Source organism: Drosophila yakuba, chromosome 3R (genome assembly GCF_016746365.2).
Source record: "Drosophila yakuba strain Tai18E2 chromosome 3R, Prin_Dyak_Tai18E2_2.1, whole genome shotgun sequence".
Lineage (NCBI taxonomy): Eukaryota > Metazoa > Arthropoda > Insecta > Diptera > Drosophilidae > Drosophila > Drosophila yakuba.
In genome coordinates this window covers 24,786,817-24,847,764 of record NC_052530.2, presented here as the reverse complement: position 1 = coordinate 24,847,764, position 60,948 = coordinate 24,786,817, and the positions used below count along the sequence as shown (strand labels likewise).

Sequence of the window (60,948 nt, the reverse complement as noted above, 5' to 3'; positions counted from 1 at the left end):
GGAGTTTAATGGCCACCACGCGGCGTATACGCAATGCCCACCCTCAGGCATTTGTTATCATTGATAAGTGTGCTTCAGAAACAGGGTGTCCTGATGGGACACTGTGTTCTGGCATTCCCTAACAAGTGCAAGGACACCCCGTACACGGAGAGCAGCCTTTTTGTCGCCCATTCAGTGCGTATACTTAATACCGAGTGCGGGTGGTGCGGTATGACTCTCTGCGCTTGTGTGTGTGTGTTTCTCGGCAAAATATCCTGTATACGCACTGCTGGCCCGCTGCTGTCGGCATTGGAAACGATGGCCAACGGAGGATAACAACGACGGGCAGCTCAGAGCTCGTCAGTTAACGACGCTTGTCTCAGTTGCATCCGAACGCTCCAGCAGTAAACGTTATCCGCAACTGGCTACGCGCAAATCAAGGTAAGTCCTTGCAGGACCACAAAGAAAAAACTGTTTGGAGTGCAGAAGAAAAGGGCAAAAAACGGCCAAAATACACAAATTGAAATCAAACAAAAAGTGCTGCAGGGTTCGTGTGCCAGAAAGGCTCTGCAATTAGTGGCTGTCCAAGGGGCCCAGCCCAGTTGGCAAAAGTGATGAAGTGATGGCCAGAAGCGATTTGCAGTGGGTGCGGCACCAATCAAGCAAATTGTGGGCCACGTTTGATTTGAGTGTGTGCCAAGTGGCAAACAATTGACGGTGCGACAGCGATTAAACGCGGAAAAAGTGACATTTTTCACAATCCCAGCTCGGGTTATATAAGTCTGTGAAAATTTTTTGCCCCAAATTAGCATGTATACCAGAAACCCAGTTCTGTATCTATAACCCAGTCGCCTCGTTCTCGCCGCTGATGCGGAGTCTGCGTTCTGCGCAGCGTCCCAGGACCGAATCTTGGTCGGCTTTTTTTATTTTGGGCAGCGGGGGAGTTGCCATGGGTGGCACTGACCTAGTCGCTGGGCAAAATAGAAAATGGAAATCAACAGGAGCAGCGTGTTGGGCCTGCGCACGCAAACACCTGTTGCACATATATGCTAATGCCCCCAGCGCCGCTTGGTTTTATGAATGGCTTGGCATGGCCAGCTGTTGCACGCCATTTGATTTGTGTCCTTGTGCCATTCCAGCTGGCCACCATGGTGACCAATGCCGCGGGGACAGCCGCAACGGGAGCAGCAACAAGCAACGCCACCAACAACAACAACCTGCAGACGAACAACAACAGCCATGCGGCGAACAACAACAACGATGACTTTGACTTTGACCAGGACAGTGGACTGCAGGACCTCGGCTTGCCGGTGTCCGTGCAAACATTCCTGTGGCGGCAAATAGCACCCTTCATCCGGCCCAAGCTGGGCAAACTGCACGAGTCTACCTGTCTGGTGAGTTTGGCCAGGGCTTGCCAACAACATCTAAGTCAATTGCCAAAGTTAGAAAACGAAAAGAGCTAAGATGGCCAAGAATAAGGAACCAAATTTCCCAAATACAAGAATGGGTGCTGTATATTCGCTATGCGTGTTTGTTGTAAGGATGGACTGTGTAACATAACGAAACCCAAAACCAAATTGGCATTCAGATTGGCACAAGCAATTCGTATTAAAGACCAACAAAAAAATTGTGTTCAATGTCTTCTACTTTTGATTTCACTCAGCCAAAATCATGGAAAATTGGAAGCCAAATTTGAGCCCCAACTTTGATGTTTGATGTTTTATATACTTTCCTGCATTCGATTTATTTTTCTTTAACAACTACTAACACGGCCACCTTCCACAAACTGAACAACAGACCTGTCTTCCATGTCCACCAAGCCAGGAAAAGTTTCATTCAGCTAAGAAGATGATGATTTAATGACCGCCCAAAAAAGTATGCTACACTTTTTGCCTAGCTTAATGTAGGCTTGGAAACTTTTCCTGCGCTTGTGTGTAGTACATTCAGTATGCTTTATACACAACCCAACTAAAACCACAACTACAATGACAAACTGTACAAATTAACATTGTAAAATCTTTCGCAATTTGTCTGAATCTGAATGTAGTTTTGTCAACATGCACCGGGACACCATGTAAGTTATAAATGTTTGTAGTAGTGAGTAACCCCTCCCTTTTTTTTCTCAAGCTTGTTCGCTCAATGTTTAACTAGATGCATATTATATGAAAAATATGTATAATATTGAGGTTAAAAGCTTCATTTTGTACCCTTTATATTGTATATGTTAAATGTTTTATGTACCTATGTTTAAGATTGTTTTTCGTTTGTCTGAAAACCCCTTTATTTTGCTGTAAACTTGGTAGCCTTAAATCATATGCGCTTCAGGTGGTTTATTATAAATTTAACAATTTCTCCGCCCTATTTTCGATGCTCAGGAGTCAAAGGAAGCCTGCAAGGTGAGTCTAAGAATAAATAGGTTTGTAATCTAATATTTATGAAACCCATTTTGCAGTCCTTTGAGAAAGTGCTTGTGCAGAACATACAATTCGGGCTGTCACCACCACTCACAAAGGGTTTGGGTGTGATTCCCCGATGGCGTCTGTTGCAAGGAGCTCTGCCACATGTTATGCATGCCTGTGCCGCTCTGCTCTACAATCGCGTCAAGGACATGCAAGCTATAGGTCCTGTCGAGACCAAGCTACTCTACACCATGCAGTGGATCCTGCTCTACGCCGCCGAGGAATGTGCCGATGATGAAGGCGGCGAGGATCTGGGCTTGGGAGATGCGGCGGAACCCAAGTCGAAGTCCATTGATCAGTACTTGTTCTCTGTGCCAACTATAACGGTATGTTAAAACTAAGTTAATATATAGACGTAATTAATACCCTTTCCTTTCAGCTCTTTGTGTACCTATTTGCACCTATTATACACCATCTAAAGGAATCGGATTTCCAGAACTTTCGCCTGGAGAATGGCATTAAGCTCTGGCAGGGAATGTGGGATAACCGAGCACCCGGAGCTCCATGTTTTACAGCACCCGTGAAGCCCAAGGCTCGCAATTTGCTGTGTGCACCCACTCCAAAAGGATCCACGGATGTGTTCCCAGCACGAAAGCACTCACTCAGTGCGGATGCCATGTCACCCAAGCCGGATTCGCCACAGAGCGGTATTTCCGACTATGGAAGGCAGGACGAGGAGGTTTGTCTATAACAAATCTAAAGTAATTGATTGTTTCTCTAACTTTGCTTACATCTAGGGTTCCTGGGTTTCTTCGCCCAAGGAGTTTGCCTTTCCCGAAACCATACCAGAAGAAGCCTCCAGCGTGGAGGATGAACGTGTGGTCATTTTCAGGCTGCCTTCGGCGCCGCAACTAATGGATAACTCATTCTTTACGGTAAGCTCATAAACGATGTTAGTAAGTAATCACTAAGGTATCTTGTTTATCAGGCCGATGCCAGTCTGCTGCAACAGCAACAGTCGCAGAGTCGCCGAGGAAGTCGCCAGTCGATGAACTCCCGTGACAAGGATAAGATGCCCTCCACCAAGTTCGAGTTTGATCAGCAGGAACTCATGCGCGGTGCCTCGATGAAGGAGAAGCGCAGTGCCTCCATTGAAAAGGAGACGGACTCGGATAAGTCGGAGAGTATCAAGGCAGATGTGTCCGCGGCCACTTTCCTGGATGTGGCAGTGCTCCGCTGCCTCTTCATCTCCCATTGGCAGGAGGAGGGCATCTTCTGGAGCCTGCAGTATCTATACAATCGGTGGGATCTCAGAATAACTAACACATAGGGTAAAACTTACCTAGATTTCATTTCAGACTCAGTGACATTGGCGAGGAGGCGGCCATCACTTTGAATCAACCTCGCAAGCGCTCGAACTCCTTGCCCATACCGCAAATCGAGATTTCACTGTACCAGGGACCAGGCAGCAATAGTCGCGATAGTCCTGGGAGCTCTGTGGTTAAGGATTACATTGAAATACCAGATCCATCGCCCACGGTGACAGCCTGTGTGGCAGGTAAGCTATAATTCCTACTGGTTCTATCACCCTTTCTGATGTATACTTTAAACCCAACTCTTTAGAGGAACCTCAAAGTGCACCCAGCACCACGGAGAGACGCGGCAGTGAGAAGAAGAAACGCGTTAAGATGGCCGATCTTCGGGCTTTCGTGGAGACGAAGATGTTCTCGAAGTCGGAGAAGAATTTGGAAAAAGTAGGCCTCGATACAAACTCAGCCAATGGCAAGACACCACTGCAACATGCAGTAAGCGGAGCAAAAACTTATGTTTAATGTTCTTAAGTGTTTCTGCCTGGCTCCCGCTTATAATCCCCATATAAATGTTACATTTTAAATGGTGTTTGTTTGGCTTGAGAGTTGAATGTTATCTAAATGTACCCAAAATGCACGTTGATCGATAGTAATATTGTTCTATGTTATCATATAGGAGTACCATCGCAGCCTGGACACGGGTGAGAAGAAGCTCTCGCGATCGGCCTCGATGATAAGTCGCGAACCAGCCAGTAACTTGATCAAGGGCAAGTCCATGCCCAGTCTCAGGTAAATATATATAAAACCCCAACTAGCCAAATTTCAAAGAATACGGCTGACTCTTAATCAGGCCTCTAACATCAGACACCAAAAACACACATACCATGCCATACCATGCATACCATACAGGTGACACTGCCAAACGATTCTCGAAATTCCACACTCTTCAGAGACTCATTCTTTGCTGTCGAGCTATTTGCTAATGCTATATATTCTATACCCTATGCCTTGTACTACTCTTCTCCAATGAACAACCAGCTGTCTGCTTGATAGCGGGTGAGTTTCGGTCTACCATGCTAACTGACTATGATTTTAGTATCTGGATCTCCAAGAAACACTCTATGCTTTATGTGCTCCATGCCCATGATGGGCTTTCCTCCTTTAACTAGTACCACCTCTTGTATGCTAACCTTTTGGCACCTGTCCAAGCCTGTTACGTTCTCACCTTTCACCCAACTATCTTTCTCCAACTATCTCACCTGGCTATCCCACTAGCAACCACCCCTGATCCCTCAGCTTGCCGCACGCCGTTTTTGACTAATGCCACACACACGCTTTCTCGCACGTATCCTACAAAATACAAGATTTTACAGATACGTTGAGCCACCCAAGGCCCCACGGCCATCGCAGGCCACCTGTCCGCGCTCCACGGCCTTCTATCCCCGGAATCCCATCATTACGGTTACGGAGCACACGCCCACACCCTCGCCCGATTACATGAAGCGTCAGGTGAGCAGCCATCATCATAGTTATGCTAGTTTTGTCCTTGGCAAAATAAGTTTGCACTCAAGGATGTGATAATGAACTACTGCTGAGACCCAATTATTTTCGTACAGGGCTCCATTGACTCCCAGCTGGATGCCTTGAGTAATGGCGGCAGTATAGCTGGCATGGCTGGAAACGGAGGTGGTAATGGTAGTACAGGCATGGGCAGCACCACCACCCGTTACCGTGGCCAAATGCTGCGCTCCCACACGGACTCCCACATCGATTATACGGGCGTGGATGAGTCGGAGGCGCCGGGCTCCTCCTTTTACATAACACGCGATGGTGGGATAGACTACGAGATTATCCTGCTGGCCATTAGCAATGTTTTCAAGCGGGATCCGGCACAGGTTTGCTCACTGCGCGTTTTGGAAGCGGGTCTGAACATCTGCGAGCTGCTGATTGAAATGGGTGTGCTCAAGTTGGGTGAGCATGCCCACGAGATCTCGATGAGCATTACCAGGCGAGCTCTGCAGGTCCTGGGATGTCCACACGGTTGCAATGATGGTAGGTCGAGCCTACTCAGTTATAAATGATTTCCAAAAAATGATATTTAATATATTTCTAGGTGTTCGTGGGCCCCCTGCTGACTTCCTGCGCAACCAATGCCAGAAGATCCTGTCCAGAATGTTGCGGCAGGCTGGTCAAAGGACCAAGCGCTTCATGCAGGAGATGGTAAAGACATCCCCATTGCCGGAGCTCATCGACTACTTCCATGCCTTCCTGGCCTTCTGCGTGGATCCCAGCTCGCTGCTGTCGCCACTGAGTAAGTGTACACTTATTTGCTGGCCAGAACGGCTAGACCGCAAATGCTGGGCTTGGATGCCAACCAATTGTAGGCGCACCAAAAAACCCCATATTTAATACTCGATCCAACCAGACATATGAGTTCCATTGGCCATTTTGTGTTGGGCTTCCCTTATGCCTTTTGATTTGCTCTTCCGGCCCCGGAATCCGCATCACCCATGCTGTTTGTGGTTCCATTGTTTCCATTATGCATGCCAAGAATTTTGCTAATGCTTTTGAGTTGTTGTACCTCCCGATTCTTTTGACTGTCACCACCAATACGTTGTATATATATATATATGTATGTATGTATGAAATGATGATGCAATAGCTCATAAACGACAGAGTGGATTTAAAAATGCTAACACCGATATTGGCGGCGTACCAGGTCAGGGCGGCTATTCGACCAATTTTAGCGGCGGCATGAGCGGCGGCGCCGAGGCCCAGGTGGTTGGTGCGGTCTTCAAGCCGCTGGTCAGCCGCTTTGTGGAGGCCAGCAAGGATCTGAAGGGTCCGGAGAATATAGCCCTGTACGGCGACATCCGGCAGCTGGTCACCTATGTGAAGGGCGCCCATGGCGGTCCGTTTCGCCTGGTGGCCCTCAGTGGCATCCTGGCCGTCACTCCAAGGCCCCACAAGAAGGGTCCTTCCGCGCAGACCACTCGTGTGATCAGGTAAGTCACCAAAATCACATAGTAGAAGATTCATTTATTCAAATCCATACTTTGCAGACACATTCCCCAGGCCAATGCAAATCAGAGTCTGCAGAACGACGACAATCGTTCGCAACGTCGTCTTCTCCTGAAGAAACGCAGCACTTCGTCCGCCTGCGCCGTGGTGAGCAGCCTTTCTAAATCCCAATCTGAAGCTCATGCCCGCCTCGTACATTTCAGAGCCTGCTGGAGACGGAGGCCTGCGAGGAGCTCTACAAGACCAGCCAGTCGCCACTGAGCAACTTCCGGCGCAGGACCACCGGAGTGCGACCCACGTTGACACCGCGTCACAGCGAACGCGCCCTGTTATCCGACTCCACGTCCAGTTCGGAACGCAATTCGCTGGGACGGCTCAGCGGCTTGGTGCGCTGGTTTCGCGGCACGCCCAAGGAGGCATCGTCCATCGATCTGGAGATCGGGTCGCTCAACCCGGAGATCTCCTCCACGTTCATGCGGCACGCCTCGCTGAAGATCCAGCGCGGCCGGTCGAGCGATGGCATTGGGCGGTCCATTCAGCGCGCCAAGCGACGCGTCGAGCGGCGGCTGAACCGTTTCGGCGGCATTGTGAAGGGCAAGAAGAAGGTGGGCGGCATCGAGGAGACGGCGGACTTCAGTCGCCGCAGCTCCTCGGACATGTGCGACGGTCCGCGGGAGTCGGAGGTGGTCATCCTCAAGGAGCGCAAGCTGGTGCCCACCGAACCGGTGCGCGTGGGCATGCTACGACTTTCCTTTCTGCTAGAGACCTGTGCGCCCGGCTCCTTTCCCGATCCCCAGCTGGTGGCCGCCGTTCTGGATCTGGTCAGTATACCTACCCACTCCTCGTTGAGAGTCGCTTCTTTAACATTCTGTTTTGTTCTGCAGCCACAAGCTCCACTCGTGGCTAGGGCCACCTTCCTGCTGGAGTGCGCCCACTTTGTGCACTTGTGCAACAAGGGTCAGTGGCCCGCCTGGATGAAGCAGAACGTGGGCAGCTACCGGGCCTCGGGAGCAAACATCAATCTCAATCAAATGAAGCAGCAGGTGAGCCAAACGAGCGCCAGACGCACCCACATCCTGCAACGGGCAGCCGGCAAGATGTTCCACCAGTGGGCAGAGATGGTGGGCGCTCGGCTGGAGGAGATCCTCTTCACGGAGCGACTGCAGTACGAGGCGGTCAATGCGAGTCTCACGGATCCTGAGAAGCAGCGCGAGCTGCTGCAGCAGGACGAGGAGGAGGACTTTCTGGACGAAACATCGGTGAATCCGCACGGCAATGATTGCCCGCACTCCTTGAAGCTGATCGCCTGTGTGCTCCTCTTCGAGATCACTGCGTTTTTGAGGGACACCTACCTGATGCTACCAAAGACATCCAAGCTGATCCATCGCGACAAGCCGGCTCCCTGGGAGAAGGTGTACCGCGAGGCCAATCGCCGCTGGTCCATGGCCCTCAGCTCCATGGGTCACTCGCAGACCTCCGCCCAGAGCCTGCAGTCGATAGCGGCCGGTAACGATGGCGCCGGCCAGTCGGAGCGAAAGATATCCTTTGTGCTCCACGAACCGGACAATGAGTCGGAGAATAGCAGCAACACAACGCTCACCAAGGAGGGGGAGGAAGGTAAAATCTGTAAAGTTTTAAATGCATTTATCACTCATTTATATTATTCTTTATTCCCAGCACGTCGACCCACTGCATCGGCTGTTCGTCCATTCCTGCTGAGAAGAGGCACTGCCACCACAACGGGAGGATCCTTCAAGCGCCGCTCGCTGAAGCTTCGTCGCAACACCAAGGACAGCAAGGACATCGAAACCGATTGTAAGTAGCTCTTAGAAATAATTTAATATTATCTTAAACTTATTAGTTTAAATATCTCCAGTCAATATGCAATCACGTCGCAAGGTGTCCTCGCTCTCCGATCGCAGTGACACCTCGGAGCAGGGCATGATCAGTGGTGGCGAGGAATCTCCGGGCATCCTCAGCGACGATCAGCAGCCGGAGTCGCCGACGGACTCGAACGAAAACGATGATACGGCCAAGAATATGCCATGGCTTAAAGCAATCATCGATCTTATGTCCAGCTATAACTACTACTGCACCCACAAAGGATATTGCCATCCATTTTGCTACAAACGACACATGCGATCCTGCACTCGCTTGGTCAAAGCCACCAGAAAGGTAAGAAATCCTTGATGGAGGTCTAACTTAAGCTAAAAACATTTTACTATTTGCTAGGTTTATGGCGAGGAGTTTGGATTCACCTTCGATGCAGATCATCCCAATGTCGAGCCCACAATTATCACGTCCAGTAAGCCACATACTTCTCGATCTCGTTCCACTAGGAAGGTATCGGAACAGAGTTCCACTCAGACATCCCCGTCCAAGCGAAAGGATAGCTTGTCTCGCAAAGACCGGTAGGTGGTATCCATATGTAACCCAAATGCATTGCTAATTAAGTGCTTACAGGATTAGTGATGATCCTGACCTGGAAATGGCGGAGAAGTTAGCCAAAGCTTTTCGACAAGAAAAAGAAAAGAAGATGCAGGAGGAGCCACCCATCCTGAAGTTTATCCGCATTCATATACGTAACTTGTTCCATTTTCCGCTGGCCACCTTGCTAAAGGGTGCAGTTGTGCTCACCGAGGAGATGGTCATCGAGGCAATGCCCGCCGCTTGGGAACTCCTTCTGGAGACCAATCACGATACGGCCACCTCAAGTGCCGCTGTATTTTTGATGGGCTCGGTGAAGGCCCAAAACTTTGCCTTCGACATCATGCAGAGGGCTTTGAAGCACAAGGATCCGGACATAAGGATTGGGGCCATTCAGCGCTATCTGGTGTTGTGGAAGTGCCGCTTCCATGTCTGGCCACGAATGGAGGAGAATGCCCACGATGTGACCTTCAAGGTGCCACCAGGTGGCATCGAATTCACACTGCCCTCGCCCAAGATTGGCATCGAAAGTCTGCCGGTGGTGGATCCACCCTGGATGCCAGTGCAGCAGACAAAGGACATGGACGTAACCCTGAACCAAGATAGACATGTGAGTGAGAAGGCCGCGGAGACCCTGGGTTATGTACTGGTCGGAAGGGTATCTTTGTTAATGGTCTAATGCCATTTTTACCTTTCAGCGATCCTTGGTCACCGCAACCAAGAGCCGAAAGATGCAGCAGACGGAGGCCATCCGGAATGCCCTGCGCCAGCAGAGGGACAAACAGCGGGCAGAGCGCCACAGTTTCCTAATCACCATGATACCCATCAGCCAACAGGCATCACATGAGCCCGGAATGGAGAAACTGGAGGACCATGAGATCGAGGAGGATCTCGATGGCACCCGCATGTCCTCGCACTTGCACCACGCCCACTCTCTCTTCCCCTCCGTTCTCTGCTCCTCCGTGATGCAGATCGTTGGCTGCCTGGACGATGCGGCCATTGGATCGGATGGCAATGCGGTATATGAGATTGCCTACCAGGTGATCTGGGTTTGCTTGGTGGAGGAGTCAGCTCTGTTCCTGCGCTATGTCTTTGAGCGTCTGACTCGCGATCGCCAGGATCAGATGTTCAAGCTCCTGCGACACCTCATCCGATTTGTGCCCCGTCTGCCACAACAGGCGGCATTTGCGCTCTACAACTCGATTATAGGATACATCATGTTCTACGTCAGATCTTCCAACGAATTGAAGCAAGAGGTGGGCACTGCATTTCATGCATATAAATGGTTAACTCAAGAAACGTCTCTTCTTAGCTCGTTGGCTCAGCCTTATCTGTGCTTTGGATGGTGGTGCACTCGGTCCATGGAATTATGTTCAAGGATCTGAAGCAGATTCTGCGTAAGGAGCAATGCGATGCATCTATTCTGCTGACGGCCAATGTGCCCGCAGCCAAAAAGATTGTTGTGCACGGACCAGCGGATGATGACTACAACATACCCTCTCAATTTCCCGTCCAGGAGGATACTCTCTTCTGTCAGCTGCTCAAGGAGGCCTTGGATTACTATCCCATCGATGAAAAGAACACCAGTCACTACTGTCTAGTGGACTACAAGAGCAGTAAGTTGGATGTGGGACCAGCTTTAAAGTAACTTCCTTCTACTTCTTGACATCTTTCAGGTAAAATCCTCAACCCCAACTGGTACATCCGTGATCTGTACTTTTTCAAGAGATCGCAATACCCTGAGGTGCGTCTCATGCTTATGCGTCCGGAGGAGTCCTTCCTGGCACTTCAGAAACAGGAGCTTACCAAGAAGTTTGTGGAGATCGGCAAGGTGCACTTGACATGGGCCATTCTGAAGAACGTGGACATGGTGGTGCAGCGGGTGGTGTTCCTGCACGAGGAGCTGATGAAGCTGCCCTCCTTCCCGCGCAAGGCACTCGAGGTGGATCTGGATCTGCACCATGGTGGCGAGTACGGAAAGGTGCTGCTCGGGTTGGACGTCCTGCACAAGTTCATGTGGGTGCGTCTGATCGCCCGCATGTTCGAGGCCATGGCTGGGAATTTTGCCTACTCAGCGGACATCCAACTCTTTCTGAACGTCCTTTCCGGCGCCTCCATTCTGCACGCCGAAGATTCGTGCATTATGCGCTATGTGATGGCCACCTTCATCAACGCCGCTTTCAACTTCAAGAACATCTTCTCCACGAACGGTTACTTTATGATTATGCCCACCCTGCTGCAAGTCTACTCCCTGCATCAGACCAACAAGCTGATCACCACCACCATTGAGTATGCGGTAAAGCAGTTCTATCTGCTCAACCGCAAGCCCTTTATACTGCAAATGTTTGGATCCGTTTCCGCCATTCTCGATACGGATGAGGATGGCACGTACGGTGAGGCCCACAAAGTCCAGTCCAGCTGCCTGTTCAACCTGCTCCTCAGTCTCGAGGATCCCTCACCGGATCCTCTAAACATTGCGGAACTGGTCAAGGAACCCAAGCCCCTCAAGGCCATCGACTTTTGTTACCATGACGAGGATGACGATGTCACCGTTTTGGACTGCATTACCTTATGTGTCATGGTCGTGTCCTACTCCGCAGAGAGCACACGGGGATACCAAATGCTAGTGAGTCCATACTTATGATCTAGATAGAAATCCCACTAACCATTAATCCTTTCAGATAATTTTGGAAGCCATTCTGCCCTGCTATCTGCAACAGATCCAGTCGCCCAGCTATATTCCGCTGCAGGGAAAGTCGGAGCGCGATATTATCCTCCAGCTGGCGGTGGCCATACGCACCATGGTGCACAACTGCGAGGGTCTGGCCAAGAGCTACAACGGGCCGTATCGGAACAGTCCGGAACACAAGGGCTCCTCGCAGCGCAACTGCAGCCGAGGACCTCCCTGCTCACCCGGCCTGGACTTTGAGGAGGAAACACATCCCAAGTACATGACCGACGCACGCACCAAGAACATGATGGACTCTGCCGAGGATTCGGAAATGATACGCACCGAGTACCGAAGACCACGTGACGTGTTACTCTCCGTGGTGGCCGATTTCCTCACGAAATCCACCGTGCGTCTAGCAGAGCTGGCCAAGAAGATGCCCAGCGATACGAAACCCACCGAGGTGCTGGACGCCAAGTGCCACATTCGTTTGGCGGACATCGCGCACTCCTTGCTGAAGGTGTCGCCCTATGATCCGGAGTCCATGGCCTGTCGTGGACTGCAGCGCTATATGCAGGCGGTTCTGCCACGGGCGGAGTGGTCCAATGATACGTTGCGCAACGCATTGGTCACCATACTGCGGCGCATTGACAAGGTGTTCCTCAAGATCTCAAAGAAGCCATCGATCAGGAGGAATACGGACTGGGAGGCGGCCGCCGGACTGCTGAAGGGCATCCACGAGACGATCATACGGCACTCGTACGTGCTGCACTGGCAGCAGATGAAAACGCTCATCAGCACGGTGCAGAATCTGATCGTCAATGAGCCCGGCATTCCCGAGGGCGTCTCCAGCGCAGGAGCAGCGCTCATGTCTCAGAATCCGCCGGCCTTTTTCTGCTCGGCCGTGGTGCGTCTGGTGGCCCTGCAAGTGGTCAGCCCCGTGGACTGTTTCTCCCTGGTCCAAATATGCGGCGGTAGCGCCGAGTTTGCCACGCAGGAAAAGGCCGAGGGCTTTCTAATGCATCTGATAATGCCACTGTGTCTGAAGGTTTGCTCGGGCCGCGGCGTTTCCGACGTGGGCGAGTTGAAGATGTCGGACGTTTCCTTCCTGCTGACTGCCGTGTTGAATGCGATGAGTCCGCCGGCGGGTCGTACCGGGCAGGCCGTGTCCCAAATCAACCGGGTTACCGGCGACCTACGCGCCGGCTCACTCACCTTCACCGGCAGTCGGGATGCCAAGCGCCCAGCTCGCATCTCCGGGTCCCTCTACCAGGCCGCCTTCTTAGCCCTGCGCATCGTTTGTATCTGCTTCGAGAGCCGGCTCTCCAACGAGTGGCCCCGCATCGTTCGGGTGATGAGGGATCTCGGCAGGCGCAATGAGGCGGCCCCGGATCTCTGGAGCTTTATGGAGTTTGTGGTCACCCACCGAACGCCCCTCTACATTGTCCTGCTGCCCTTCATTCTGCACAAGGTAAGAAACGGGGTCTTTTCAAATCCATTATACTTTCGTGACCCCAACAATGGAATTTGCCTTGGGTGTATGGTCACAGCTGGTGACCCAAAACATATTAACCATCTTTGCAGTAATCGTAAAGGGATATCTATTAGAGTAATGGTTTATACAAGTTGATCTGAGAGTCGAATGATGATGAACTGTGATTTAGAGCGGCAAGAGGCTTCTTGTGTCTGGGTAACATGAACCCAAGTTCCCCTAACTGAATTTCAAGTTTTCATTTTTGATTACTTAAAATTATAATTTTTTATGATGCATATCCGTAAGCCGATTATAATATCCTTTGATACCCATATCTGCCTTAACCAAGTAGTTTTCCGACTTGCACTTCTATGACTTATACGCAAAAAGCAATCCCTCCCATGACCTTTGGCCATTCTGAATATATTTCTAAATTCGTTTAAAAATCGAACCACATTAACGATTCATATCTTCCAGATATCACAACCACCCATTGGGGATCACGAGCGACACATGCAGTTCATCATCCGGGAGCGATTGCGTGGAACGCCGCCGCAGGGCGGGATTAAGTCCAAGGGAGCTCTGCTGCTGGAACTGGCCAGGGAGCTGCGGGACCTGCGCGACGAGCTGGAGGAGAAACGCTACGGTAAGGGGACCGGAACGGACGGAAACCCAATTTTTGCTCCACACACCCACTCATTTTTCAGTCTCCACAGATCGCGAGAGCTCCGAGCAGAAGAAGAGCGACACACCGGCGGCAACTAGTGCGGCTGAAGCACACAAGTCGCAGCAAAGACCTTCACTTATATCTATCTTCACAGGAACCACCACGGGCCAGGCCTCGCACTCCCACGTCTCCGCCGTGCCGATCGACTCGCGCAGCGGATCCGGCGGGATCTGCACGCCCAGCGACACGCTGTCGCAGCAGACGCTGCACCCGCCGCGGGAGTCGCTCTCGAGCAGCTCCACGGGCCGGGATCCGCACACGACGACCAGCGAGAGCCAGAGCGGCGAGGCGGACGCAGGATCGGCGCCCACGCTGGTGGGGCCAACGCCGAGCGGATCGGGACATGGATCGGGCAGTGGCATTGGTACCGGTGCCGCCTCCGCCGTGCCCTCGCATCTCTCGCATTCGCAGTCGTTGCAGCAGGCTCCCTTCAAGGCCCAGCCGCCCAAGCTGCGCTTCGTTTCGTCCGTGGAGTTCCGGCACTCATCCGGGGAGACATCCACCACACCGCTATCGCCGGAAAGCCCGGCGGAGGACAGTTCCGGGGATCATACCCGCTCACGCCTGCAGCGATCCAAGGCGGCCAGTCGAAAGACCTTCCGGCTCAAGCGCAGTCGTCTGACGCCCATGGAGCCACCGAGCATTGTAAGTGATGCAGAAATGTACTTGACCCTGAAATCCTCATACATACGTTCTTCATAGGTCACCTCGCAGGAGGAACAGGTACCGCAGGCGCAGGCAAAGGCCCTGGGCGAGATATCCTGGGACTCCGTTTCGCAGACGTCCTCGACTTCCGGCTATCGGGACAACAACAGTCTGCAGACTGGTCTGCTTTCGCCAGATGGATCCTTGGGAGGCTTGACCCTGGGTCGCTCACCCTCGCAGCACTCGCTACTGATGGTCTTCGAGGGGCAGGACGAGGACACGCTCATTTAACAATCACAGAACGGCGACCGGGCCTACGAACTTTAGAACCCAAGTGGTTCCACTAATTTAACAGGAATTTGTAGTCAAGAGTAGTCAAACAGGCAAAAGGTAGTTGTTGGGTGTTGAGTTTTATAGATGAATCGTTGTTTTCCATTGTGTGCCATTTTTGTATATGATAGGTAGAGTTAGAAACTAATAAAAGTACTTGGTAGCCGTTCTAAATGTTGCTCCACTTTTTAATTGATAATGAGTACTGACGATGTAACAAGTGGCGCCAGAATTTGAATAAGTTTGATAACCCTGCTTATCGATAAGTGCGGCCAAGCGGTATCGAGCCAGAGATGTGATCACTTGCCGTGTTTTCGATTATCCGAAGGATGGTTGTTAGTTTTACGTTTATATTGGCAATTTTAACTGAACATTTTTAATTATATATAAAATATTTTTAAATTATTTATGGTTTTTTAAATTTAACAAATTATACAATTGGCCATAATTTATTTAAATGCGTGTGCGTGAGCGACATGCGACCATCTCTAGCGGCAACTTGTTGTGTGGATCAAATCGGTTGAATCTGCACTTTGGACTTTCTCTTGGGATCTGCGATTGCAAGCACTGTCACCGTTACCAGTGGGAATCCAGATCTCGCGGCGAACGGTCTTTAAACTTTGTACAAGATGATCAACACAGGAAAGCTAGCAGGACGGACTCTGTTCATCACAGGAGCCTCTCGAGGGATCGGCAAGGAGATTGCTCTAAAGGCGGCCCGCGATGGAGCCAACATTGTGGTGGCGGCCAAGACAGCGGAGCCGCATCCCAAGCTGCCGGGAACCATCTACACGGCTGCGGCGGAGATCGAGAAGGCCGGCGGAAAGGCGTATCCCTGCGTGGTGGATGTCCGCGATGAGGAACAGGTGCGCAGCGCCGTGGAGGCCGCGGTGGCCAAGTTCGGTGGCATCGACATTGTGATCAACAACGCCAGCGCCATCTCGCTGACCAACACCCCCAACACGGACATGAAGCGCTACGACCTGATGCACAACATCAATACTCGTGGCACCTTCCTGGTGTCCAAGGTATGCTTGCCGTACCTGAAGAAGAGCAACCACGCCCACATCCTCAACATTTCGCCGCCGCTGAGCATGAAGGCCAAGTGGTTTGGCCCCCATGTGGCCTACACTATGGCCAAGTACGGTATGTCCATGTGTGTGCTGGGCATGGCAGCCGAGTTTAAGGACCAGGGAATCTCCGTCAACGCTCTGTGGCCTCGCACTGCCATCCACACTGCGGCCATCGAGATGCTGACGGGTCCCGACTCCGCCCAGTGGTCACGCAAGCCGGAGATCATGGCCGATGCGGCCTACGCAATCCTGACCCGTGAGCCCAGGCAGTCCACAGGTCAGTTCTTTGTGGACGACGAGGTGCTGGAATCGGCGGGTATCACCGATCTCACGGACTACGCCTGCATCCGCGAGAACGCCGACAAGCTGATGGTTGACTTCTTTGTGGAGGAGAAGGGAGCTCCGGTGGAAACTGACGATGCGGCAGGATATACTGCTGCTGCGCCGGCGAGTGGAGGAGACGCCAAGATTCCCCAGCTGTTCGTGAAAATCGAATCTCTCCTCTCGCCAGAGATTGTCTCCAAGACGCAGGCTGTCTTCCAGTTCAACATCAGCGGTGCTGAGCAGGGAACCTGGTTCCTGGACCTGAAGAACGGCTCTGGATCCTGCGGTGCCGGAACTCCACCTGCCGCTCCCGACGCCACGCTCACCATGAACTCGAACAACTTCTTCGACATGTTCTCCGGAAAACTGAAGGCGGCTCCCGCCTACATGACCGGCAAGCTGAAGATCAGCGGCGACTTCCAAAAGGCCCTCAAGCTGGAGAAGCTGATGAAGGCCCTCAAGTCCAAGCTGTAGGTGCGCCATCAAATGGCAGACTTTTCTATTGTTTACAAGCGTTTCATTTATGTATGTATTTTTTCCTAATAAAGTATGAGATTCCTTAAAAGTTCAATCAGCTATCGAATATTTAATTGATTACTACTATAGTTGCTATCTCAAAAAAAAGGGGGTAAATAACTTAATAATTTTGATAGGGAATAATCTTTGTTTAGATGATATTGTTTATTTATGATATTATGATATTTTGTAATAGCGCGGGCAACAAGTTCGCAGTTCAAACATATTCAGACTGACCAGAGCTAGTCCATCAAAGGCTGGGAATCGTGGAATTTTCGGCACACCCCGGCGCAATCACACTGCCCACTTTGTTGACCAATAAAATTTGTGGAAAAAAAGAGTATTGCCGGTTATATTCAATATAAGTAAGATAGGAAGTCGGACTGAACCTGGTGTGTGCACCTGCCGTCACGTAATCTTATTCTAGAAATAGGTTCACTCAATTCTAGACGCAGATACACCATCCATTCGAAATGGGCAGCAAGTCGAGCAAGGTGTGTAGAATCAAGGAAAAGGTAAACAGGATGTCACTTAGTCATCGGTCTTTTATATCCTATCGCTAGAACAAGACCATGCAGATGATAAGGTGCTTCTGCGGATGCAGTGAGATGACTGTCGCCGAGGTGCGAAGGATCTACACTCTGTCGAACAGTGTGCATGAGACGCTACTGGATGCGGAGGCCACCAGACTGCTACGCAAGTTCATGGAGACGAGGCGCTCCGGCGACAAGAACGGGGCCGAGCAGTACCTGGACATCTACGAGAAGTGCGCCGAATTCCTGGCGGAGCACCAGCGCACGTTCACCCAGGACGAGGTGGACGAACTGCTTGATCTGGGCCTGCCCCGCGACCTGGAGCAGGATCTCTCCAGGCGCATGCTCAGTGCAGATCGGACGGATATCAGCAGCGGGCTCTATCGCATCCAGAGCAAATGTCGAAACGAAATCGAGGGCAGCAGCGACTTTCGTGACTTCAGGGACGCCATTGCTGATAAGATGCGTCGGGTGCCAAAATGATACACACAGTCGGTGCAATTGGATGTTTTTGTGTGCACTGTGCAACGCCAACCAAAGTCACATGGTTACCTTCTGGAGTACCGCATTAGACCCAGCTTCTCCTTTTACCTATCCCAGTGCCTTGGAGGCCTCCACAATTTTACAAATATAATACCACAGTTAACTCTTAGTCATACAACGAAGAAACGGAAACCGTCCTCCTATCTCATTGTGGATTCCGAGTCGTGCTAGAGCCTAAGCTCACCAAACATTCACATTCTACTAAACCGAACCCACAGATACGGAACTCTCTACTTAACTTAAAAATATAGTTGTTTACATATTGTATGCCTTGTAATGTTTTTACGCACTAGGAATTTGTTTTCTATTCAGAAATAAATCTGATGCTGATGCAATCGATACTGATGTTGATTATTTGAGGACTTATGTAGGGGATTCCGGAAAACTCAATAGTGAAACCTTTTACTTACAATTAAATATATTTTGTATTACATGAATGCTTTATACGTGTTAAGCTCTACAGCTAGATATATTTCCATTTCAGAAATAAACGGTCTAATACTAAAAACGCTTCGTACGGCTTAGGTTTTCTTCCACGAGTAATACATCTCCATCGGTTTGTTTACCTAGAATCATAAAATTATTAGAATGAAGAATTTTTAGAATAAAGCGCCTGAAAACCCACCTTCCAGAATTTATCGTTGACCTGGTGCAATGTCTGGTTGCCATTCAGGATGACCAACTGCTGAGGCTGTGGAGCGACGTAGATGCAGAAGTTGAGCACGCGACAGGCCTCTGGCAAATCGGCGCCCAGGTCGAGCGTAAGCCGCATGGCCAGATACTTGCTGAGATGATCGACGGTGGCATTGGCCGTGGTCTTGATGTAGCGCACGCAGTTCTCCTTGAGTGCGCGTATTAGCTGGTTGTCAGCCGACATTTCCGTGGGATGGGGCTTGAATACGAGCTCGATTTCATCGTTGACGCCCAGCTCGCCATTGCCCTCGCCCTCTGTGTCGATGTTGGAGTCACCCTCGGTGCGGCAGTCCATCTGTGAGTCCGACTCAGACTCTTCGGACCGCTCCGAGGTCAGCACCGACATGGCGCGTTTCGGCTTAGAGCTGCTCGAGTTTGAGGGCACCGGTGAGGGAGTGCTCCGCATCGAGGGCGGATTCGAGGCGTCGTCCACTTGCATCCGGGTGGCGGAAGTGCTGGCGCCCGAGTTGGCCGACGAGGATGGCGCTGCATTCGAGGCGCTGGTAATGGCCGACGCGGCCGATGTGCCGGAATGACCCGGATCCCGGTTCTCGCGATCAATGCTGTTGGTGTTGCTGTTGCTATCATTGGAGGCTGTGTCGTGGACGTGCAATTGATTGGAGGCATTGCGGCCCACAGCAGTGGGCGCACCTGGTGCCGGGGGAGCTGCGACATTGGCAGCACCATTTCCATTACCACCACCTCCACCACCACCACCACCACCGCCGCCGCCGCCCTTGGTACGGAATCTTTGTGGCCGGTTCTGGGACTGCAGTTTGATGCCCTCGTTGATGGAGTTAACCAGCGCCTGCTGCGACTGCGTCTGGTTGAACTTGGCCATTACCTTTTCCTGGATGGCCTCGTACTCCTCGCGACTGGGGTAGATCTTCGAGATGAGCAGGTCGAAGTTGGGATCAGCGCGCAGGGAGCGCTTGGAGACGAGCTTCTTGCGGCACGTGGGGCACTCCTTGTTGCCGGAGCGCAGGGCGGTCACAATGCAGTCGGAGCAGAAGCGGTGCAGGCACTCCTTCGTTGTCATCGTCTTCTTCAGCATGTCCAGGCAGATGGGACACATTAGCTCGCTGTGGAGGCTCCGCGGGGACACCGCGATTTCCGTGCTGTCCGTGATCACCTCCTGCGGCTTGCGCTGCAGCTCGTACAGCGAGAGCTCCCACGTTTTGTTTGGCGCCGGGTCCAGCGACGTCATTTTCACACCAATTCTGAGGCTTTTCAATACACAAACAACCCTTTTTAGAAAATTTTCGCTCAGATTTTCCAAATTAGCTTGCAGTGTGACCGTACTTGGGCTGATCAATTAAACCACCGCGGAGAAAGGCCTAACAACAAATGCAGTTGGTATTCTTGTTTGGTATTTTTAGATTTTAGATCATTACTTGGCGCGAAAATTAAAAATATTTAGCACATAAGTTTATTAGTTTATTGCGTTTGAAAAAGAGACGTTATATAATTATAAATCTTACAAACTTGAATGGTATAACTTTCCCTATTTAAGCTAAGATTTAGTAAACTTAGAACATAAGTTTAAAGAGTGTGATAATCTTTTAGTAGGTTTTTGAGAAGTATTATTACCAGCAATATTTTGTTTATAAAAAAAAGTCTGTTAAACACGTGCTACAATCATTTTCAGCTGCAACACGTAGAACTTCAAGTTTCTAAGCTCATTAGTTCCCTTTATTTCGGTTGAACAAATTCGTAATACTTAATAAGTAAAATACCCACATATGCATATACATAAAATTAACAAAAAACACTGTTTACACGTCTGGTTTGCTAGCGAGTTCACTTGCATGCTCAATAGATTGAACCCCTGTGATTAATTTGGGTTCGCCAGATCCTTTTCGGTTGACACTCTGTCAACACCTCAATTGCCACGATTTCTTTGGGCTGTCAATCAAGGCGTCTGAAAGCATTTACCGGATCCAGCCAAATATGGCCTAATGCAGAACCGCCGTTAGCTAAATTGCAGCTGAGTGGGATTGTCTGCAGTTGCAGATGCAGTTGGTGGTGACGTCGTGTGTGGCCGTGTGGGGCCGTCGAGAATGCAGTCGGTAATTGAATTGAATTGGAGAATTAGAGAATCGCCGCCACACGGGAGTCACTCCTCCCTCCAGTCTGCATGCGATGACAATGACCCTTGAAGCTGAGCATTCCATTACTTTTGGATCGGATGGGTTTGGATCGCGTGCTTCCCTGGTTTCTCAGCCAAAAGGTTTTCCCTGGCTCACCTGTCACATTCGCTGAGCTGAGCAATGCGCATGTGCGGCGCGAGTGACGTGGCAAATAAAATAAGCCATAGGCAAATGCCGCCGTTTGAACGAGCGGTGAAATTGCTGGACATGCCTGGCATGGCTAACAAACAGTGAAAAAAGCGTGGAAAAAACAACGACGTTGATAGACAAAAAAAAAAAAAAAAGGAAAAAAACAACATCCCTAGGTGCAGGCGTTGCTACTTTCCAATTCCTCATTAGATCGCCCAGCTAATTATTGTGCTTGGGAGGCGTGGACGAGGTTTTTGGCTCACACCAAATTGCTGTCTCATGGCGAGCGTAATTGCAACACCTATATTGTATATACTCAGAAAAATGAGGAACTTGCCACCAACTTCAAATCGAGTAATGTCATTTCCCATGAGTTTTTTCAAATAAACTATACGGCTTAAAAACTCTTCAAAACACGAGTAAATTTAAACGAATTCTTTTGAATTTGAATGATCCAACACCCATATTTTCTCCATCTATGATCATGTTCAGAATTCTTTTCCAAGTGCAAGCATTTATGCCTCTGCCCGGCAATTTTCAACTTATCGAGGTTATCCACCGCCGCACCTGACCAGCAGAACCCACAGATCCAACAAAACCAACAGATCCAGCAGAGCCAAGAGAACCAGCTGAATCACCTGGGCCACCGCACCACTTGAACTTGTGCACCCACACGACGCTTGCGGATCGGCGCTGTCCTCGATTCGTTGGGTTCACGACCCACATGGCCAGTGGCTCCCCAGCACCCGGCAGCTTTCTTGAATGATTCCAGCGCTTTTCCATCGGCCAACGTCTATTGACATTAATCATTTGCGGCCGCTTGCGGAAATTTGCAAGTACTTGGTACCTGGCATAGCTGGTAGTTCTGGTACTTCTGGGAAATGGAAATGATTGCCTCTCAGCACACTTTTTTATGGCAGCTTTATGGTAGGTGGTTTACTTTACGGCCAAGAGGCCACAGGTTCCTATTTCAGCTGGCAAAAAGGCTAACCAAAGTCTCCTCTCCATTCCATTCCTTACTTGCATTGCTTTCTGCTCTTTTTTTTCCTTTTTGGCAACTCAATCTGTAGACCGGAAGGAAACAGACGCCATGTTGCCTTCGTTTTTCGTCGTCTGCCATTTTGTTGTGATTTTGGCAAAGTTTTTGTCCGCTCATGTCTGCGAATTTGTGGCCATTGTTCGCAGTTAAAGTGAAAGTTGTGCTCTGATATACATGGAACTATAGAACGAGGAGCTGACCAGCCAGAAATTGCGAATGCCTAATTGGGCTTAACGAGCTGAACTCGAGGTGGGCGTTCACTTTGATGTTGGCTCTGCACTGGAAACAATTCGGGCAACTTGCATTTGATTACAATCCGTTCAGCTGTTGGGCTTTCTCACACATTTCTTTGCTCGCACCACTTAAAGCTGCCCCAAAATTGCTGTATGAGTGGACCGCAACATGCCACTTAGCCCCGAACTGGCAATCGATGATAGATATGGGTATGGGTATGGGCATGGGCATGGTTATGGACATGGTTATGGGCAATGGGAGTTACGAATTCCAGGCCAGAGCCAGACAGTTAGAATGTTAGAATGTCACCCACACACTCGAGTACTCGACCACTGGCCACCTGGAATTGCAAATGCAATCTGTTAACTTGTCCAAAACAAAGGCTGCCACTTGCAAAAGAAAGGCCAACAGCAAAGGCAAAATCAAAACCAATGCCACTCATAGCCAACAATTGACAATAACAAGCAGGCGGACGCCAGTCCACCCAATTTTGAACCCAAACCGTTGCTTTTTGGCCCGCTGAAGTGGCGGAGTTGTGAAGTGGCCAGGAAGGCCACATAACATACAACATCATCGATAACAACCACTGAAACAGCAGCCAACTGGGCACAATTGGAGTTCTCCAATTGCCCACTGTCCAAATATTGCCAGAGATGCCGAGAACGTAGCGCATTGTTTGCTCGTTATTATGGACGTGGCTCCTGATGGGAACCTGACCTGGGATTCGGATTGGGTTTGGGTTGGGTTTGGCGCTGGAATGAGTTGGGTTGGGTTTTAAGTTGGGTTTGGGTAGAGCGGGTTCTTTTGTCTTTGACCGCGCACATACCATAAATAAATCTCAATTAAACTGCAACCCCTTTGCCACGGGGGCGTTTCCCATGAACGGTGGACGATGGACCACTGTACCATCCTGGCAATCAATCAGCGGTGCAGCAGAACAGCGGGCTACTCCCAAGTTTCCATGGGATGTCACAGATGTCTCCGTACAACATTCACACCCCAACTCCACAAACGACGACGACGACGACGACTGCAACTTTTCGGCCGACACTCTTTATTCTTTTCTATGCCACGCCATGCGGCACTTGCATGTTTATTATTTGGCCTGGCTTTTAGAAGCCGGTCCCGATCTGCAGACTGGACACAGTCCATACAAAGTGCCAACGTGGAGGAGGGCGGAGGAGTAGGAGGGGGTTTTGGACCAGGCCAAGTCGCGGCGACGTCACAGTCGTTAAGCGTGACTTTGGTTATTGTTGTTTGTTGCTTTTTGCATACCGTCGGAAAAATGGGTAAAATATGGTGAGGCAAGGGGTATGGGTACGTAAACAAAAAGCCGAACTCCAAACTCGAAGTCGAAGCCACTCCACGAATCACCAAAGGCGGAGAAGAAAGAACCAAGAATCGTGCGGCAAGCACTGAATGCTGAATACCCTTTCGCAACTTACCTATTTTTTGTAAAATTTAAAGAAACTGATTCAAAGGAATATATTTAAGAGGTTACTGAAAGAGATCTACTATCTATTATTTAAATCAATTATTTAAATTATTTCAAATAAAATAGCTTAAGATCTATAAGAAATTTAGGTACTAAGACAAAAGAAGAATTTAGTGAATGGCAGACTTGTTAGTAATTCCCACACTCGAAAGCTGTAAATAAATATTTGCAAACCAACTCGAAAATTCCAATTTCCGAATGGGACTTTCTTCCGAGAACCCGAGTGATTGCACTCGGCACGGGTCAAACCACTCACATGGTGCAGCACCCAGCTGAAGTACCCGAATCCAATCGGTGGCTTCGTTCTGTTGCTGTGGCATAAACTGCGACGACGACCGGCCCGCTTCATTCAGTCTTTGGCGAGATTTTATCGTGTGCGGACGTAACTGCGGTCGAATTGCGAACTTGAAAATCCAAAACCGAATCCGAGTATCTTTTCTACCGAATTGCGAATTGAAAAAGCCGCGCACGTAACTAACGCGAGTTTAGATGCAGTTTTTCAACGTGTGGCGCCACAACGAAAAGACATTGCAATTGTGATTCGATTGCGTTTACTTGAAATCGTCGCTTGCCACATGCTAAAAGTGTCAATCAGGAAGCACAAGTTCATCAACATGAGTCCAAGCTGGATGAGAACGGCGGCCTGGCTGCTGGGGTAAGTGCCCAGGACTGTGCGCAATCCTCTCTAGATGCGCTTCATGGTCCAGCGTGCTCGCTCCCTTTCCGTCTGCGTCGCCACCTCGCTCCTGACCACCGCGTCCTTCGTCTCCACTTCCGTCTGGGTTCCTTGGTTTCTGGTGGGATATATAAATATATGTAGGTATTGGTTGAGGAGTTGTGAGTCACCTACTCGCTGGTCACCCGGTGCCTGGTGCGGTGCATGTGCAGACCACAGCCCTTGCACTTCTTCGTACAGTTCCACGAGCGACCCACGGAACTCCTCTTGTCCTTGACGACTCTGCGGGTCGAGGAATGTTGGCTTTTAGTTGGCTGCTAAATTATTACTGCTTTTATTGTTATTTGCCAGGCAAAACTGCACTGCAGAGATGCGCAGCTCTTCTCAAATCTATAAAAATATTTCTCTTCTTTATGGCACTTTTGGCATATAACTAGGCATTCTTATAACTAATGAATTGACGAAATTGCCCTGAAGTGATTTGAAATGTGAAAAATTGTGAAAATGTAGTAAGTGCAGCTGGGCTATTATGCTGAATATGTAAATTAATTTCCACGCTGAATCACAACAAATTTTCTCCTCAATATTAGAAGTTCCCTTGTAAGAATTTAGTATAAGCAAGTTTCTTGGATTGCAGTTCAGTTAGCTTGTTATTTTAGTTACCTTATAATCCTGTACTTGGGCTCCAATTTGAATGAGTCATTCTTGGCCGAGGAACTCTCCTTTGGCTGATTATCCCCGATCTGGCTCGACGGAATGGGTGTCATTGGCTCCAAGGACGCCTCCCTGGGCAGGTCCAACTCCACGCGCATTTGCTTCACCTGGAGCAGGCTGATATCAACCAGTTGATTGACGGCTTCCAGCACCTCATTCTGGATGAGGTTGCTCTGGTTCTTGATGGAATCATGGATGAGGTACAGGGCCTGCAGATGGGGCTTGATTAGCTCCTCCTCGTCGTCGATGGTCTGTGTGCCCATGTGTTGGCGGTGTCTCTTGGTTTGCACCGTGGCAGTGGTACAGTGAACCATCGTTTGGGTGCCCAGGCAGGACAGCTTGGCCAGCTTGGTCTGCGTGTTGGTGGTCTTGTTGCTAAGATCTGTTTGGGTGGTGTTGCAATGCTGGTCGTGTGTATCCGTTTGGCTGGCAAGGGTCACATGGTGGGGATGGAAGGTCTGCTGATCCCTGGCAATGGTTATGATCAAGTCGGTGGTGTCCACATTGCTGGATGTGGACTCTTGGAGCAGCGTTTGGCTGGCGCTGCTGTCCAGCTCTACTTCTGTGCCCACAGCTATGCTTGTAAGCTGCTGCACGTGCTCATGGGTCTGTGCATCCCTGGTGATGGTGCTGACCAGGTCCGAGGTGTCCACCTGGCTGATGGACCACTCCTGGGCCTGCGTTTGGCTGGTGGTGCTCTGCATCAGCAGCTCCATGCCCACGGCTATGGACTTACGATGGATGCCATCTTCTCCTGCAACTTGCCGTGGTGGCTGGACGCCCGCTGTGGGTGCACTTCCTCCGTTCAGACGACGACGCCGCTTTTGCAGACGACTGCTTAAGGAGGGAGTGCGTCGAATCCTCTTCACCTGGCGGATAGTCAGCTTTCCCTGGTGCAGCTCGTAGTGCACCAGGTAGCTCACTTTGCCGAATTTGAATCTCTTGTGGCGACATATGGCTCCATTTTGACTGCTGGACATGGAAACCAGTAGCAATTCCTTCAGATCAAAGCGCATTTTGAATACTAGTATGCCTCTCTATCTTCGCTTACAATATTTCCTATAATATTATACAACGTACAATTTTGACAAGAACGTTTCTGTACAGTAATTTCCAAGGTGTTTGAGGTTTGAGCTTCTGAATTATTAAACACAAGTTCAGCATTATCGAAGGTGCCATGATGTGAGTCGCTGCTATTGCCAAAATTTTCACACGAAACCCTTGTCTTTGGTCCTTGGTCCCAAACGCAACACGCAACTTCGTGTTGCACATACAGCCACTTGTATGGGATGTTGTATGGCTGCGGGCTCCTTTGTGCCTGGTAATTCATTAATAATTCAAAAATGCCGCATATGTGTTCAGCAGCAGGACAGCAGCTACAATATAAATACGAACGTAAACGAAAAACAAAATGCATTCACTTATTCTGCAATTTATCAATACGGAGTTAACATGAAAATGGCCACAAAAACCACAGCGCAGACACACAGAGGACAAGAGGACACAAAGGAGTAGGAGCTACCCGCCTGGGGTGTTTGTTTGGCTTGTATCGCCATGTGGTTGGGGATGGGGTTGGGCATGGGGATGGGGATCTGTGTGCTCCATGGATGTGGATGGAGCACTCCAGACGATGGCAGCATGTGGTGGCCACTGCTAAGTACGTGTTGATTTGGGCGCTTTCGATTGGGCTCCCATGGATTTGCAATCCGCAAAATCGATTGGCCCCCATTCCCATATACCCATACCCATATACCCGTCCATCAGCTCCAGCTCCAGCTCCTCCATCTGCTCCTGCTCCTGACTGGCCTCTAATCCCGCCTGGAGGCGTAGTTTCCTTGCCTTCCTGCACTCGAAATTTATGCAGCTTCTTTGACTTCTAAGGTTTTTGAGCTTCGCTTTTTCCTTTTTTTGATTTTTGTTTGCATGCATTATCTTTGGTAGCTGGAAGGCTAAGAGTTGGCTCAGAATGCCGGGCACGTCGGCTGGCCTTCGGTTACATTTATTGCATAAAGCCCAGCCAATTTCCATGATAATTTGTAACGAGCGCCGGACCGCCAAGGGGCTGCACTCCAATGAGGAACTATTACTAGTATGTGGTACTTTGTGGTACTTTGTGTACTGACTGGCTTAGTCGGTCAATAGCATTTCGCTTGACAAAGTCCAAGAGCTGATCTTCTCTGGAGACCTCAAGACCTGCTGAAAGTCCAGCAGTATGAGCTGTAATAGCAGTATTGTGGCATTCTGGGTGTGCAACAACCCACCGGAGTTGGAGATGGTTCTAATGCTCCCATGGCTCTTGGGTTTCCCAGCTCTTTCACCCATGATACCATGATAGCCACACACACGGGGATGGATACCCGTAATTGTACGTGCCTATTTGCATTTTTATCTGCTTTGTTTTCCGCTTTCTTCCTCATTACCACTTGACACTCGAGCAACGGCGTGTAGTTTTCAGTGGTTTTCAATTTCACACAGGGTGCAGGAGGGGCAGGGGCAACATCTATTTAAAGTTCAGCACTTTACTCACTCAACACCAAAAAAAAAAAAAAGAAAAAAAAAACAGCTCGAAATGAAGACCTCGAGCCATCTCACCTGTCAAAGGGAGTGCCGCTGGAACGACCCTGAACCTTGTAGCTCCAATCGAAAGCCGCAGGCTACCTAATCCCCTATAGAATTTCGCACATAAAAACTGTCAGTGCTGGCCCATAAAATGCTATGCTGCCCATTAAAGCTGTTTTCATTCCATTCCGCAGGCTCTACTGCCTCCTGTGCGTCGCCGCGATGGCCCAGGGTGCCAGCAATTCGGGAGCCACTGCATCAGCTGCATCCGCTGCATCCGCTGCATCTATTGCATCCACCAAGGATGTGGCACACATGGCACACAGGCCCAAGAGGCTGGACAGGCGATCAGGAGCGGGTTCGAGTCCTCTGACGGCCATCAAACAGCCCAAGCAACTGGCCAGAAGCGCTCACGGGCTCAACAAGAAGCTGCTCAGGTGAGCCAACATCCTGGGCATAAACTTGATAATAAACCAGCAGAGAGCTAACTTAAGCAGTTTGTAGCCATAAAATATTTAGGAAATTAGCCTCAATATAATTTGCTTAAAGAACCCTTGTTTAATAGCGCTAATTAAGGGCAAATCAGGGCTATTTTACGGTAGCACCGCAATGCACTACTAGACTATGATTAATAATCATACGCAATGTACTACTACACTATGATTAATAATCATACGCAATGTACTACTACACACATTTAAAGAGCAGAGATTTTCCAGCGCTGAGCTATTGCATCTTTAATTAAGCCATCAAGCTGCATCCCAATTAAGCTGTCTGATTAAACGATTACAGGGGCTTAGAAATGGTATAGGGGTTACATGCCCAACTTAGGTACGCACATCTGAGTTTGCATAGTTGAATAGCAACAGCTGAAGATTAAAGCCACTTCTCTCTCACTGCCCAGTTAGACAGCCCCTTATTTTGGGCCTAATTAAAGCCCCATATTCAACTCAATCCCCTTGGTAAGCCGTAAATTGTGTAGTGAAATATTCATGAAAAGACCAGACAGACAGACAGACACTATTAACCGTAGCATAACACCAACTCCACTTGGTCGTTGCAGCCAGATGGGCTTCATGAAGGTGAAGGCGCCCAACAGCCACAACAGGAAGCGACTGGCGGTTGAGTCACGACGCCATTCCTCGCGCGATGATTCACACATGTTCATCATCAAATTGCCGCCAAATATGCACTACTATGCTGGACCCGGTGCGAAGAATTCCGTTGCGGATCAGCAGGACAAGTCTGGTGGCCATGGCGGCCATGGTGCCCACAAAGGTAACGCACCCAGCAAGATGACACTGGCGACAGCCACAACTAGCGCAGCAGCAGCAGCCGCATCAACAGCAGCAGCCGCATCAACCGCAGCAGCAGCATCAGTTGCAGTTGCAACATCGCCAGTTGCCGAGGCGTCGGCGTTGAAAGCTAACGGGAAAAAGGTAAACGGGATTCCATTAGGTTACACCATAGACACACACAATGCACTGGGTCTGGATCTGGCTGACTGGCTGGTTGGCCCCTTCTGGCCATGACCAGAACTGGCTCTCAGCCAGGTTTGGACCTAGACCGCGATAAACATCGCCGCGCATGCGCATAAAACAAATTGCAAAAATTGCACTCGGTGGCAAGCGGAGGAGCGGCAGTTGCAAGTTGGTGGCAGTGGAAGCGAAATGGATTACCCATTTTATGGTGGCAGTTGGTGGTAGCCACGAAAGGGGGGAGGGGGGGATCGACTACTCGCAGTTGCTATTTATATGCGTGTTACCCCCAATGCCCCAAAATGGTTATGCGCTGCGGCCACGGCCAGCTGTCCTATAAATAGATCTTCGATAGGGTCATCCTGCAGAGCATTGGGTATCTAGTGCGAGTCCAGTGCGAGTCCAGTGCCATCCGGGTGCTCTACAGCATTCCGAGCTGTAATACATGGCCTTTGTGAATTAATGCGGCAAGTGTCAATGTCAGTGGATGTCCGACAAGCGGTGGCACGAAAATTATTACGCTCTCACGACTCCGGTGCTCCATCGCTGCTCCACCTCTGCTCCAATGCTGCCCCAATGCTGCTCCATTCCCGGCTGAACCAGAAATTAATATGCAGGCCATTAACCAAGTCCGAGCCTCAATTAAAAATGCAATTTGTTTGAGCCACCCCACTCCACTCCCCTCCACTCGACACCAATCCACTGGAGTCCACTTGTGCAGAGCAAGTGCGTGGCATTCCCGATGCAGACGCCGGAGCACGGCTGATTTATGGGACGCCAGTCGCAGAGCACGGATAATGTTGTCTAATCAGTGCGCTTCAATTGCAGGTCTCGTTTCCCTTCAGCTCGAATGGCCGGCCGGGTCGCATCTACCACTGGAATCTGCCCGTCCTGAAGGAGGCGCTGGCCAAGAAGCCACACTTCGCCCACGTCTCGGCGGCGGATCGCAATAGGCTGCTGGACATCCAGAGTGTGCCCACCTGGCGCCAGCCCTGGGAGAACGAGACCGCCGAGAAGGGTTTCAGTGCGGGCGGCGGCAAGGCCAAGTACCGCAAATCTCTGAAGCCCAAGTCACCCACATATTATGCACCTGCACAGGCGGTCAGCAAGCAGAGCTTCCACAAGTACTTTGCGGGCAATGGCAAGCCCAAGGGATTCTATGTCATCAAGGAGCACCAGAAGAAGCCGCAGTACTACCAGAACATCATCTCGTAATCCAGCGGCCATGGTGCACCTGGTTGCATCCTCGAAAGACTGCGGTGACGGGCGTTCTGTTTTCAATCTTCTAAAGCGGGGAGATCCACTCCTCTTCCGTCCAGTTTCCATTTGGATTCCTTTCCTGGCGACATCTATGGCATCCTGAGCAACTGTTTAACAAGTGCGATGGGTGCGTTCTATTTTTATACAACGGCAATGAATACAATAACAGATGGGCTGGTCCAAGGTGGGTGCACCTCATCTCAATCTATGGTCAGCCATGTCAGCACAAAGAGGTCAATACGCTGTCCTTTTAGAGATTTTAATGCTGCCAAAATGATTATGGTAAAAACAGAACAGACTGAGTTGGGATTTGAGTAGATCACAGCAGCGTTGAAACTAATCGGATTATATACTTGTACATTGAAATTTTAATTGAAATTTTACACTTAAATTTTATACTTAAATTTTAATCAGCTTTGTGGCAGATTTCATGGGTTATTTTACGTTTAGCAGTCTGAAATACTCGAATATAACTTTTTGTGGACTTCACATTGACCTTCATACATATCGTTTCCATCTGAAATCCTTGAGGCCGAACCCTATGAAGGACACCCAGCCGAAGGACCAGCCCAAACTGCATTTAGCTAAGCAACTGCGGCAAGCAATAAATTATGGCATAATCAAGCTAGGTTTAAGTGCATGAACGATTTTGTTTTGATAAATAAATATTGACTGATTTTTAAGTGCAATCCCCTTTAAGAGCTGATAGTCGCAAGCAGACAAAGAGCTAAAGAAAACAAAAAAAAAACAAAATAGGGGGGCGGAACTGTCTGCTGCGAGTTTATTGACTTGGACAAAGGTGAAGCAGAAGCAAGGTGGCCAGGAGGCGTCGGTGGAAAGGTGGGTGTCTGGCAAATTTGGCTGCCCATTCAGCGGAGCAAAAAATAACAAAAACACCAAAAAATTCCAGCTAATTATATAAGCGGCTATGTCGGGCGTGTTCCTGACTAAGCCCTATGGGAAGATTTAAGATTGCGCCTCAAAAAAAAAAAGGAAAAAAGCAAAACGGAAGCGGGGCGAGCGTGCGCATGCGCAGTTTCTCATTCGGCAGATAAAGCCGCAGACATACAGATAGAGATACAGCTACAGTTAAAGATACAGATACTGATGCAGATACATTCTTATAAGACAGCGCCAAGTCGCCAGAAGTAACAGCCCCATAATGACAGCAAATCTGGCAGACAGACGACGGCGATGGCGCACCTCCAAACTGCCGCATAAATAATGTTGTATGTTTGTTCTTCCCTTCTTGAGTTCCCATTTCTCGTTGCTTTTTTATCGCTTCTTTTTTATTTGTGTGTATTTTTTTGGCGACTCTGGCGCATAATTGTTTTTGCAGCTTATGCTTTTCCGATTCTGCCAGCGACTCTGCTGACTCACGAGCGTTGAACTTTTCACCCGTATCCCCCAAGTCCCGTGTCCCGTGTTCCGTGTTCCGTATCCGTGGCACATGGAGTGCGCGGCTTAAGTGGACTTAATGACTTGTGGTTCTGCGACTGAGACGTAAATCACTTTTATGACAACTGGAGGATGGTACCTTCTCATCGATTTTTTACGGCCGTCATCAGGGTATGCGCCATTCCCATACTCCCATACTGGCAATCAAATGTTGGCCAACAGCGGTTTGGCCAAATGTGCAACAGATTCCGGGCCATCGTTGTCGCAGTTCTAGCCACTTGTTAACGCCATTTCCGCCCGTCATATCAAAATAATTATCTCAAAGTGTTGGCTCTGCTCGGGAGACCCCTGGGATCCAACGAAATACAACAAAAACCATACCAAACCGATCCGAAAACAAGACTCGTTTGCGTGCGGAGCAGTTTGGGGCTCTTCTATCGGGAACTACTACTGGACAACTTGATCTGCAGAACAAGTTACTCACGCAATCTTGATTGCAATTATGTAATTCGAAATTCCAACTAATTAAACCAACATTTCGCCTAATCGCATTTACACTAGAAACACGCTAGAAATCAATAAGATCGTTGTAGGGTGTCAACGTAGTATGGTAAATTTGTTACCCAATTGAGTGTCTGTAAGTAAAAAGTTAATTTTTTTTAATAAAATTCATATTTGTAAGCACAAATAATCTACATTCTAATTATTCATATTAGATTATTCACAGGTGGTAATTAATTATATAAAACTAAATTCCATATAAATTCGATTTCAAGCAAATTGCAATATCAAATTGATTGGTTTTACTTAATGTGTTCCGCCTTTAAAAGTCAGCACTTGGACCCACAGCCAACCAAAATGAGGCTGTCCATCATCTGCGTGCTCGTCCTGGTCATCTATGCAAGTGTCGCATCCGGGCAAGGACGGAGGAGGAAGGCCCAGGACAAGAGAGCGAGATTGGACGGCTGGGTAAAACAGCCCTTGGATGCGATTATTGAATGAACAATGAATTCCGCTTTTGAAACCGTAAACGTAAATTAAATACAAATTCATAATTATGCATTGTATAATTTACTTTGTAATTAAATAATAAATAGGCGTGACAGCTTAGTTCTCAATCTTAATCACAGCACCATAATCCATAGCGAATTATTTATATCCACTTGAAAGGTATTGGATATATGTACATATAAGGCGGCCAAACGAAACTCGGTTAATCAAAATGAAGTTACTAATCCTCTTCCTAGCCACATTGGGCGCAGCTGCCGCACGCCTGAGGGGACACACTATCAAAGGATGATGACTGGCTGCTTGAATTTTGAATTTTTAATCCATTTTTAAGAGGGGTAATAGCGAACGTTAGTTACAAGTTGGATTAGATGGACAATTTTCTAAAACGAAACTATGCAGCTGAGCGTTTCATTTAATTTAAATAATCCCGCCACAAAACGTTCTTGGTGCAGTGTGACCATAGCGCAACAAATATATAGATGTTTTTGATAGCCAATGAGAAAGTAAACAAAACATGGCAGCGAACTGCAAACTTAGGGATCTCATCCTGAACAGCCAGGTGCCGCTGGTCCTGGACCAGTTTCCGCTGGAATGGGAGTGCTTCGAGGGATCCCTCCACGACTGGTGCAAGCGCTTCGACCAGGAGGCCAGCTCTTTTCCAGACTTCGAGCTGATGGCCTCGGCGGACAGCAGTACGCCCCAGTGGGAGCGAAAACGGACCAAAGCCACTAAGCTCAGCATGCAGCAATTCCTGCGGGAGTACGGCGTCCTAGAGGAGCAGCACACCCACTGGGCGGCGTACCAGTACAAAGGAGCCAATGTAGTGCCACCCAGTTGCCGGAAAGGCATCGATTTCTCCAGCTTCGGCTTCCCGGACGTCGGAGACGACTTTCGCTTCTGGCTGGGATCGGAAGAGGCCAACACGCCGTGCCACTACGACACCTATGGCGTTAACATAGTGGTGCAGGTGCACGGCAGCAAGTCGTGGCTGCTCTTTCCGCCTGAGACGCCGCTGCAGAGCACCAGGATTCCCTACGAGGAGTCCAGTGTCTACTGTCTGGAGAACTTTTACGCCCCGGATCCGGCAAAGATGCAGAGCTACGAGCATCTGGGCCGGCAGGCCTACCACTGCAACCTGCAGGCGGGCGAGGTGCTAATCGTGCCGCGTAACTGGTGGCACTACGCTGAGGCCATGTCCACGTCGCTGAGTGTTAACTACTGGGTGCCGCTAAAAGTGGACATGGACCTGGTTTTGGACGAGTTCCTGGTCATGCAAATCGTGGAGAGCTTTGTCAAGGGCGAGAGCGATCAAATAAAGCAGTACCTGCTTAATCCCAACCAGGTGGGTAACCTGACTACCAAGCCCAGCGACCTTTACGCCCAGTTCGAGCAGGCGGTGCAGAATCTGGAGAGTAGCCAGAACACCCGAAAGCTCTACGACACCGACTACATCAGCCAAGCGGATTGGAAAACTTTGTTGAATGGTATCAACCACACAGTGCGCCCTTTGCAAGTGATGCCCCACGAGGAATACAAGCGGCTCCTCAGCGCAAACTCCAAGAGATTCCGAAAAGCTGCCAGCCCACCAGAGACAACTCCCATTAGTTCCACTTGGGAGCTTCTAGTAAGCAGCATGTGCGCTCCACGGGTTATTGCCGAAATGAAGCGCGAGTTCTTTCGCAGGCTAGGAAAGAGTAACTCCCTCTAGTTAAACGCACATGGGTAGGGTAAGAACGTTTACTGTGATACGTGATAATATGGTTGCATATATGAGATTAAAATCCAATAAGCCATCAACATGTATGATACAATTTCCAAACAGAACCAGAACACGGAGCATTAAATGCCGAATACCACCCATCTTGCCTGCCCACCATCCAGACTAATCTGAGGCTCTGCCATGCGATTGACTCTTGGGCGGAACATACTGTGCACATGTGGACATGAACTTGCTGAGCTACAGCCCCATTTACCAGCCAGGTGGCTTCTGGTTGGGATATCCGCCCTGCTGGTTGGCATAACTGCCTGGGTATGTTCCGTAGTGGCCGGGTTGGGGTCCCTGCGGGAATCCCTGGTACTGATAATCTACAGAAGATGAACAGCGTTATTAAAGAGTCATGTAAAACTGGGACATTAACTTACTGCCAGGATACGGCAAGGTGGCGTACGGATTGAAGCTCTGTGGCATCGGAGCGGGCACATAGGCGGGGTAGGGCACACCTGGTTGGGTTCCGTATGGAATGGGCATGCCATGCACTTGAGCCGGATACGGAATGTTGGCCGTTGCTGCGACAGGCGGCACACTGGGCGCGGAGCCAGGTGGAATATCTGAAAGCAAAGAACGGTTTCGGTATCGTGTTTAGTTAGGTTTAGGTGCTTCACTTACCACTGCCACTGCCCGATGTGGATGCATAGTGCGAGGGCAGGGCCGGGGTGGCCGGACAAGCCTGGCGACTGGACTCTGTGGTTAAATCCTTGAGCAGCTCCTCCTTCTCTGTCTTGCGGGCGAACACAAAGTCGCTGATCTTGTTCTGGAATACAACCAGCAATTGCGTGAGGTCGTTGTAGAACTTGGTGCCCTCCTGTAGATTTCCAGAAAGTTCAATGTAGCTATCGAAAGCGGTTGCTAGCTCCTGGTATAAAGTATCCCGTGAGCTGCCGCAGCTGCCCGTTTCAGAGACAAAGGCACCATGAGCACTCTGGATGTCGCTGACCAAAGACTGCTGGCGCTCCACGCTCTCGCGCACCTGCTGCTGTAGGGGATTGAGTACTTGGCCAATACGAGCCAACGATAGGGCGGGCTCGTCAATAGCACCATCCTTCTGCAGGGCAATCAAAAACTCGTCCTTCATATTGAACGTGGCCCCCTTCAGCTCGGACTCAATGGCCTCACGCTCTGCCTTAATGGTCTCCACGTCGTCCATCAGCTTCTTGAGACGCTGCACGCTGGAGCAGTTGGGATCCACACTGCCACTGGCCGAGGGCAGAGACTGTTGGATTTGATCGGGTGGCAAGGACAAAAGTTGGATGCCCTTCTGGTTAGCTTCGAACTTCTGGCGAACCACCTTGTCGGCTTCAATGGCATTGGTGATGACTTCGCGATACTTCTTCGCGTTGGTGCGGAACATCTCCGTTAGCTTATCGGAGCTGATGCGAGTCCAACGCTCCTTAAATTGCGCACGCAACTGGTTATCAGAGTCGCGTTCTTCGTCCAAGAGCCGCTCGGTTTCGTCGAGAATCTCGCGGTTGCGGTTTAGTAGCTCGGGAAGATCCTTAAGCAGCGTCTGCACATTCTCAATGCCGCCCTTCTGGCGAACTTCATTGGCCTTCTCCTTTAGCGACGGTGGAAGCCCACTGTTGCCATCAGCTGTCTCTACGGCCGCTGGCAGATTCAAGCTGGCCAAAACGGCGTTTAGCGTTTGGGTGGCTTCACGCAGCTTCATGATCTCCACGTTGACGATCTCATTGCGCCGCATATCGGATGCGGTGAGTGCGCGATGGAGTTCCACGGGCACTAGACTGCTGAATATATCCTTAAAGTTGGCAGCCATGGGGACAGCGATGGCCAGTGGCTTAGCCAACTGGGCCTTTCCAGGAGGTGTCAAGGTGCTCAGATCCGGTATGATCTCGTTGTAGATGAACTCGTTGTCCTTGGTGGACTCGGCCAAGTTGCGCTTGGCGCGGCTAAAGTATTCATCCAAGTAGGTCTCATTACCGCCACGCGTCTGAGCTGCCTTGAAAAGATCGATGGCGTTGCGCAAACGAGCAATCTCCTCTCCAATCTTCTTGGCGGCACGGCACACCAGACTCTGGTACAGCTGGGTGAGGGCATGGAAGCCAGCCTGCTTTCCAGCGATCGTAGGTATCCACTCCTTCTCCCACAGGCTGCGCACAGACTCCTTTTGCATGGCGCGCAGCACATCGGCGTAGGACTCTTCCGCCTGACAGCAAAGCTTGGCGATGATCTGGTCCTTCATGTTATCTGGAGGAATATAAATGCTTTAAATTGTTAGACAATTGTTATTACATTCGATTTTTTTTAAGACAGTGATCGGAACTTTATCTCTGTTGAATTGAATGATTCATTCTTCTTATCATATAATTTGAACGGAAATAATCGGGTCATGTACCCGCGAAACCAAATTAATATTATTGAATAATCATATTACATTGAGGACTTTCATCGTATGCCAAGTATAAGAGACTTCTTCACACTGGACTTCTACTTAGATGATTTTAACTGATAAAATAGTTTTATCGCCCAATGTAAACAGCGAAACTTTGCTCATAGATAAGCATTTGAATATGAATGGTGTTCGTGCTCTTATTTGAATAGCTTCTACATACCCTTAATTGCCTTCAAAATGAAGACCTCTTGCGCCTGGGCCACCATCAGAGCCTGCAGCACGGTCAGCGAATCCTGGCTGAGATCGGGCGTGGGTTCCGAGGGCACTGCCGCCGGCGTGGCTCCCTTCAAGTACTGAAAAATGCCGGCGCTCTGCTGGAGCAGTTTGATGGTCAGTTTAAGGCCATCATCCGAATCCAGGGGCTGGTTGGCAGCGATACAGCTCTGGAGAGCGGCAATGTTGAAGAGCACGCATACCTTCTCATAGAGCAAGGAGGTGTGAGCTGTGAATGATGGGTAGTCAGGTTAGTGGTGAAATATACTTGGCACATGGCAGTGAATCACTCACTCAGGCTGATCTTGTTGCCGAAAATGGAGCCCTTGTCGAAGGCATCCTTCCACTTAAAGGGTATCTGCAGTTCGCTAACCGATATCTTTGTCTCCAGCGCGCAGATCTGGTCATAATAGCTGAAAATACAGAGGAGGCAACAAAACCCGGAGGCAAAACCATATCCATTAGTTAACGACTACGTCATCTGAGAGCTTGTTTACGTCTGACCACAACCGACCGCACTAATACAGAAGCACCAGGTGCTGTTTGAATTGAATGGAACGGGTGTGATTAGCTGCCTCTTTTGTGCGAGTGACTCATCCGGAGATCCCCGGGAAATGGCCACAAAGACTTGGTCATTACTTACGCGTACACAATCTCCAGCGAAGCCTCGTACTTTTCGAAGAATTTCCAAATCGCCGTATTGCGTTGTTTCGAAAATTCGTTGACGGCCTCTGCGTACTTGCCCTTCTCCTCCTCCGACGCACCGTTGTAGGTGCTCTGGATGAGATTATTCAGCGGCTTGATCACATCCACCTCCGACGGCTTCTTCAGCGGCACGCCCAGAAACTTCGACATCTTTTCCTGTTCTGCGGATTCTGCTTCTGGTCCGATTTCAGATTCCAAGTGATATTAATTACCCGTCTGTCGCTCTTTTCGAACTCCGCTCTGCGCTTTCTTTCTTTCCCCTCCAACAGCTGGCCAGGGATGACCAGTCGTCGATAGAGTTTTCGATAACCGCTATGGAGCACAGACACTCAAAGGTATACTAGAGATTTGGATTCATATTTCATAAGTGCTTTAAACCTTTTATTTCAATATTTTAAACTAAATAAATAGAATAAAAAAGAATATTTCTTATTTCAACCGGTAACTAGCAGAGCTGCCAGTATTTCAATACCCATTACGTTTGTGCATTGCATACGTATCTCGCCCTGTCGTTACGTTTTCAGCGGTGTGGCATCTCTGCGGCGAGAGAAAGGTAACCCTAGACTTTCTATTTTCTGATTGCGTTGTTGTCGAGAAAACTCAGCGAAATTATTGGTTTTTCTGCACAATTTCTCGTAGCAAGGAGCACGCTTACTAGAGTAGTCAGTCCTTGTCAAAAATTCGCACGTAAGTTGATACACGGGGCTCTGGCTCGACTATCCCAGTTACACCTAGAATCCCGTTCTATTCAATTCCACAGAAGAAGCAGCAGCAGTAGCGAGGCAGAAAACCGAAGAGACCCCGCGATGGCCGAAGTGGAGAAACCAACGGCGGCCACGCCCCCGACCGACATCCCCCAGACCACGGCTCCAACTGCCAGCGAGGCGCCAGTGGCTGTAACGCCCACAACGGATGCCACCGTGGACGTAGAGCCGGGCACCTCGCCCACCCAGGAGCCCAACTCCAATTCGCATCCGCACGACTCCGAGTACGACACGGCCAGTGATCTGGAGGGCGGAGAGGACTACGACGAGGAGAGTGCCAGCGGGAGCGCCAGTGGCAGTGGCAGCGAGGAGGAATCTGAGACGGACGACGAGGACGAAGAGGTGGGCAGCGAGACGGATGATGGCGACGGGGAGCAGGCATTGGACCGCTCCGTCGCCGACAGCGAAGCGCAGAAGAAGGTGGACGAGGACCGCAGCAATCCCCAGTACATCCCCAAGCGGGGCACCTTCTACGAGCACGACGACCGAACGGCGGAGACCGAGGGTGAAATCCTAATTGAACCGGAAAACGGTGCTGGCCAGGCGGCGGCGGAGCCAAATGGCGAACTCAATGGACTAGCGGCAGCCGGCGCCACGCCCACTGGCCAAACGCCACAGATCTCACAGGCATCCAAGACCATGCGCAAATGGCAGCCAGCTTCAGGCGGTGATCGCTGGTCCCACGATCGTTTCGAGGCTGCGGAGCAGGCTCCCAAATCCCGGGCAGAGTTGCTGCAGACATACGGGTATGACATTAGAAACGAGGACGCACCGCCCAGAGCCAGACGTCGCCGGCGATATACGCGTGGGCCTAGTAAATACTCAAGAAACTGGGAGGACGAACAGGCCTACCTCAAAGCAAGCAATAAGGAGCGCAAGCCGCCGAGGCCACAGGACTTCCCGGCGCTCAACGAGAGAAAGCCACGTGGTCCACGAACGTCATCCTCGCGTGAAGAAAAGGAAAACCGACGGTCCGTCGGCGCTGGAGGCTTGGTTGCAGAGAAGCAACAGCCCTTGGCCAGTGGCTCCAATCCTCACAGATCCCAGGAGCGTGAACGGGAGAGGGAAAGAGAGCGGGAACGTGATCGTGAGCCCAAGAATCGCAACTTTGGGCGGATGAACGGTGGACCCGGACGTCAGAATGGCATGGAGTTTAAGAAGAACAGCCGTGGACAGCAGCCACGAGAGCGGGAGCGAGGCCCAGACCAACTGGACAACCGTAACCAGAAGCAAACCACTCCACGCTCCAACCAGCAACAACAGCAGCAGCAACCTCAGCATCAGCAACAGCCACAGCAACAACGACAGCCGTCCCAGCAGCAGCAGTCTCCACAGACGCCGCTCTCTACGTCGAACCTCTCGCAGCGACTGCAGCAGGTGCAGCAACGCAACGATCCCAGCCATGTGGGCAGTGTCCAGATGCACTCGCTGGCTAGCCAGAGTCAGGCGCCCCAGCAGCAGCAGCCACTGCATCAGGAACAGCGAAATGCGCCCAAGCGCTACTCCAGCCTGCGTCGCTCCCAGCAGGAGGCATCACAGCACTTGGCGGAGCAGCAGCAGCAACAGCAGATGCAGCAGCAGTTGCATCTTCAACAGCAGCAGCAGCAGCAACAATCGCAGATCATGATTCAGGACCCACATGTTCTAATGCAGATCGCCTATCAGCAACAGGAGCTGCAGGCCCAACTGCAGACCATGCAACTGGGACCACCAACTGCCGCAGGAGCAGTGCCAACACCACCAAAGCCACATGCCCCACCGGCAGCCGCATATCCGCAAGCACAGGCGGCACCGTACTATGTGACCGGAACGGAGACTGTTCCAGTGCCAGTGCCCCAGGCACCTTATGTGAATCCGGCTAGTGCCGCTTACTTGCCAACCACGCCGGCTGCCGTGGCGTACGCCCAAGCAGGGCCTCCGGTTGTAACACAACCCACACCGCCGCCGGCACAGGCTCCGCCCGCAACACAGCCGGCTCAGCCGTATCAGAACTACAACACAGTCGGTGGCACCACCTACTTTGTGCCGCCTGCTCAAACCACTAGCCGACCAACAGCTCTGCCCCAGCGTCGTCCCACCAACGCGATTCCCATTCTCCCGCCCTCCGAAAAGCATAAGGCCAAGGGCGGAGCCAAGGAGGAGGGCATCTCGGACAACATAGATCACATCATTGACAACATGTTCGTGCAGCGACCTTCGGCCTTCCAGGCCACCGGCGAGGGTGCCACTCCAGGTGGGGGAGCAAAGGACGAGGCGGCAGCCACCCCACCGGCTACCGAGCAGAACCTTCAGCCAGTTCCGGCCACTGGGCAGGAATGAGTGCAGGCGTACGCCGGCTTGCCGCCACAGCAGCAGCAGAGACGAGGCCAACGGATAGCACCGCCGCCCTCCTCCGGCTACTCAATGCTGCAGCCGCACGCTGGCTACTATCGACCTCCGCCCCCGCCGCACTAGTGCGGACGGCCCAGCTCCGAACTCAGCTCATCCGACGATTTTTTTTCCCCATTCTGTCTTCGGGTCCGCGACACCGAAGCACTGCATAAATTGTAGACACGCAGTGAGAACCATTTGTAATTAGCATTTAGCTCCCAGATAATCGAACTTACTAACGAAAAGTTTTCGTATATAGATGAGTATATTGAGTATATAGATGATATATATTGTAATCCGGCGCAAGCTCCATTTAATTTGTACGTAGTATCTAGGGCCAGCTGCGGCGCTCGCTTATTAAGTCAAAAGTGAACAAGTGTTGAACGTATTGAAGCGGCTGGGCGCTTAGCTTATTTAGCCGCATTTTAGAGTTGAAACAAAAGAATTACCGAGAGAAATGTATTTGCATAAACTAATCGATCATTGAATTTAAATAAACGTTTAACACGAAGTTACAAATGCTGCACACCCTTTCTGTCACTCCAACTTACAAACTAACTACAAAGTCCGCGTTCTCGTTTAGTTTCCGATCAAAGGTGGGTTGAACAAGGGATCCAATTTTGAAAGAAATAATGTTTAAAATTGCTGTTCGTTAAAATCTAGTTCATCTATTAATGGTGCTAATTAAAAATAATAGTCGAAATAGTAGAACAAAATGTAAAAGAACCCAAAAATGTACTTTCTGATCGGAACTAAAGAGAGCAGGGTTCATGTTTACGACATAAAGTAAGATTTAATCTCTTCTTAATACTAGGTGAGCTCTTCAAAGCTTCGATTCCTTGGCCAACTGTTCCAAGAGTACGCTGATGCGGCGGAATGAGTCCTTAAAAATGTCGTTGAACTTGCGAGCGCTTGTCTTCTGGCTATCGCGATAAGCGGTGGTATTAATGAACACACTACAATGAGAGAAATTAAAAAACAAATTCAAGAAAGATAAGCATCTAGCTTACGCTTCAGAGGTGATGGAATAAAAGACGCCGTAGCCATCGAAGACCATGGGCGCCACGAAGCCAACGTTGGCGGTGAAGCCCAGAGTGCTGGACGAGAGCACAAAGTTGCCTCCACCGCCGCTCTTGGTGTACAACGGATCATCGTAGAAGGCGGGAATGTCCATTTTGCTTTCGTACGCTGCGCACCACAGGCCAAACAAGTGCCTATCGATGCCATGTCCCTTGCGCGCCTCGTTCATGAAGTGCTTGTGCTCATCGACTGCCCGACGGAAAGCCTTCGCTAGTGACATATCGCCAACCTGCTTGTTGGAGGACGCCCGTAGGAACTCCGCCACAGCGCCAGTGCAGGATCGCAGAGTTTCCGTGCGTCCATTGTAGTACTGACGCATCAGAGCGGTCTCATATGTGGGAGCAATTCTGTTGGATATCCATGGAGTAAAATTGATGTCTAGTAAGTCCAGGGAAGAACTTACTCTTTATGCATTTGGTAGTAGGCCCACTGCATGACAACCTGAACAAAGGAGTCTGGATGCAGTCGATGGGTTTTCATAAACTCCTTGCCGTAGTCATCGAACGCAGTGAAGGTCACAGTAACGTCAACACCCTGAGGATAACACATGAAGGATTAACTAGTTCAATAGGTTTCTATCTGGACTATCTTACCCTATCATCAATATCCTTCTGTACGCGCTTGATCTCGCTCTTGAGAGTGTCATCCAGCTGAAAGTTCAGCTCCTTGACCTCTATAACATTGCCTTTTTCGGCCTCGGACCAGTCGGGCTCTGGCACCTCCAGGAAGCTCAGTTGCATGAAGGTGGCGTAACTGATGCTGACGGTGCCATCGTAGCAGCTGTGCTCACCCGCCCAGTTGAAGCGTCCGTTGCGAAAGACGATAATGCTGCTGCTGCGGTCAGCCCAGCGGGAGTGGAGATCACCGTAGAGACCCAGCTGGGAGGACTCCTCGTAGTCCTTGGGCGATTGCTCGTACCAGCAAATCTCCATGCTTGCGCTCTCTACCAGCAGCAGCGTCTCCTTGTTCGCATCCGAGATTTCCCTCAGCCGGTTGCGGTTGCGTGCCCAGGTGGAACGTTCGTCATGGCTCAGGGTGGGCACACAATCGCCCAACGGCTCGTAGTCGAGAATGCTGCGCAGTCTTTGGAGAGTCACAAGGATTTCGGGAGCCGATAGGATAGTGTCGTCCTCGTGCACACAATCGAAGATGAACTGGCGTCCCTTGCCAGAAATGAGGATGTGACTCGGCGTCTTACCCTCATCCTTGGTGAGAAAATGCTTCTCTATACGATCTTGTTCCTCGCCTGGCACGCGACACGTGGAGAAGAAGTGCTTGTACAGCGCCGAGGAGTACTTTATTTTGCCGCCGTTCGAGGAGAGCGGCTTGATGCTGGACGTTCTAGTCAGTTCCCAAAACTCGAGCGTGTGGTAAATGTGCCGCGCCAGACTCTGCGAAAATCATACACTCAATCAGGAAACCCTTTAAACATTGTTAGCAAGAGTTATGAAGTCAACTGCACTTGCAGATAAGCAAATAAGAGTCCACATGATAACATAAAGTGTTCCCATTGAGCTTGTAATGTCGGACCACTTACCTTTAGCATGTATTCCGGTGTCTCCGGTACGCCCACCATCTCCAGTTGCGCGGGCATGACCATGAGCTGGTAGGGCAGCAGCGGCATCCGAATTAGATGGTATCCGTAGTCCTCCCACCAGCTGCCCAGCCAGTTCCTCATGCTGGCCGCCCGCTTCTTGAGCTGTTCGTGCAGCTCGACGCCCACGCCGTTCTGGAACTCATCAATAGTCTTGCGGGCCTGGGCCAACTCCTCCTTGGTCCCGAATGGCTGGATGCAGCTGTAGTAGCGCTCCATGGTGTCCCTAAGTTCCGGCAGCGGGAGCGAGGGTAAAGTCTCATCAAAGTCGAAGGTGTTCTTATCATCCTTGCTCATGAAATATAGGCTAGCCCGGTCCATGGTGGTTTAGCTGCGGGGGACAAGTTGGAATCGTTGATATCATTCTGCGCGTGTGGTTGCTTTCTATAGGCCTATGCTAGATTAGTACAATACAATAATCATATCGGGAATCGCATTCATCGGGTCCAAAGTTCGCTCAATAAATTACAGAGTACATTCACATCGGAAACCAATTAATACCAGCGCAGGATACACATAAAAATAGTGTGCAACTTAATATCACACAGCTAAATGTGCAACGAATGTGTGAAGTATGCTCCAAGTTAAATGTAATCTTTATGGGACTGCAACTAGACGATTATCTGCACCAATCTCCATGAGCGGGACAAAGTCCGGATTGGGGAGCTTTATAAATATTTATATTCCCGGGCGCACTGGTGAAATCATAGGCGAATTTCTAGCCCACTGACCTTTGGACTCGATGGAGAATTCACTTTTGCCGGAGACAACCGAACCGCCAGACTGCCGTTATACGACTGAATCCATAGGTTGGTTCCATATCGCAGCACACCTCGCCGGAGGGGAGGAGCACTTGAGTTATCGCACCGTGGGATCCGCCACCCGCGTCCACTGACTCAGTTTGATAGTATATCAACCCAATCAAACCCAAACTGCAGACAGTCGGCCACCGATAAGGTTCGGGTTTCATTTGAATTTCCATATGAATTTTTAGATAATAGATGCCAGCGGACACACCCACACAAACCTTCAATGGGGCGGCAGTTGAATGTTGTACCTGAACTTCGGTTTGCGGTGCACTCGATCGAAATTAAGGCGATTCTGCAGCTATCAAGTTCATTTGGCTAGATAAGCAGACGATTTAATAGGTTTATCAATTATTTTTATTTTTAAACTGCTGCGTTTTTGTTTACAAGCGGCGAACGACCCTATAGGAAATTTGCGCAGCGAACACCTGTTTGCATGAGTTGCCAGACTTTAGGACCTGATTGTGTATACCGTTATACGACAAGATCTCCTTAGGTGACATTATACATTGTAAAGCATAACTTTTGAAAATCAAAGTTCAGATTTTAATTTCCAACCCGGCAAATATAATCAAGCAGAATTAATGCAATCAGCTGCTATACATGCACAAATATATGCCAAAAAATAAAAAGAATTAATAAAAATAAGATATTAATTAAATTAGATATTAACTGTTTTGTAATTATTTAAAAATGAAAATCATATTTATTATTTAATTCGATTCATAGCATCCAAGCTGCCGCCCATCTGGCAACGCCGCCAGCAGCTGAAACAGCTGACATCTGACGAAATGAGTGAAAGAGACAGGCAGAAAGAAAAGAAAGAAATTTGGGACGCTTGCTTTCTTAAGCGGCTTTAATAAACATCTAATCCCAGCAAAAGGTGGAAATGCTTCCATCCACGGGTCTCTTTAAGGGCTTTCTGTGCCCGTACTTTGACGGCCAGGATGCGGCGACCTGCAAGCGCCCCTTTTGTCACTTTAAGCATGCCCGCAAAGGTGAGATATTTATGTCCACTCAATTTCACAAGAAATTCTATTCCCTTCCGGTTTACAGACGAGGTGGAGGCCGCACCGCCTGCTGAACCCCCACCCGTGCCCGAGTACAAGCCGGCGCCCAAGCTGCTCTCTCTCCCACTGCCCCAGATCACGCTATGTGCGCCCCGAAAAAAGTCCAATCTGGAGTACCACCCGGAGAAGCCGGCTCTGAACGCCTCGCCGGCGAAGAAGAAGCCGGACGCGGTCGTGGACAGTGCCCCCAAATATGTGCCCGGCCAGCCATCTGCTGCAAATGGTGAAGGAGATGACGATTGGCAGACGATTCTAGAAAAGGAAATTGATGAGCAAATGCAGGTGGAAATCGAGGACCATGACCAGAATAACGACGAAGAAGAGAAGATGGAAATGGTGGCTGAAAACGAGGAGGAAGATCATGAAGAGCAGCTAAAGGATGTCAAGGACAGCCACAAAAATGAACATAAGCCGAGCAAGGAGCGGGAAAGGGATAAAGAAAAGGAAAAGGTCAGAGAGCTGGAAAAGGAAAAGATCAAAGACAGGGATCGGGATCGGGAAAAAGACAAAGAGAAGAGCAAGGATAAGGACAGGGATAGAGAAAAGGAAAAAAAGGATAAGGATAAGGATAAGCGAAAGTCATCCCACAGCGACAAAGAGCGTTCCAAGGAGCGGCACACCTCGAGCTCAAGTTCCTCTAAGCACAAGTCTTCCTCCAGCTCCTCTTCCAGCAAAAAGTCATCCAGCAGCGATAAGCACCGCGACGAGAAAAGTTCCAGCAGCCGGCACAAGATCAGTTCCTCATCATCCGCCTCGAAGAGTCATCATCACAAATCCAGTTCCTCTAGTTCACGGTCCAAGTCTAAGAGCAGCTCGTCATCCAGCAAGAGCACTAGCACTTCGAAGAGCGAACCGGAGGCGGATAAAGATAAGGAGGCTGAAGCTACCGCGCTGGCAACGACGGAACCAAAGGATGATCTGGATGACCTGGACTTCGATTTTGAAGCAGACACCTCGGAAGGAGAAATTGTTCGTCAGTGTGAGATGATTTTTGACGAGATGGAAAAAAAATTCGCGCAGATGCACAATGACGAAGGCGGCGACGCCAACCCGGAGAGTTCTCGCAAGCGCAAAGCTCCTTCGCCCGACATTGATACCTTCACAGAGGCGGCCACAGCGGCTCTGCAGAAGCGCCGGGTGGCCCACGAGAACGCTGACAAGATCAAGCCACATTTGGCTCCTTCGGTGGCGATGCGCAAACCCAATCATATCCGTAATGCCATGCAGGCGATCTTCGACCGGCGAGCGGAACTGCGGCGCCAGGAGAAACTGCAAGCCGAAGCCGCTGCGGAGCAGCTACGTCAGGCACAGGAGCGGGTGCGCCAAGCGCAGGAGGAGCTCCGACAGGCCAAGGTCAACTCCAACCTCACGCCCCTTATTCCGCGAAGTGCTTTGACACCACCAGTGCGTTCAGGTGAGCATTTCACTTTGAAATATATAATAAAATATACAAATCAAATAATTTTTATTGGCAGCCCGCAGCATAGCACCAGTGGCCAACATTGTGGCCATCGCTCGGGCCAAAAAGAAGATCGAAGAGCTGCAGGCCGAGAAAAAGCCAGCTTTCACGCCTGCACAATCCTTCAAGGGCGCCGGCCGAGTGGCGCACAAGCCCACTGCTGCGCTAGACAAAGCTGCTCCTGTGTCCAACGCGGAGAAGCCAACCGTCCTAGATCCCAGCAGCTCGAAAATATCTTACAACGTGCGCATACAGTATTACGAGATGATGGTGAGGCACTGCACCGTCATCTATCCGCAGCTGGCAGATGCCTGGGAACGCGCCCAGGTGGAGGAACTAGCCGTCTTTAAGAAGTGCAACACGCCTGCCATCTACAAGAACAGCTGCATGCTGGCGATTAACAAGCTCCGCAAGGAGGCTATCGAGGCAGGAAACAGGCCGAGCGTGGCCAGCAAGACGGTGTCGCATGAGATGATGCTGGGCGGCAAGCGGGCGCTTACTACATCCTGGAGCGTAGAGAAAAAGGGGTGGGTTTGTATTTTAAACTGCATTGGTTATCTATATGCACATTATAAGATGACTCTTATTTAATTGTAAATTAATTGTGCCCCTGGGCACAAGCATAAACATAAATTCTGTTTATGACATCACATTTGAACCGGGAAGTCATAAAAGTTTACTTTTATGATATTTGCCAGTATTCCTAACATCTCAATTGCATATAAATAGTCTTTAATTTAGCTAAGAAAACTTTAAATAAATATCTTTTGCAGAAAACTTGGCTCCTTGGGCAATGGCGAGCCTTTCGATGCTTTAGACGCTGAGAAAGCATACGAAATGGTCTTCGATCTGCGCCTGACGGAAGAGCAGCTGGTGGAGAACGGCTATCCGCGTCCGGGCGAGAAGCGCGGATCAGCAGTGATACGCGCCTGCCGGCCCAACCGTCGACCCAACCAGAGTGAGCGCTACTGTTCCCGCTGCGGCAAGGTATTCAGCTTGGATATATACGAGCATCAGGGCTTTGACATGTGTAACTACCATCCGAAAAGCACGGGATATCGACGAGGATTCACGGACAACCAGCATCGATGCTGCCAGCAACCGGCGGGCACACCGGGTTGCACCTATGCCAACTACCACGTGAGCGACTACTACGATCCGGACAAGCTCACCTGCTTCGTGAAGACAATCGAGCGGGGTGAAGACATGGTGCCCACCAAGAAGGACATATTTGCCCTGGATTGCGAGATGTGCTACACCACACACGGAATAGAGTTGACCCGCGTCACGGTGGTGGACATAAATGGCCGCACCGTTTACGATGCTCTGGTCAAGCCGGACAACCAGATTGTGGACTACAATACGACGTGCGTGAATATAGAACTATAGCTTTTTGATTGTTTCTTATTAATCTGCAATGCTTTTACTTTAGCTACTCGGGCATCACAGAGGCGATGCTCTCCAACGAGACGCGTAGCATACGCGACGTGCAGGCGGTGTTGATGTCCATGTTTCATGCCAAATCCGTGCTCGTTGGCCACAGCCTGGAAAGCGATCTGAAGGCACTGAAACTCATTCACGACGTTGTGGTGGACACCTCGGTGCTATTTCCCCACAAGATGGGACCGCCAAAGAAGCGAGCCCTGAAAACACTGTGCATCGAAAACCTAAAGCGGATTATACAGGAAAATGGTGAGTTAGTCGAGTATATTTCTTCATGTGTATTGTTTAAATAATTTCCTTTTTCTACAGAGGCCGGCCACGACAGTGCCGAGGATGCCGAGGTGTGCATTCAGCTCATCAAGTACTATCTGCGCAACAAGATCAGTTGAGCTGCCATCGTGCACCATGGCAAGCATTCAGTTCAAAAGCATTACATACATCTGTTAATATGTATATCATGCCCATCAGAAATCAAAGCCTTAGCCCCTAATCTAACCATATTTTGTAAAATCAAACTGTATAAATAAATCACAATGCTATGACAGCGGAAACTAAGCAAAGCTTCCCTTAACTACCAGCTTAAATTGGTTAAAGCGCAGCACATGAAACTTAAGGAACGCTGGAAAGTATGCAACGGATCTGGCGAGTCCTTTGAAGAATTTCTTACCTCAGGCTTTCAACCAGGTATATTTGTCCATTTTCCTCTATTTTTTCCCTGCCCATTTTTCTTTGCGTTTTTTCCATTCTCTTTACTATCGATAACAATTCAATGAAAAGCAATTGCAAAGTTTTGTAAAGTTTTTTACCTGCCACCGCGTTACAAACTGTAATTGCAAGTTTCGTGCCTGACGCACATCACAGAATATTCGCTTGTGGCTCGCTCGTTGCTACCCTCTGCCACCCAATGACCGCCTTGTTTTTGTTGTTATTATTTAAATGTAATTTTAATCAGATTGCGGCGATACTTTATATTTTTCAATTATACTCTCGGCCTCGTCGGCTGGCCGTGGGCACCATCTGGATGTTGGCTTCTTGTTGCTCCGCACTGGCGCATGATTTTTCAATTTTAACGTTTTATAATTTTCCGTTCCTGCGATCTGGGAAAAGTTTGGCTTATTGAGCATGCAGTCGAAGTTCCAGCACTTAATTCGGCATAATTGTTGCCACCGGGCTTCCAGCTTCATCGAATGACAGGCGTTGCCATTGGCATTAGGGTGGGGTTCCCCCAGAGCCCATTTCATGGCCCATCATGCCGGGAATGGCTGATAACGACACGTGTTTATCTATTGAGCTGGCACAACACAACCTAACGAAAAGTAAATAATATTAGTGCTACTTGGCAATGACAATGTGCATATGTGGCCCGGTATGAGGAGCAGGCCCAATGGCCACAGAAGCGCACACAAACCAGGATGCGGAAGTGCTGCTTGAGGCTTAGCAGCAGCAGCAGCAGCCGCGCTGGAATTACAGCCGCACTGGGAGAAATATTCTGTTTAAAGTTATTTTATTTAAAAAAATTGAAAATTTAAAGCTGTAAATAAGATTACTTCAATATATCCCAAGATGTAATATTACAGCTTTCTTTAACAAGCATAAAACTTAATAATGTAGATATAGTTGCTGACATTTTTATTTACTGTGCAGCTGGAGCAGGCGACATGAGTGGAGCCAGTGGGCAAAGCAAACACTGGGCCAAATACAAACACAAATAAAAAGCCAAAAACCAAGAGGTAGTCGGCGGTGTGGGCTTACTCCTGCTCCTGGAAAAAAAGGACGCACTGGAGGGCGGAGTAAGGAGATGGCTCGCTACTGCTTGACTTGTCACACATTGTTGTTGGGATCCCAGCCTGGTCGGAAGTTTACTTAAGACCGTCGAAATAGAGGCATTAAGATCTTTAGAGTTAATCCCCTGAGCAAATGCTGTGTGGTCGCGGCGACATCGTCGTGTGGTGCGTGTGCTGTGTGTGCTGTGTGTGTTCAAATGGGCGTAAGGATGATGGGTGGTCGCACAACCTGGTCTAGTTGTAGTTAAGGCATTAAAAAAATGCTTAAGAGCTTTGCCGAGCCTTTTGAAGGCCCAAAGCACACGTATATTGGCCCAGCCCAGTATGAATATTTCATTCCGCCTGATGACAACATGCATGCCGTTTGGCTAAGTGCTTTAAACATTTAGCTTAATGCCCCGACCCTTTTAATTTGCTCGGGCCTCGTCACGTATTTACGCAAATTGCGCATACGCCGCATTGGTCGCATTGGCCGCTTGCAGAAATATTACAGCGAACCTTGGAATTGTTTCGCGTTTCGACAGAGTGCGGCTCCCTAAGCCTCCAGCGCATCTGGCCTGGCCCAAAAAACCTTTTTACAACTTTCGTGGAACCAAACACAAGAGAAAAAAAACAACAAACAAAAAAAAAGCGGCTAAGCTTTTTGGGGTGCCGCCCAGACCAATCTAAATAAGGTGGCTGAGGAAAGAATGCGTCCGTGGGCGGGCCGTAGGAAAAATAAAGTAAAGAAAACTGGCTAAGGCGATGTCGGCCGGGAGGCAAAAGCCAGATGAAGGCAAAGCTGGCGGTAAACGCAAAATAAAGTCATCACAAACATATTAGCAGCTAAAAACACCTGAGCAAATAGATTTATATGCACGATAAAGCACAGAGTAATTTCCCCTAGATCCTGTCAACCGCCTTCCACCCACCTGGCCACGCCCACCAGACCACCAGCCCAACAGAGACGCCCGCCCACATGCCTGTTGCCTAAGCCGCAAAGTAGCTGGCAGGCACCAAGATAACATCACTTTATTGTAAGAAAGTTAAAACACAAAAATGCAAGCCACTAGTCCCAGCTGAGTGTGTGGAGTGTTCGAGGAGGCCGCCAAAAAAAAAAAACCAAAAATATAAAAACAACCAAAAAGGCACCCATCCTGTGGCGAAATTTCTGGCCGGGAAGGAGGAGGAGCAACAAAAGCCGTGGCAAAACTTCTCAATGCCGTTTGCCGCTGTTTTACGAGCCATTTCCGTTTTTGGGGGTTGGCGGAGGCTGCCGGCTGCTCTTCCGCTTCCCCTAGGTGTGAAATTATAAAATTTGTAGCATAATTCTAGGCCGGCGAGCAAGTGGAGCACGCGTGCGTCCACGTTGTAAATACATAAGTTCATCGAGGTCGCAGTTGTAGTTTCGCCATATATACATACATATATACATACATATGTAGTCCGCGACTCTGGAACTCTGAAACGCTGGAAGTCGGCCAGTTTATGGCTACGGCAAGTGCACGCCAGGACACACACGTAACGCTTTTATTTCGTACTTAGCAGGACATTTTCGTGCACTTGCCCCGAGCGGAATTACTTTCGCGTAGAGCTCGCGATTCGGTACGAAACTTGGCTGTATCACATTTAAAGTTGCTTTGAACTTTGTCCATAAGAATTTGTAGTTTTAAGACACGCTTTGGGTCATTTATTACTATCACAAATTATATGATTAAACAAAGATATGATGATTGAAAAAATTAAAGTTCAAGAGCTAAAATTAGTAAACATTCTCTATTTTTGGAGCAAGTCGAACTTGGAACATGTGTGAATTCCCATTGAAGCCGCTGTTCAAAAGCAATTTCCCCAATGAGTTATCGAGTGCATGTGAGATTCGTTAGTGCTTCCTTTTTCCGCTTTCTTGCCGAAGAACTTTGGGAATCCTGATGGGTGGGTGGTTAGCTGGTAGGTGGAAGGTCGACCCAGGCCATTAGCGGAATGCTTGACAAATAATTAGGGGAAAAACTATTAAGTTGTCGCCCGTAGTTTCGCCCACACTGGCATACATGAGTGATGGCGTCCAGTGAAGGATGCCGAGGACGACTCAAATTGACATTGCTCAACATGCCAGTCAAGTTGGCGACCAAAGTTCAGGCAAAAACGGCAAAGATTTGTCGCGGCCGGCAACTAAAAAAGTTAATTGCAGTTAATGACGACATTAATCACAAGAAAATGAAGCCGGGCGCAATGACAATAAGCACAAAGCGACAAATGAAGAGCCAACTTGAAGCGTTCGCTGCCGAGGCTGCTGCACTGAGAAAAATCAGTAGGAAGTGAAAAAGTATAGGTAAGATTGCCTTACTCTAAGATTTCCTTTATAAAAATTTATACCGTTCAAAAGCTATATGTTTGTTGTAAGTAAGTGTTAACCTTTTGATGAGCGATAGAAAAAGAAATACTATTTGTTGGTAAAAGGTAGGTAGCTTTTTTGAGCAGTGTGATGATGCTGACGCTGCTCCCGCCGCTCTGTTGCTGATGCGGCGTGTTGCAGGCAAGTCCAGCAGCCAGCAGCAGCCAGGCGTCTATTAACACCGATCCTTTGGACCCTGGCCTCCGCACAAAGCCGGCAAGACAATGGCACTGGGAAAGTTGCGTCAGCTCCAGCTTCAGCATCCAGCATCCAGCTCCAGCTCCAGACTCTCGAGAGCGGAGCGCAACAAGCGGCAACAGGAAGTGAGCGCGTAGTAGGAAAAGCAATTTTACTGCGAGTTTCCTCAAGACAAATAAGTCTGCTGGATCAAAAAGGACTTTCAGAGACGGGGCACAATAGAAATGAATTATAAGCGACAAGCGGGCGCGGAAGTGGATGCTTATGGAGTGGGTGTGTCCTTTTGGGGGATGCTATGGTATGGTATGGTATGGTGTGGTATGGTATGGTATAGGGCATACCATGGGGTGGCAATGTCAGCGATAATAATGAAGTAGCATGACTGATGATGCCGCCTTAATGCAGCCTGGCAAAAAGAACAACTTCGGCGCGGTCCATTGCGATTAGGCGGCAATAAAGACAGCGACAAGCCAGTAAAATGTTTTTCCATTGTTTTCCCTTTTTGCCGCTTTTGTTTTTCGCAGCTTTTGTGTATTTATTGCCGTATTCTTGTTGGTGTCGTTTTTTTTTTTTGCTCCTTGCTGCTCGCTATATGGAAATCAAAGTGGCTGCGTTTATATAATGAAAATGAGCTTGGCAAACGCTTTTCTTAGTTGGCATTAATTAAGCGAGATTCCAACTTTCAATGATTGTGCTGACGTGCAGATGACAGTGGTCGTCGTTGGGTTTGGAACTGGTGGCCCCCATCCTCTCAAGCGTCGCTGGTCAGGTAAATGAGCTGCACGTTCCCCAGCACTTGACGCACGACCGCACAATTTTGCCCAGCAGCCCAAGGATCTGCAGCTGTGCCGAGCCCTTTGGATTGGTGGTGTCAAAACAAAGGAGTTTGCGGAATTTATGCAACATGAGCATCTATAACTTATCCAATTAAAACTCAATAAACGCCGCCTGCCAGAGCCGGGCAAATAAATGAAGATGCCAAGCCAGCCAGCCAGCCAGCCAGCCAGTCAGCCATCCACTGCCAAGTTGAGGCAAGAAGGAACTTACACTACTACCACCACTGCCACTGGCACTTGCGCTCGGTTCAATAGCATCCAATCCAGCCCACATCTCCTCCTGGCTTAACACAGCGATTACAAGTGCCTTCAGCTTGTAATCCACTTTCGGAAATGCACCGCACATACACCCAGTTCCCCCTCCTACCCCTCCTTTCCCCCCAGCGATCCAATGCCGCCAGGATGGAGGCCCGGAGTGACAGACACAAATTGAAGATGACAAAATGTCTAAACAAGTGAGTGGGAGTTCGGCTGTAAGCCAGTGTATGTGTGCCTCTATGTGTGTGTGTGTGGGGTGTGGAGTGTGCGGTGTGGGCGTGGCATATCTAGCGGAATAATCAATAAATTACACACCTGTCTGGCCACAGCAAATTTATATATCTCCCCGCATTGGCAGAGTTATGGCCATGACTTGGGGTAAAAGGAGCTCCACAAGGAGCTGGAGCTAAGACTGGAGCAGTGCATAGAAATATTTTTCACAGAGATTCCAGCGAGCGTTGGCGGCATTCCGCAGGTGCCGTCTCCGCCAGATGCCAAGGAGCGGTCCTCCTGTCCTGTCCCGTTGGATGGCGACGTCCGAGTCAAAGTCCTTTGCAGGATAATGGCAGGTGTGAAGGGAAGAGGAGTAGCTGGAATATACGGGAACGACGGTTTTTAACGGTTTTATGATTATATGATTTTTTATATATACGTATACACGACCCTATAACCAGTTTGTTTGATATTTCTAAATATTTCTCAACTAATAATCCAACCACCAGTTACCTTCCCAGAAAATTGAGGACACAGTAAGGTGCATAGCCTTGAACAGAAATCTCACCCCCACCCTTGCGATCATCCTTATGACTGCTTGTGCGCGCAGGTACACCCCTTCCAAGATTGCTTGTGCGCACCCCCTTCCAAGATTGCTTGTGCGCGAAGAAGTGCAATTGTAATTTTGAGAGTTTTTATGAAAAGTCGTATTTTTAATTTCAGAATCGTGAAAAGCATACCATTGGAAAGGGCTTGAAAAATCCTTTCCAATGATACCCAATTTTTTTTTTTTTTTTTTTAGAGAGGGATCCCCATAGCATATACCGAATCGGCGGTTTTGGCCTGTTTTCGGGTAGTAGTGGGAATATACGGGAGCGGCGGTTCGGGAGCGGCGGTACTTAGCGGAGACACGAACCTGTGATTAGTCAAGACGCATTTAGTTGGATAAATGCAATTCTTATTGGAACATTCTTGTTAGAACACTTATTAGGTTTCAGAAAAATCCTGTTAGAAGGTTTGTGTATAAACGGTGTAATAGGAAAAATGAGCTAGAGAGATCCCTTTTGGGGTTGAGTGTAATTTTACGTATTGATTTTACTTCGTCGAGTAGATATTTATGTATAGAAGAGTTGCTTATAATTTTAAATAGGTTTGAGAGATAACTTTACATTTGTGTTCCTCAGCGCCAAACGGGGAGACTGCTGTGAAGACGCTCGCTCCCGTATATTCCCACTACTACCCGAAAACAGGCCAAAACCGCCGATTCGGTATATGCTATGGGGATCCCTCTCTAAAAAAAAAAAAAAAAAAATTGGGTATCATTGGAAAGGATTTTTCAAGCCCTTTCCAATGGTATGCTTTTCACGATTCTGAAATTAAAAATACGACTTTTCATAAAAACTCTCAAAATTACAATTGCACTTCTTCGCGCACAAGCAATCTTGGAAGGGGGTGCGCACAAGCAATCTTGGAAGGGGTGTACCTGCGCGCACAAGCAGTCATAAGGATGATCGCAAGGGTGGGGGTGAGATTTCTGTTCAAGGCTATGCACCTTACTGTGTCCTCAATTTTCTGGGAAGGTAACTGGTGGTTGGATTATTAGTTGAGAAATATTTAGAAATATCAAACAAACTGGTTATAGGGTCGTGTATACGTATATATAAAAAATCATATAATCATAAAACCGTTAAAAACCGTCGTTCCCGTATATTCCAGCTACTTTCAGCTAAAAGCTATGGAGCCGTTGAGAAGAAAATCTAAACAATCTGAAGTCATAGCGACTTTCAGCTTAAGGCTACCCACGTTTTAAATGTATGCCTTGCAAAATGTTACTTATAAAGTAACAATGACTAGTAGTCACCAATAATTTCATGATCCCTGACTGCGGTTATCCGAAATAATTCCCTACAGAGATATGTATTTCAAATTATCTGTGATCTGTCTCCATTTACATTATGCTAGGAGACCCCATAAAATCAAATATTTATGACTCTTTGAACCTATTATCGAGAAAGTCAAGCGGCTATTTACCTGCATCCAAACCCATAGCTCGCCCTCCTTTTCTGACTTCCCCATTGCAGTCTGTGCAGTCTGCAGTCTGTGAAGGCTCCTTAAATCGAGAACCAATCAGGTGGATTCTAAGAGTAGACACCCCCTGTAGATGTCAAACTCTCTAATACTCGTGTATAAAAATGGATCCCCTTAAATTGCTCAGGATCAGTTCTTATAATACCTCAGCACTGCATACCAATGGATCTTACTGTAGAGTTTGTTGACTCAGTAAATGGAATAAATGTTCCATTAACTCAAGACTCTGATGTCGAAATAATTGAAGGCTCGAAGGAAGGCTATGTGGAGGCTATCGACACAGAGGATTCGATAGATCGCTTCTTAAGAGGAGTATTTGCTCCTTCTATGTCATCTACCCCCACTACACAAATTGGAAGTGAATTTGCGTCTCTTGAGTGGAGCGATTTTCCTTTTGGAGCGGCAACGCAGGACGTTTTAAATGACCTTATACGAGGCAATGGAGACGATCAAGAAATGCAATGTGCACAGCATTTCGATATGGATATACTGCACACAGATCCTATAATCTATGAGTTTCCTGATGATGATCATATTTTTGATCAGTTCATCGAGCCAAGTCAACCCAACATGTATTTACGAATAATGAAGGATGAAGATGACCATTCATTACTAGACGTTTTATTTGATCTAGGTTTTTAATTTGTCTATATTATACAGAAATTTATTAAATAAAACTATTTTACAAAATTAAATTCTTAAACTTGTTTTATCTTTATTTGATAACTTTCCGTTGATTTACGCATACTCTTTAATTCTGCATCGTGCATCAGCAAGAGATGAACATTGTAATTATATCGCAACCAGAATTTTCGTTCATTGGGACAGAAAAAGCAACAATAATAAGAAGATTTTGATTTTTGATAGCTGAAGTTATGCACTTTTAAGGTATGTTTTTTTAAACCGCTGCGTGAAGCAAACGATTTTGTTTCCGAACACAACTCACAATACAACTTTGTCATTCTGAGAATAAAAATTGAATCTGAGTTTTCGAGAAAAGTGCTGTCTTATATTAGGTTTGTAGTAACCTTTTATTTCATATGAAGTTATATATTTATACAAAATGAGATAGATATACTCAAGTATATAAAAATATTCTACATAGGCTTAACTGAGTTTATGTATATAAAGAGCATAACAGATATATTGGTATCTCTTTCACGTAGTATTTTGTTCTTGTAATATATATATATATATATGTAGTGCTGAACAGTATAAAAGTCTCGTAATTGTAAGTAAATGCATTAGTATAATACGAATAGTTACAAGAGCATAACGAATCAAATCTCACGTTGGTCAGAAATGGTATGCATATAGGACATTAATAAATAAATCCTGTTTAAATTTTATTGAATTTCTAGGATTTCCTAGAGACTCTGAATGAATCGAAGCCTGTGATTGGTTATACAAAAACTGAAGATCTATGTATTGGATTTGAGTATAAGATCACTGGTTGTAAGCTGAAAAAGACACCTTATGGAACTAAGGTAGCTCTTTATTTAGCAGACAAGGACGAAAAAGATGTTTGGATTTTTCTACCTAAGAGTTATGTAAACAAATTCTGTACTAAGACACCTTTTAGGAAATTAAATGAGAATGGTATTACCCATATGGTATATAAGGGGAAGGATGTAAATAGATATAGTTCTGCACGAATTGAATTTTTATCAGTAAATAAATAAGTAAATGAAATTTTCCAATATAAAGGCTTGAGTTTTCTAAATCCAACATCAGTCTTTAAAAACCTTAAAAGAACCATAACGATAATGGACTCCAAACAAATTGAGCTCTTCTTGATGCAGTTCGAAGACATGATATTTGAGGAGCACGTAACGCAGCTTTTATATTTGAAGAGCACTCTGGAGGACTTAGAGGATAAAGAACTGATCCATTCTAAATATGGATTCCACTACAAGCTTTGTCCCTGGAGTGATGATGACGCTTCGGAAGGACCCGATACGTGCCAGTGTCATAGGCTTCCAATTTTAAGAGACGAGGCCTTCAATATTATGTTAAAATATTATAAGCTAAATAAACGACTTAACAAATAAACTACATTGATTTTCTTAAATATCTTGCATTTTATTTTTTAAAATTAGACTTAAACATTTTAAGTATTAATTTATCGTTATATGAAAAGTCATTTCTCTTAAAATTTGTTAATAAATATTTTAGCGTTTTCTTTTTACATTTAAAAAGACCATACATTATGCAATAATGACCACACGTATTAGAAAAATATCCTTGTAGTTGTTGCTTGTTATAGCAATATTTATTTGCGTTAGATTTTAAAAATGTCACGAATTCCTTGTTTTGGGGCAATTGTCCATAGGAATCAAAAAATTCTGCTGATTTGCGACTTTCGAAATAGAATGCAATCCAATGAGTTCCTGGTTGATCTGATGTGTCGGTGTTTGCAATAATTAAAGCCGGATACTTTGAAATAGTTTTTGGAAGCTGGTCTGAAGGGAAAACTCCTTTAAAAATTGATTTTGTGTATATATGTTTTGTAAGCAAATCGTGAATTTGTAAAGTATTCATTTTAAAAAAGGGTTCGAATATTTCTATGCTTATCAATATCAATCATGGAATCGTATTCACAATATACCAGACAAGTAACGGCTTCACTAAGAGGTTCTGAAAATCTTCCTTCGATTCTTATTGTGCCTTGCGACATCAAATTTGAACATATGGTGGTATTTGCCTGATCAGCAGTTAGATCAAAGGCTAATATAAAACTGTTCGTATCAAACATTTCCTTGGTAATTTGAAGACCACGATCATAATGTTTTATTCCGCTTGATCTGAATAGCATATTATAGCCTCTTGAGCTTTGAACGTTTTCAGAGTTCGAGTAGTCAAATTCCAGAGCTTGCGAAGGAACTTGAACTCCATTCACCATTAGATTAAAGCGTTGCATTTTAAAATGTTCAAAATTAAATGGATCTAGTCCTCTGTTGCCTGAGTATGAACGGTTTTTAATCATACAAAAAGCTAGAAAATTTGGTAATTGTCCAATTACAGCATTGTCTATTGATAGCGTATTGTTTCCTGGGTAAATTGTAAACGATTTTACTTCTACTTTACTGAATGGGTAAAGAGCATTTTTTGTTTGTAAAACATGATGATGAGCCAATAAAATGCTTGGGTTCACAGTTACATGATTCATGAAAAGTTGTGCTTCTAATATCTTTAAATTTGATTCGCTATCCTTTTCCATTAAATAAAATGCAGTTTTTTCAATATTAAAATTAATTCTTAAGTCAACATTATTGACAAGAAGTTTCGTTTGATTAAATATATCACCATGAATTTTTCCAAATAGTTCTACCTTATTACTATTTTGAAATATATTTTTCAGAGTTTCATTAGAGCTCGGATAAACGTATTTTCCTGATGTTAATCGTCCGAAATTTGGAAAATAACCTTGCGAGGCCAAGTGGCTTTCCGAGGCGTCACTCCCATAGTTTAAAACTGTTTGCAGATATGCTCTATAATGATAATTATTATCACTCTGCGAAACTAATATGTTATTTAAATATACTGATGAACTTCTAAATATTGAATGTAAGATATTGTTTACTACACCGACAGCATTTCCTTCAATGACGCTGTTATCATTTTTTTTCAATTGCACCACAAGTCGTAAATAAACACTTGATAGATCTCGATATGTTTCACCATTCCCTAAACAAACAAATTCGATTGAAGAGGCACCATCCAAGGATGCAATTGGATTATAAGAAACCTCTTCGGTTCGTAGAATTGAACTTTGCGTAGGGTGTGGTGCAAACAAATCCAATTCGCCTTTCATACATTCTATATGGTTACTCATTTTGTGTTAGAAAAAATATCCGTAATATTTAATTTCCTTGATGATTTTTTTCTTTTATGAGACGGTTGGGTATGTTTACGTTGTCGTTTAGATGTTAAATGATTTCGGTTTTTTCTACCACCTCGCTTTTTATTTCTTTTTCCACTGCCATTTTGAAACCGTGTCATTTTATTTATTGCTTTATTTGATAGGTTTTGTAAAGCAATTTTACTCTGTTCTTGAATAATATTTCTTAATGGCTTTCTACCAAATTCATTAATTACAGCTTTTCCAGTCTCTGCAGCTTGATTTTTTATAGCATTTAAACCCGAAATGAAAAGTGGTTTTATGTAATTAAAAAGTCCACTAAAAAAGTTTCCGATTCCTCGACCTTGTTGAATAATTCGCGGGGTTACATATAGGGTTCCTATATTGGACAAACCTGCTCCACACTGATTTACATAATAATCCTGATAAGATTTCACCATGATGACTATTAGTGTTCTAAGTAAGCATTATTTGAGTATGTATTATTTATAGATTTGACCTTCTCCTTTTTCTAAAGTGAAGAGTAACAAAAATCGGCACTGCTGAAGTCTCGAAAGGTACTTTATATCCACTTGAATCAGTAATTAATATTGAGATTTCATTTGGAGACCATATATCCAAAGGATAATATTCAATATTTTTAATATGAATATTTTTTTCTTTTCCGTTATAATGCATTACACGAAGACATCGGGGTCTCATACTACCAACAGACCTGGGTTTAATTATGTCAGTGTAAATAAAAATCAATCCACATTCAGATATTTTCGATTCGACAGCGACGTTTTTATATCTAAATGTTTCAGCATTTACTAAACTCACAAACTCTGTTTCTTCAGATA

At 48.0% G+C, this 60,948-nt stretch overlaps 11 protein-coding genes across 30 annotated transcripts; 7 read left to right on the top strand and 4 right to left on the bottom strand.

The window, feature by feature from the left end:
- The first annotated feature begins 274 nt into the window (after positions 1 to 274).
- On the top strand, positions 275 to 15,154 carry LOC6538240 (protein unc-80 homolog). 18 transcript variants are annotated; one of them, XM_015193234.2, is made up of 31 exons: positions 275 to 420; positions 1,119 to 1,373; positions 2,027 to 2,053; positions 2,355 to 2,375; positions 2,432 to 2,764; positions 2,818 to 3,117; positions 3,176 to 3,313; positions 3,367 to 3,680; positions 3,737 to 3,936; positions 4,002 to 4,183; positions 4,365 to 4,477; positions 4,727 to 4,744; positions 5,053 to 5,197; positions 5,305 to 5,740; positions 5,802 to 5,999; positions 6,351 to 6,693; positions 6,751 to 6,856; positions 6,913 to 7,530; positions 7,594 to 8,326; positions 8,387 to 8,524; positions 8,586 to 8,884; positions 8,942 to 9,120; positions 9,173 to 9,746; positions 9,835 to 10,392; positions 10,449 to 10,752; positions 10,813 to 11,762; positions 11,818 to 13,275; positions 13,756 to 13,924; positions 13,995 to 14,042; positions 14,100 to 14,650; positions 14,708 to 15,154. In XM_015193234.2, the coding sequence occupies exons 2-31, from the start codon at positions 1,128 to 1,130 to the stop codon at positions 14,939 to 14,941; spliced, it is 9,933 nt and encodes a 3,310-aa protein (XP_015048720.1). In that variant the 5' UTR covers positions 275 to 420; positions 1,119 to 1,127; the 3' UTR covers positions 14,942 to 15,154. The 18 variants fall into 18 exon arrangements, with proteins under 18 accessions (XP_015048720.1, XP_015048716.1, XP_015048721.1 ...); XM_015193230.2 differs by having other exon boundaries at positions 13,986 to 14,042; XM_015193235.3 differs by lacking the exon at positions 4,727 to 4,744 and having other exon boundaries at positions 4,002 to 4,132; positions 5,062 to 5,197.
- Positions 15,155 to 15,478: 324 nt separating this feature from the next.
- On the top strand, positions 15,479 to 16,948 carry LOC6538239 (hydroxysteroid dehydrogenase-like protein 2). Its single transcript, XM_002098730.3, has one exon. The coding sequence runs from the start codon at positions 15,610 to 15,612 to the stop codon at positions 16,849 to 16,851; it is 1,242 nt and encodes a 413-aa protein (XP_002098766.1). The 5' UTR covers positions 15,479 to 15,609; the 3' UTR covers positions 16,852 to 16,948.
- Positions 16,949 to 17,171: 223 nt separating this feature from the next.
- Positions 17,172 to 18,304, top strand: LOC6538238. The gene is made up of 2 exons (XM_002098729.4): positions 17,172 to 17,387; positions 17,457 to 18,304. Exons 1-2 carry the CDS (start codon positions 17,367 to 17,369, stop codon positions 17,907 to 17,909), a joined length of 474 nt encoding a protein of 157 aa, XP_002098765.1. The 5' UTR covers positions 17,172 to 17,366; the 3' UTR covers positions 17,910 to 18,304.
- A 40-nt stretch (positions 18,305 to 18,344) lies between these two features.
- On the bottom strand, positions 18,345 to 19,984 carry LOC6538237 (E3 ubiquitin-protein ligase RING1). Its single transcript, XM_002098728.4, has 2 exons — positions 18,595 to 19,984; positions 18,345 to 18,535 (listed from the first exon to the last, which is right to left on the bottom strand). The coding sequence occupies exons 1-2, from the start codon at positions 19,867 to 19,869 to the stop codon at positions 18,491 to 18,493; spliced, it is 1,320 nt and encodes a 439-aa protein (XP_002098764.1). The 5' UTR covers positions 19,870 to 19,984; the 3' UTR covers positions 18,345 to 18,490.
- Positions 19,985 to 23,704: 3,720 nt separating this feature from the next.
- LOC6538235 lies at positions 23,705 to 31,079 on the top strand. Its single transcript, XM_002098726.4, has 4 exons — positions 23,705 to 24,364; positions 27,853 to 28,095; positions 28,722 to 29,097; positions 29,965 to 31,079. Exons 1-4 carry the CDS (start codon positions 24,285 to 24,287, stop codon positions 30,349 to 30,351), a joined length of 1,086 nt encoding a protein of 361 aa, XP_002098762.3. The 5' UTR covers positions 23,705 to 24,284; the 3' UTR covers positions 30,352 to 31,079.
- LOC6538236 lies at positions 24,244 to 26,237 on the bottom strand. The gene is made up of 3 exons (XM_002098727.3): positions 25,049 to 26,237; positions 24,560 to 24,667; positions 24,244 to 24,503 (listed from the first exon to the last, which is right to left on the bottom strand). Exons 1-3 carry the CDS (start codon positions 26,113 to 26,115, stop codon positions 24,395 to 24,397), a joined length of 1,284 nt encoding a protein of 427 aa, XP_002098763.2. The 5' UTR covers positions 26,116 to 26,237; the 3' UTR covers positions 24,244 to 24,394.
- Positions 31,080 to 33,133: 2,054 nt separating the features above from the next.
- On the top strand, positions 33,134 to 34,602 carry LOC6538234 (HSPB1-associated protein 1). Its single transcript, XM_002098725.3, has one exon. It carries the CDS (start codon positions 33,320 to 33,322, stop codon positions 34,511 to 34,513), a length of 1,194 nt encoding a protein of 397 aa, XP_002098761.1. The 5' UTR covers positions 33,134 to 33,319; the 3' UTR covers positions 34,514 to 34,602.
- On the bottom strand, positions 34,529 to 38,201 carry LOC6538233 (programmed cell death 6-interacting protein). Its single transcript, XM_002098724.3, has 6 exons — positions 37,849 to 38,201; positions 37,500 to 37,618; positions 37,153 to 37,434; positions 35,192 to 36,787; positions 34,948 to 35,133; positions 34,529 to 34,890 (listed from the first exon to the last, which is right to left on the bottom strand). The coding sequence occupies exons 1-6, from the start codon at positions 38,058 to 38,060 to the stop codon at positions 34,775 to 34,777; spliced, it is 2,511 nt and encodes an 836-aa protein (XP_002098760.1). The 5' UTR covers positions 38,061 to 38,201; the 3' UTR covers positions 34,529 to 34,774.
- Positions 38,202 to 38,436: 235 nt separating this feature from the next.
- On the top strand, positions 38,437 to 41,555 carry LOC6538232 (protein CASC3). Its single transcript, XM_002098723.3, has 2 exons — positions 38,437 to 38,597; positions 38,671 to 41,555. The coding sequence occupies exon 2, from the start codon at positions 38,717 to 38,719 to the stop codon at positions 40,991 to 40,993; it is 2,277 nt and encodes a 758-aa protein (XP_002098759.3). The 5' UTR covers positions 38,437 to 38,597; positions 38,671 to 38,716; the 3' UTR covers positions 40,994 to 41,555.
- Positions 41,490 to 44,928, bottom strand: LOC6538231 (peroxisomal carnitine O-octanoyltransferase). 3 transcript variants are annotated; one of them, XM_015193223.3, is made up of 6 exons: positions 44,746 to 44,928; positions 43,662 to 44,049; positions 42,718 to 43,515; positions 42,528 to 42,658; positions 42,055 to 42,471; positions 41,490 to 42,000 (listed from the first exon to the last, which is right to left on the bottom strand). In XM_015193223.3, exons 2-6 carry the CDS (start codon positions 44,037 to 44,039, stop codon positions 41,868 to 41,870), a joined length of 1,857 nt encoding a protein of 618 aa, XP_015048709.1. In that variant the 5' UTR covers positions 44,040 to 44,049; positions 44,746 to 44,928; the 3' UTR covers positions 41,490 to 41,867. The 3 variants fall into 3 exon arrangements, with proteins under 3 accessions (XP_015048709.1, XP_015048710.1, XP_002098758.1); XM_015193224.3 differs by having other exon boundaries at positions 44,776 to 44,928; XM_002098722.3 differs by lacking the exon at positions 44,746 to 44,928 and adding an exon at positions 44,450 to 44,602.
- A 395-nt stretch (positions 44,929 to 45,323) lies between these two features.
- On the top strand, positions 45,324 to 49,051 carry LOC6538230 (RNA exonuclease 1 homolog). Its single transcript, XM_002098721.4, has 6 exons — positions 45,324 to 45,522; positions 45,581 to 47,008; positions 47,070 to 47,580; positions 47,827 to 48,420; positions 48,486 to 48,745; positions 48,806 to 49,051. The coding sequence occupies exons 1-6, from the start codon at positions 45,414 to 45,416 to the stop codon at positions 48,883 to 48,885; spliced, it is 2,982 nt and encodes a 993-aa protein (XP_002098757.1). The 5' UTR covers positions 45,324 to 45,413; the 3' UTR covers positions 48,886 to 49,051.
- The last annotated feature ends 11,897 nt before the right edge of the window (positions 49,052 to 60,948 follow it).

Excerpts from the sequence above, each read along its gene's own strand:
- LOC6538239 (XM_002098730.3), top strand. The coding sequence starts at position 15,610 with ATGATCAACACAGGAAAGCTAGCAGGACGGACTCTGTTCATCACAGGA.
- LOC6538240 (XM_015193226.3), top strand. The coding sequence starts at position 1,128 with ATGGTGACCAATGCCGCGGGGACAGCCGCAACGGGAGCAGCAACAAGC. Across the intron at positions 1,374-2,026 it reads TGCACGAGTCTACCTGTCTG|TTTTGTCAACATGCACCGGG; the intron begins GTGAGTTTGGCC and ends ATCTGAATGTAG. Across the intron at positions 13,276-13,755 it reads TGCCCTTCATTCTGCACAAG|ATATCACAACCACCCATTGG; the intron begins GTAAGAAACGGG and ends CATATCTTCCAG.
- LOC6538236 (XM_002098727.3), bottom strand. The coding sequence starts at position 26,115 with ATGCGCTTTGATCTGAAGGAATTGCTACTGGTTTCCATGTCCAGCAGT. Across the intron at positions 24,668-25,048 it reads CCCAAGTACAGGATTATAAG|AGTCGTCAAGGACAAGAGGA; the intron begins GTAACTAAAATA and ends CTCGACCCGCAG. Across the intron at positions 24,504-24,559 it reads AGGCACCGGGTGACCAGCGA|AAACCAAGGAACCCAGACGG; the intron begins GTAGGTGACTCA and ends ATATCCCACCAG.
- LOC6538238 (XM_002098729.4), top strand. The coding sequence starts at position 17,367 with ATGGGCAGCAAGTCGAGCAAG. Across the intron at positions 17,388-17,456 it reads TGGGCAGCAAGTCGAGCAAG|AACAAGACCATGCAGATGAT; the intron begins GTGTGTAGAATC and ends TCCTATCGCTAG.
- LOC6538235 (XM_002098726.4), top strand. The coding sequence starts at position 24,285 with ATGCTAAAAGTGTCAATCAGGAAGCACAAGTTCATCAACATGAGTCCA. Across the intron at positions 28,096-28,721 it reads CTCAACAAGAAGCTGCTCAG|CCAGATGGGCTTCATGAAGG; the intron begins GTGAGCCAACAT and ends TGGTCGTTGCAG. Across the intron at positions 29,098-29,964 it reads TGAAAGCTAACGGGAAAAAG|GTCTCGTTTCCCTTCAGCTC; the intron begins GTAAACGGGATT and ends CTTCAATTGCAG.
- LOC6538232 (XM_002098723.3), top strand. The coding sequence starts at position 38,717 with ATGGCCGAAGTGGAGAAACCAACGGCGGCCACGCCCCCGACCGACATC.
- LOC6538237 (XM_002098728.4), bottom strand. The coding sequence starts at position 19,869 with ATGACGTCGCTGGACCCGGCGCCAAACAAAACGTGGGAGCTCTCGCTG. Across the intron at positions 18,536-18,594 it reads TCAACGATAAATTCTGGAAG|GTAAACAAACCGATGGAGAT; the intron begins GTGGGTTTTCAG and ends TTATGATTCTAG.
- LOC6538233 (XM_002098724.3), bottom strand. The coding sequence starts at position 38,060 with ATGTCGAAGTTTCTGGGCGTGCCGCTGAAGAAGCCGTCGGAGGTGGAT. Across the intron at positions 37,619-37,848 it reads TCGCTGGAGATTGTGTACGC|CTATTATGACCAGATCTGCG; the intron begins GTAAGTAATGAC and ends CTGTATTTTCAG. Across the intron at positions 37,435-37,499 it reads CGGCAACAAGATCAGCCTGA|CTCACACCTCCTTGCTCTAT; the intron begins GTGAGTGATTCA and ends CATCATTCACAG.
- LOC6538231 (XM_015193223.3), bottom strand. The coding sequence starts at position 44,039 with ATGGACCGGGCTAGCCTATATTTCATGAGCAAGGATGATAAGAACACC. Across the intron at positions 42,472-42,527 it reads TACTACCAAATGCATAAAGA|AATTGCTCCCACATATGAGA; the intron begins GTAAGTTCTTCC and ends GATATCCAACAG. Across the intron at positions 42,001-42,054 it reads TATTCCATCACCTCTGAAGC|TGTGTTCATTAATACCACCG; the intron begins GTAAGCTAGATG and ends CTCTCATTGTAG.
- LOC6538234 (XM_002098725.3), top strand. The coding sequence starts at position 33,320 with ATGGCAGCGAACTGCAAACTTAGGGATCTCATCCTGAACAGCCAGGTG.
- LOC6538230 (XM_002098721.4), top strand. The coding sequence starts at position 45,414 with ATGCTTCCATCCACGGGTCTCTTTAAGGGCTTTCTGTGCCCGTACTTT. Across the intron at positions 45,523-45,580 it reads CTTTAAGCATGCCCGCAAAG|ACGAGGTGGAGGCCGCACCG; the intron begins GTGAGATATTTA and ends TCCGGTTTACAG. Across the intron at positions 48,421-48,485 it reads ATTGTGGACTACAATACGAC|CTACTCGGGCATCACAGAGG; the intron begins GTGCGTGAATAT and ends CTTTTACTTTAG.